Raw genomic sequence first — 72,089 nt, 5'->3', positions numbered from 1 at the left:
AAAATGTCATTTTCCTTTTCAAAGCCTTTGTCATTTTCTTTGCCAATTTCCTTAGCCATAATAACCTAAATGAATACCCACTAGGATGTTTTGCCCACCATTCATCTTGGAATAAGTGTCCCTTAATCGTGGTATTATTTTACCTTTATTAACTTTTTTGACATGAACTTTTAACCAAGACCTATTACAGATAAAGGTTCCAAGCTTATTTTGAATAGCATTCAAATACCTAGTGTCCAAAAAGGGAAAGGGTAACCCGAAGAGAATTTCCCAATATTTTAGCACCTTTGTTGGCTCCTAGGTAAGGTTAAAATAGATTGACCACCTACATAGAAAGATCTTTACATGCATAGGATGATCTTCAAAAATACCAGTGGCATGGTACAAAGGCTCAAAAATTCAAAGTGGCAAAATCTCTACAAACTTAACATCTAATTGAAGTGCTCGTCATCTTGATTCCAACAATGCGAATGACACTCAAATCTGAGTTCATATGAAGAAGTTAGAGCAAGTCAAAGATCAAATTTGACTTGGATAGGTGGCAGGAGGAAATGACGTGGCAAAAATCTCAGCGAATGGGAAAGCACCAAGTGGCAAGCCAATGGTCTCACATACCGCTGAACATAAAAGGAAGTGGTATGCAGGTTAAGGAATCGGCCCCCCGCACTAACGGGTTGTGATTACGACATCGCAAATCGGAGGAAAATCATTGGTTTTCAAATCAGCGCGAGGAAAGAAAAGTTGAGATGCGATAATCGCATATCGCAATCACATAGGGAAGATCTTTACGAATCGGCCCGACAAAGTCAAATTATGATGCAATAATCACATATCACAATCGCAAAGGGAATGGCATTACATAATCGGGCCCAGTAGGATCAGGTTTCGATTGTGATATCACATATCGCACATCACACCGCGCAATATCCCGATAACAAATACCACCCCTATTCCACAGATTGTGATTTGCGATGGGGTTTTTGGATCTGAAAAATTATGTGTTTCGATTAATAATTCTGTCGAGTCTTCCTTTATCACACATCACTCATCGCTTGTTGAAAAATCTTGGGTTTGTCCGCTAGTTTAAATCTGTTGATACGTCTGTTTCTGCGTTAAAACGGTCGTTTGAAGTGTTAAATGCATAGTTAGGGAATCAAGCGGGAAATAGACTGTGGGAATTGTTTTCAGGCGGTTATGTTTAAATAGGTTGTTACCTATGCACTATTTAGGAACTAAGGTTCTCGTTTGTTGAAACCAACGGCCTACATTTATCATTTCAGCTAAACTTGTTATTCTGTAAAACTGCAGTTGGAGGATTTCTTAGAATAACATTGCATAGAAGCAACACCTACTCCTGGAAGGTGGTCGGAACCTTGCTAAAGGTTATGAGAGGTGCACAAAGCCCTTTTATAAGAATTGGGCGTTCGGAGAGGCATTTCTGCACGATTTTTTGCCAGGATTGCAGTGATGGCGTCTATTTCTAGAGCTGGGCTCTCCATTTGTCAACTATCTTCCAAATTGGAAGTATAAGGGTGTTTATGTAAAATCTACTTGTACTTATTCTCTTTTCATGCCACTTAATAAATGAAGGCCTCCCCACTGTTGAGCCGGGCCTGGAGACATAGTCCAAATTGGATTAACTTCGTAATCAAATATTTGTGTCTTGATCTCATGCATGATTATGTCTTTACTCTTCGTTTATATGCTTATGTTTCATGGTTTTTAATAAGCTCAGTTACATGTAATTATGGTGCATCTATAAGTAAAATATCTTGGATCAAGTTTGGTATCAGAGCAGGTCTTAGTTGATGCGAGTTGCATGAGTACACTAATCAGAAGCAAGATTCAAAGGATGTGCACTACGAAGAGGGGACATGGGAGATGTTGAAGCACGTTGGGAAGAGAAGCAGTCTTTTGCTAATAGGAAATTGCGTGTGTGAATGACCAAATGTGCAGCCATGGAGCATGATAAAGAAATGCATGAAGCCTTCCTAAGGATGTCCCGAATGGTGGACATCATATATGGCGCGTATGAGAAAATAAGAGAGGAGGAGAAAGGAAGATTCGAAATCGATGTTTCATCCACATCTTCTGATGCTTATGCATCTTATTCATCGCCTTCCTCGTATTCTCATCCCTCGAATGAGGAGATTAACTAGAGCCTTCAAGAAGAGAATGCTGAATTAAATAGGCTACTACGAGAACATAAAAAGGAGAAACAAAGGTTGATACGCCAGCTGCAAGCTAAGGAAGAGGCTTTGGAAAAGCTGCAGCGTAACTCCCATGAGGTAAAGAGAAATTCTTCAACTTCATATATTTTTCTTGATAATGATTTTGCCGCTTTTGAAGAACATACCACAGGTATCGACTCCAAACTATTAAAGCGAATGGGGTATGAGGGGAAAGGCCTCGAAATGAATGGCCAGGGCATCATAAACCCCATCAAAGTAGCGGAATTAACCCGACATACAGGACTTGGGTATGTCAGGAAGGAGATTGGGGAATGTGCCAAAACAACCAGTGAACCATCAAGGACAGATGATGAGAAGCCCTCACCAATTCTTTCCAAATCGAGCGTGGAGGTAAAAGATGTTGATTTATCTTCAGTTTCATCTTCACATAATATAATTTCTATTGGAATTGTGGACAAGCATGACACTCCTTACCAAGATAAGGTAAAAAGGACAATGACTTGGTGTCAATGGCCAAGGCATAACTCAGTCATTGGAGGTTGAGCAAAAACCTTGATTTGCAAGTTTGGGGTAACTGAAGGACAGTGCTCAAAGGTGTCAGAATCTTCCATGACATTGTTGAACCCGTCGAGGAAAGAGGATGATGGGAATGCATCACCATCAACCCATGGCAGTATGCATTGCAGAAAAAGGGTTGAGGAAATCTCTTGTTCCCATGGTTGTACCAGAGACCAACAGGAAAGGTATAAAAAGTCTCGGTATTCTAATGTTCATTTCGATTACAACCATATTGTTAATAATGAACTAAAATCATGGCATAGAAAGACTTGTAGTTTTTGTGGATTGCATAACCATGTCTTTTCCGAGTGCTGGAGAAGAATATCAGCACGAAAGAGGATGAGGCGTGAAAGACCCTCTCCAAGGCAGGAAAAGAAGAAGAAGGTAAAGCAGATATGGAGGAAGAAGACTTATTGTAGTCATTGCAACAGAGGTGGTCATCAAAGATCCACGTGTCAGAGGCTCCATCCAAAGTAGCATCACAAGGACAATTCGTTCGTGCATAGACCAGGTGAAACTATTGTTCGACCAACAAATGCGCCACAGGGAGATGACCCATTCACTTTGAAATTGAAAGATGGTTTTTCTAGGTGTGGTAGAATGCCATGGTGTTGTTGTTAAATCATGTGTTGCATGTTAAACTATAAAAGTGATGATGTGTTTTGCATCACTTGTTGAAGCGACCACAATTTTTGGCCTTGTATTGATAGCTCGGGTATTGTTTCCATTTTATGTAAAATTAACCACAAAGTATGTGTTATAAACTCGTGGCAAGTATGGGATGTTTGGCTCTTTATTGGTCATAGAGTTAAGCATCTAATTTGCAAGAGTATTGTACTATAGGCTTGTAGGGGATGCAGGTGTTGGCTCATCGCTTATGGCTCCGAAGAACAAAGGTGAAGGAGAAGGAAGCATGAACCTATTAGGACACTTGTGGTGTAGACAATGTACACAACAACTACAGATTATTTTAATGCTCTTGGAGGACCAAAAGCTTATCAACGGGGAGATTTGATCCAGGAGGATCTTCAAAAATACTAGTGGCATGGTACAAAGGCTCAAAAATTCAAAGTGGTAGAATCTCTACAAACTTTACGTCAAATCGAAGTTCTCCTCATCTTGATTCCAACGGTGCCAACGACACTCAAATCTAAGTTTATATGAAGAAGTTAGAGCAAGTCAAAGATCAAGTTTGACTTGGACAGGTGGCAAGAGGAAGTGACGTGGTAAAACTCTCAGTGAATGGGGAAGTGCCAATTGGAAGGCCGTCGTTGGTCCCACATATCGTTGATCGCAAAGGCAGAGGTCTGTGGGTTAAGGAATCGCCCCCCAGCGCTATCGGGTTGCAATTTCAATATCGCAATCACATATCAGAGACAAATCAACGATTTTCAAATTAGCCCCCGGCAAGAAAAGTTGCAATGCAATAATCGCATATCGTAATCGCTGAGGGAAGAGATTTATGATAATAAGACTATTACAAGATTCAACAAAGATTTCAAAACTTCTATCTAAGTATGCCAAAGGACATTAGGCCTTCTAAATATGTTGCCTTGATATATTAGTTAGCATCTCATCATTCTCATTTGGCCTTTTATCTCAAGGAGAGGAGACATACAACCCTGGAGCAAATGTTTGTTGATGCTAAGGAGATCAAAAATAATCTCTAGGCTTGTGGGAAACTTCCAGGGCATATTTTGTAAAGGTATTTGGACACAAAGGAGCATGAATAAGGGGATAAACAATAAGGATCGTATGGTTTAAGTGTCATATTCATATTTTTCTTTTTCTCCTTAGTTTATAGTCAGTGAATCAAATTTCACTTCGAGAAAAGAGGAAGGGAAGTTTCATCAATAACATGACATTATATGTATAGTGGAAGCTTTTTCAAATTATGAGCAGGTGGATGCTTTTTCTATGAACCTTTTTTGAAAATAATTATGCGAGTAATGATTTTTTGCTGACAGTGGTTGAAATATTTTAATTTATGTTTTTTTTTTACATCAACAATTTATTGAAGGCAAGCATGTGCTAATTTATCCAATTTTTCCTTTCCAAATTAATTGCTCCTCAGAGGATGTGTGTGAAAATCTAAATAGATAATTGTGTCGATGAATATTATATGATGTAGATTTTGGCATATTACCTATTTGCAACAACAATAGATGTTAGTGGTTCATGAATTTTTCATTGCATCTATCATGTTTTATTCATGTTTTCAACTTTATGCATGAAGAAGTAGTAATTAACCAATTTATTCTTTGGTTACATTAGAAATTTGTGTATACTTGAGCAAAACAATTCATATGATTATAGTGGGGCTATTGTATGTAAATAAGCTCAACAACTGAGAACTTGCATTACAGTTTGTAGAAGTTTACATATCAGTATGTTAGTTGATGAATAAGGATAAGATGTGTAGCAAATAAAGTTCTTAAAGAGGTTTTAAATTTTAGAGCTTCAAAGTTGATTGTAAATAGTTACAAAGTTTGAATCCATAGCTCAACAAAGCACTTGTTATGTGATTCTCAATGTCTTACAAGTGAGACATTGTCCCTAATTGGAGTCAATGTAGTAGTAGAAATTTGCAAAGCTAAAATGTTGAAGAATTTCTTAAAGCAAAATCCATAATTAAAGGGTTGAAATCAAATAATGAGATCCTAATTTTCTCAAACTTTGGAAGGATTATGAGGCCTCTCTTTATTATTAAACTCAAGGGCTCTGCATGTACAATGTGTTTTGGCCAAGTTATCTTAATGAAGCATCATGATGATTATAGTGGTATTTTCTAGCATTTTCTTGTCGTAGGGTCATTACTATCCATGCAAGGGAAAAATTTGAATACACCATGACATTCAATTTGCCCCTTTCCCAGAAAAAAGAGATCATCATTACATTTATCAAAATGGGGCAAGCATTTTATATCATTCATTACATTTATTATAGTGGTATTCTCAAGCATTTTCTTGTAGTAGGGTCATTACTAGACATGCAAGTGAAAAATCTGAATACAACATGACATTCAATTTCCCCCTTTCGTGGAAAAAAGAGATCATCATTACATTTAACAAAATGTAGCCTAAGGAGCATTGATGAGCATATCCCTTTAAATAATAATAGAAAATTATCATAACCATGTCTTCATGCATAATGTTTAATTGATCAATGATACATTCAAATGCCAGCATGTGCTAGTGAGTTGTAACATTATTTTTCCCACTACATTTAGGAAGATATTTACAACATTTTGGAGGGTAATCATGAAGGATTGATGGCAACCCACACCCATTCAAAGAAGATATTAGTAGTGACCTATACTATGATATTCTTCTTGTAATATGTTAGAATTTCCATCTTAGAAAATTAATCTACAACCAAGAAGACACGGTCATTTCCGTGCTTGATTGAAGGAATTCCATACATGTAGTGATATGGCCTGCAGGAGTATGAATAGGGGTGTACAGGCCTTGCTTATTAATGGTTGGTTTGGAAATGGTGCAAGCCCTGTAGGACCTAATATATTTGTTGTCATATTATCTAAATTTCATCTAATAGAAATACTTTTGTAGCACATCCATTACCTTATCCACAACAAATTTCCCTACCATATGATTGTAGTGAGACCAAATCAGAAGTGCACACTCACTTGAAGGAACACAGAGATGGTCCATATGGCATAATAGTCCATCCCAAAGATGAAATTTAGTGAAGGTCATGCTTGTGCTCAGTCTCTGGTAGGTGGTAGCAAACTCATGATCACTTTGATAGAGTTGGGGCCACCTAGAGGCATCATATCTATAGGAGTGGAGCACCATTAGTGCTACAACTAGAGGTCGACTAAGGTATTCAATGATGTGATTTGTGTTGGACAAACACTCTAGATCCCAGTATAAGATGTGGGTTGAGTTACTAATCCTGGAAGCCTTGGTTGGAACAAACGCTCTAAAGCCCTGGAAGGCTTGGGTAGAGACCAATATCATGATGGTTTGTGATGTTTAATCGTGACGTGGAATCATTGTTTGATGGGTTGAGGTGGTTGGCCTCTAGAAATGCTGGATGGTTTTGGATTAATGTGTTTTATGAGATCCCACATTCATGCTTGGAATATGGCATAGGGGTGAATGGATGAAGAGAGAATTGGCTCAACCATTCTACAGTCAGGTGGAACATGGTAGTCCCATACCGAGTTGGCTTTCGCATCATTAATATGAGGTTTTTTCTCCTTTTCTCATAAGTATTATAATGGTTTATATGTGGAGTATATGGATGTTGTTTCCTTAGTATTTCTTTTGTTATTATGTCGTTTATGAATATGTATTATGACAATGGCTATGTATGGATCCCATCATGTTTTTACTTGTATATGAATGAACAAGATATCTATGACCTAATGGATGAAACTGCAGCTAAAGTGATAAGGAAACGATGCCTCATTGTGAATCTCAGATAAGTATAAGACCCCTATGCTTAGATATGTCATTTACACTTGCAGATTGCATTGATGCCAAGTGTTTGACAGAATGTTAGTCCATATTAGGGATGGTCAAGCCTAGCCTTGGAGTTAGTTATTGGTTTATTAGTCTTGTCGTCATGTGTTTAATGGATTTCGGAAGTTACAGCAAGTTCTGGGCAGTGGGCAGAATTTTGGGCTTGAAAATTGCCTTAAAATCCCCGGACTTTGGCATAGGTCTGCTAGAAATAGTCCCTAGACACAAGCATGCAGGCTTTATGGAGCGTCCAAAGCCCTCTGGATGCTAGCATGCCCATATCATGGGAGCGTCTAGAGGTCAAGAGGTATAAAACCTTAGTAGGACTCAGGGGCTGGTTAACAGAAAGGCTGGGATGGTTCTTAGGAGTCCTATTGCTGATGTTGAAGGTCTGTATGGTGTGTTTTTGTCAGTTCAACTTCCTTAACATGACTTAGGAGGTCGAATCATATCATAGTAGCGTCTCGTCACATGTTTGCCCCGATTGATCTGTTACTTGGGTAGATGTTGGAGGAGGGTGTTACACTTCATAACCATATGAGATAATTGGAGCGATGAGTCTCAAAGACCTATTTCTTCTTATCCCATAACTAAGGTTTTTTAATTTACCGTTGTTTTCAAGTCCATAAAAAAATTTATATCCTTCATTATCCGTTTCTCAAGGCTATAATTCTATAATATCTATTGTCGCATCCCCTGATGATGGACTCACTTGGTAGTCTGAAATGTTGGGTTCATAAAACTCTATAACAGGTCATTCCTCCCTCTATTTAAAGCTATAATTCTAGTTAAGCTTGTGAAGAAGATCAATTATTGTATGAATTCACTTCCTGTAATTTGTTTTTGTCATACACAAAATTAGTGTAAGTGATATATTTGGGTTTAATTAGTGTTAATAGTCATATCCATACTATAGTAGCAATCCTTGAGAATTTTTAGTTTCTTATCTATAACACAAATATTCCTTGTTATAGGAACTATATCATCAATGTAATGAAGAAGGTGTTGTAGCGACTACAACCACCCTCCAAAATTTTACCTATGCTTCGATTTTGGAACCTTCCTTCTTAACCACAACAAGTCATCTCACATTGATCCAAGTATTCCTGCTTCAACTGAGACTCATATTTTAATTTTGTCTTGTGTTTTCTTACTTAGTTTATTTTCTAACTCATAAGATGATCTCCTAATTTGGTCCCACAACATTTTTGGGCTTGCCCCCAGAAACTACGCAATCCTTGAGGGCAACCAACCTTGATGATGGGAATTGTGCAGTATTGACTACCAGTGAGCCTTGAGCTCACAAAATGCGTAGTCATGAGGAGGCAGCCTAGCACTGAGCCCAAAAATTACGCAGCTCTCATTGAGCTCAGAAACTGCGCAGTGCATTGAGCCAGAAAGTTTCCCAGTTCCCCAGAACTGCGAAGTCTTTCCTGATAATGTGCATGGAAAGTTTCCCGAAAAAGGAAAAAATCAGAAAAAAGAAAAAAGCATTCCTAAAAAATAGTGATCTATTTTTAGTATCCCGAAGGAGCCACTTGCACTATTTTTAGAAACTTCCGCTAAGTGTTGTTTTTTCCTTGATTTTAGGCATGCACGTCATAAAACCTAATTTGTCCAAGTCTATTTAATCGATGCTGCTAGAGATCATTTGCACACTTGATCTTGGAGCTCTAGCATTCCCGAGGAGATCAAGGAACCTTTGGTACGATCGTTGTAGCTTTTCTGGGTGATTTTTTTTTGTCGTCTTTTGCTGCTTTTTTGGTCACTTTTCATTGTTTGGCTTGTGCGGGTGTTGTTTCACTTGTTTGTCTTCATGATTGTTGGCATTTTAACTTGTATAAGTGTTGTTTCAAGTTATAGATTGCCTTTTGCAAGTGTCACATTAGTTTTCCTATTTTTGCACTAATGGTCGTTGTTGCAGGCACTCTCCTCACTTGCTTCGTTTTCCTTTTGTTTGATCAATTTTTGTACTTGATTCACATGCATTCATCTACACTTAGTCATATATGCACCCATCTTCACACTATCTCTCAAATCTGTTTGTTTTCTCAATTCCCTTGGGTAGATTTGGGTTCCCCTTGGCCGAATCTCACTTTGCACAGTTAGCATTATGCAATTTTGAGGCTTAAGCCACCGGCTTGGCCTATGGAATTGCGCGTGTGTAGTCTAAGCTAGCTCCAACTACGCACTACGTAATTCCAGGAGCCAACCTCTTAGCTTGGCCACTGAGATTGTGTAATGCACAGTCTCTCCCATGCCTCTGCCTAGGATGAATTATGCATTGCACAGTTTCAACCATCAGAATTCCACCTTAGTAGCTGGAACTGCGTAGTGCATAGTTCCCAAGGTAGCCCGTCCCCCCTATCAGAGAAAATTGCACAATCCTTACTATCTAGTGCCTGGTTTTCTACTTGAACTTGCCTTGTAATTTTTTTTGCTTTAAACTAACATTTGATTGCCATGAGTGTCCTCTCTGTCCCACAGGTACAACAGTTGTTGAGCACCTCTCCAACAACCACTGTTACCATGGCATCTAAGAGAGTTGAATCAAAGGAAACTACCGAGAGAAGTACTAGGAAGACGTTGAGCATACATCAATTGATTTACAAGTGTATGCAGATACTCAATTGTTTATAGAGAAGGGTTCAACATTGTCTTGGCAATAGATCAAAGACACTTTTGCAAAAGACTTTGAGGTAGATTTAGAGGATCAACAGGTTTATCTTAGCATCCGGAAGTCATTGTTATACAAGGTTTCATGTAGGTATCTCGCCTTCCCGTGTGCAGACATCATCAGTTGGATTGTCTCACATATGAATGAATAGACTATGACATTGAGTAGTGCCAACGGCAGAAGCTTGCCACCTTCAGGGAAAAATAATGTCAGCAGATGTATCACTTGCCCAAGCCAGTGAAGCGCATGGACTCACTCTTCTATGCCACCCATAGCTATGTGAAGGAGCCATCGAAGATTCGACAGAAACCCACCCATATGTACAAGACAAAGTCCCTCAGGAAGGCTTACCAACTCTTGATTATGTTTTCTTGCAAAATCTATGGTGAAGAGAGCACAAAAGCCTTTCCTGAAGGGTGGGCAGTCTTATTGGACCAATTGGTAAGTGATGGAAGGCCATTCAACTGGTTGGATCTATTGGCTCAATAATTGAAGGTCCATGTAGCATAGGTTCAGAATACGCCCAAGGATGAGTAAGCAAGGTTCTATATGTTTGCATACTTACTGGATGTAATTTGTGCACAACAACAATTCCCTGGCATGAACTGGACATAAACTCCATGAGAGACTTTTGTGAACATCTATTGCAAGTTGCTTTCATAATGTAGTTATCGACGAGTGATGGCATGACTAACTGACCACTTTATCATCCTACTATACAAGCTTATATTTGAACAAGATCCACCTTGCATGTCCCGAGAAGAAATGGAGGCGATAGTAGACATTGCAGATTGGTATGCCTCACCAGGTGGCACCTTCATCAGAGTGTTTGATGGAGAGAAGCCTCTGCATGTCTTACCAAGGTATGCCAGTAACAAACCGATCATGTAAGAAGTATCATACCACCTCACTATAGGGTTGTCAACAACATTGTACAGGAATAATAAAGCACCATGGCCCACTCTTCCTTTGTGGTTCGGATTATACGAGATAAAGAAATTGTAAGTCGCAGATGTCAAGGCTAAGGAGATAGTGAGATTTAAATTCAACACTAAGGATTTTAATCTGTATGATCCCCATAATATTTTTAAGGACCATTGTACGAGCGTTTACTATTTTTGGATTAGTGGGGCATTTAACTTGGCCAGAGGAGGACCCTTGGAGGTACTACTACAATGTCTCCAGACTCAATGAGCCAATCAATATAGCAAGGACTTCAAAGGTTGCTCCATAAACAAAAACTATTTCGAAACCAACATTAGTAGAAGGCAACAATCCTGTGTAGGACAAGGGAAAGAGGAAGATTACTAACACTACAAAGGGAGAGCAAAGCTGCAAAATGAAGGCAGATCCTCTTATCATGAAGGTAACTTTGGCATCAGAAGCAAAGAGGAAGCAAAGGATGCAGAGAGTAGAGCGAAGGAAAAGAGAAAACCAGAGGTTGTAGGAAGCAAAACTAAAGTTGCAGGAGACAGAGAAGAAGTTGAAGGAAGAACAGGAGTTGAGGAGGAGAGAACGAGAAGAGAAACAAAAGTAGGAAGAAGAACAAAGGCAAGGCACGATGACAGAGGAAACAACGCCAATACAAGTTGAAGAGCCAAAACAAACAACAACTAAGGAGGAAGGTGAACAGATGTAGGATCGAGAGCTTGCTCAACATATTAGAAATTGTTCGAAATGACAAACATGGAGTTGGAACATGAGCCGCAACAAGAAGATGTTGATCTAAGGTCGATAGCACCACAGGTCATCCCTTTGTCTCCACCACCTCCAGCAGCAGAGCCATCCCCGAGTGAGTAAGGAGATGTTGTTCTCCTTGATGATGATCCAGTCATGGATGTGTACAATATATCATTTGATGAGTTCCAAAAGAGGATTGTACAAGCACGAAGGAAGCACTTTCTGGATGATCATGCTTCACCTACATTCATCAAAGAAAGGGTGATAGTGTCAGATACCAGGAAGCATCCAATTGCCATTGTCGAAGCCAACTTGGCCTATGCAAGAGCAACAAGATCAAATGTTCAATATTTGACAACCGAGAATGAGCAACTGGCAAAGAACTCATAGGCTGCCAAGAAAGAGGCAGAACAACTTTGAGCAACAACACATAATGCAGTTTCCACATTGGGGGAGATGAGAGAAACGATACTTGCTGAAGTATCAACACTTGGAGAAACCATGTGAAAGATCTATGACGAATTTGTCACTGTGCATAAAACAGTTGTCTGTTTGCATGGCCTACAACAGTAGATCAAAGAGTTTGTTAAAACTCTCAAAAGAATACATGCTACCATCATCTATTGATATGAAAATGGGGCTCTTAGGCTTTTTATCTAACTTGCAAGAACCTCTCCCACTTCCAAAGCTTAAACATTCCCAAGACTTATTTATTAACCAATCGGAATTAGGAAATGCTTGAAAATATAGGTGTACATTGATATTTGTTTTTAACTGATTATATGCCTTAAATTCTGTTGTTGTGCTATAAGTTGATGTGCTCAAACTGATATATAGATGCATATAATAGTACATAAAGCAGCAGAGACAATGCATCAATAAAACACACATAGAACAACAATATTAATTAGGAGTTCACCCAAAACTCTTGGGCTACGTCTCCATGAGCTCTAGTCAACTCAACTAGGCTCTCTGGGATTATGGCCTGAGTTCTTTTTACAAGATCTTTGGCTCAACTCCACTGGTTTACACAGAATTCAGTGGGCTTAGAACACCATCTTCTCCCTGGCTCTAAAGCTCTTGGCTCTCACTCTGGCTCTTGGCTCTGGCTCCTGGCTCTGGCTCTTGGCTCTTTGTCAGTTTACAACCCTCTGTATTTCCACTTGAACTCTAAGTGACTCCCTTGGCTGCGTGTGCATTCAGCTTTTTCCCTCTCGACCTCTTTTTACTTCTGCCTTTTGCTTTCTATGTTTATGCTCTCAATTGAGCTCTTTCAGACCTCTGTGCTGCCTGCTTATGCTTGGTTTCAACAACAACTCTAGCAACCTCTCCTCTGTCTCTAACATTCATGGCTTTTAAGCCAACTGGCGTTGTCCGTTCGTTTCCTCTTCTCAGGCTCTCTAGCTTTCGGCCTTTGTCCGCTTGAATCCCCTTCTAAGCATTAACAATCATTGCATAACGTCTTCATGGAAGGTGGGCACCTGTTCTATAACGGAATGAACCATCATTGAGTTGAAAAGCCCAAAAACGGTCGTTTTCTATTTACACAGAGAAATACTGTAAAACACGGAAAAATCCGCCAAAACATTATTCATCGGATTTCAAATATTCATAAATCCACACTATATTTCCACCAGGTCCTCATTTTAAACCGCTTATCACATCTCCACTGTTGATCTGGAAGATCCAGATCCAAAGGTCGTGATTCATTTCGGGTGGCTCTTTCATACGGGGGTTAACCCCCCGATGAGGGTGGTTTTCTCTCTCCTTAGCAAGGACACATGGCAACCAATGTATGGGATCAGGCGGAGCCCAGTCCAAACCACTTATCGCCTTTGGCCCACCCGAAATCACGCTTATATCGTGTTTTCCCTTTATATTTAAAATACCTTAAAACACTGAAAATCTCGCAAAAATGGCCTTATGGCGGATTTGAAATAATATACATTTGTATTTAGAAAACCCTTTCGGGTCCGGATTTCATCGCATCGGTGCTTCCATTCATATTTCGTTTATCAAACGAAATACGCGAAATACATAGCAAAATGTCGTTGGGTGGATTTCAAAATATATCAACTGTCGCCTATAGCCTCATCGGGTCCGGCCATTGCATCACACACACACACACACACACATATATATATATATAACAATCTCGTTCCTTTGCAATGTTCCGACACAATGTCGTGATGCGACTTGTCGCAATCGCATATCGCATAAGTCTCGAGGTCTTTACATAGGGCATGGCCTATGCCAATGCTGATTGCGATCCGCTGATCTGATCATCGGTGATTGGCGATCGGCAGATCCAGGGCCCGATATAGGAAGAAGAACAAAGGCAAGGTACGATGACAGAGGAAACAACGCCAATACAAGTTGAAGAGCCAAAACAACCAACAACTAAGGAGGAAGGTGAACAGATGTAGGATCGAGAGCTTGCTCAACATATTAGCAATTGTTCGAAATGACAAACATGGAGTTGGAACATGAGCCGCAACAAGAAGATGTTGATCTAAGGTCGATAGCACCACAGGTCATCCCTTTGTCTCCACCACCTCCAGCAACAGAGCCATCCCCGAGTGAGTAAGGAGATGTTGTTCTCCTTGATGATGATCCAGTCATGTATGTGTACAATATATCATTTGATGAGTTCCAAAAGAGGATTGTACAAGCACGAAGGAAGCACTTTCTGGATTATCATGCTTCACCTACATTCATCAAAGAAAGGGTGATAGTGTCAGATACCAGGAAGCACCCAATTGCCATTGTCGAAGCCAACTTGGCCTATGCAAGAGCAACAAGATCAAATGTGAAATATTTGACAACCGAGAATGAGCAGCTGGCAAAGAACTCATAGGCTGCCAAGAAAGAGGCAGAACAACTTCGAGCAACAACACATAATGCAGTTTCCACATTGGGGGAGATGAGAGAAACGATACTTGCGAAAGTATCAACACTTGGAGAAACCATGTGAAAGATCTATGACGAATTTTTCACTGTGCATAAAACAGTTGTCTGTTTGCATGGCCTACAACAGTAGAGCAAAGAGTTTGTTAAAACTCTCAAAAGAATACATGCTACCATCATCTATTGATATGAAAATGGGGCTCTTAGGCTTTTTATCTAACTTGCAAGAACCTCTCCCACTTCCAAAGCTTAAACATTCCCAAGACTTATTTATTAACCAATCGGAATTAGGAAATGCTTGAAAATATAGGTGTATGTTGATATTTGTTTTTAACTTATTATATGCCTTAAATTCTGTTGTTGTGCTATAAGTTGATGTGCTCAAACTGATATATAGATGCATATAATAGTACATAAAGCAGCAGAGACAATGCATCAATAAAACACACATAGAACAACAATATTAATTAGGAGTTCACCCAAAACTCTTGGGCTACGTCTCCATGAGCTCTAGTCAACTCAACTAGGCTCTCTGGGATTATGGTCTGAGTTCTTTTTACAAGATCTTTGGCTCAACTCCACTGGTTTACACAGAATTCAGTGGGCTTAGAACACCATCTTCTCCCTGGCTCTAAAGCTCTTGGCTCTCACTCTGGCTCTTGGCTCTGGCTCCTGGCTCTCACTCTTGGCTCTTTGTCAGTTTACAACCCTCTGTATTTCCACTTGAACTCTAAGTGACTCCCTTGGCTGCGTGTGCATTCAGATTTTTCCCTCTCGACCTCTTTTTACTTCTGCCTTTTGCTTTCTATGTTTATGCTCTCAATTGAGCTCTTTCAGACCTCTGTGTTGCCTGCTTATGCTTGGTTTCAACAACAACTCTAGCAACCTCTCCTTTGTCTCTAACATTCATGGCTTTTAAGCCAACTGGCGTTGTCCGTTCGTTTCCTCTTCTCAGGCTCTCTAGCTTTCGGCCTTTGTCCGCTTGAATCCCCTTCTGAGCATTAACAATCATTGCATAACGTCTTCATGGAAGGTGGCCACCTGTTCTATAACGGAATGAACCATCATTGAGTTGAAAAGCCCAAAAACGGTCGTTTTCTATTTACACAGAGAAATACTGTAAAACACGGAAAAATCCGCCAAAACATTGTTCATCGGATTTCAAATATTCATAAATCCACACTATATTTCCACCAGGTCCTCAATTTAAACCGCTTATCGCATCTCCACTGTTGATCTGGAAGATCCAGATCCAAAGGTCGTGATTCATTTCGGGTGGCTCTTTCGTACGGGGGTTAACCCCCCGATGAGGGTGGTTTTCTCTCTCCTTAGCAAGGACACGTGGCAACCAATGTATGGGATCAGGCGGAGCCCAGTCCAAACCACTTATCGCCTTTGGCCCGCCCGAAATCACGCTTATATCGTGTTTTCCCTTTATATTTAAAATACCTTAAAACACTGAAAATCCTGCAAAAATGGCCTTATGGCGGATTTGAAATAATATACATTTGTATTTAGAAAACCCTTTCGGGTCCGGATTTCATCGCATCGGCGCTTCCATTCATATTTCGTTTATCAAACGAAATACGCGAAATACATAGCAAAATGTCGTTGGGTGGATTTCAAAATATATCAACTGTCGCCTATAGCCTCGTCGGGTCTGGCCATTGCATCACATATATATATATATATATATATATATATATATATATATATATATATATAATAATCTCGTTCCTTTGCAATGTTCCGACACGATATCGTGATGCGACTTGTCGCAATCGCATATCGCATAAGTCTCGAGGTCTTTCCATAGGGCATGGCCTATGCCAATGCTGATTGCGATCCGCCGATCTAATCATCGGTGATTGGCGGTCGGCAGATCCAGGGCCCGATATCGCATCTCTATCTGCCTCTGATCCGATCGATCGGATCGGCAGATCAGACTTTCCTCTGCCTTCGCATAAAATTCAGCCTTTGCCTTTTTCCAATGTGATTTCCCTTTTTAAGGGTTTTTTTGCCATTTTTAGGGGTTTTTACCTCTCTTTTCAAAGATACTGAGCATCTTCTGCATTCGATAACTTCTGCATCCAATGTCCATTTTAGCCCATTCAACTTGCAGTAGATTTAGAATGAAAATATCTCTGCCATGGGGCTATTTCCAGGAACTTCCTTGGGCTTTCATTTTTCCTCTAAGAGGACCACTTAGACTTAGGAGTCTATCCAAAATCCATTTTGGATCACACCTTCCCACTAAAAGAACTTTTGGTCTCCAAAAGACTAATATACTGATCTAAATAGTAAACGAGAGTGACTCACCCTCTTCTTTTAGCCTCCCCCTACACTTACCTTGCATAGTGCCTCTGAACCAAAGTTTCCGACCACTTCCCTTCTGGATGTGCTGGTCTTGCTGGGAAGAACTGTCTTCCTCCTTGCTTTCCTGCAAAACTTCTGCTGAAATGGTCATAGAAGGTGGTTTGAACTTCTTTGCCTTGATCATTGATCCAAGGTGTCTCAAACAAAATGTGAAGTACACTTTCTCCACAAAACTTTCACTTGTACCTGTTTGAAAAGCTGTCAACAACAACTGTTAACAACAATAAAAATACAGACAACAACTGGATGGTCTAACTCCTGTTTCAAGAAAAGAAACAAATTTCACATCTTGTGAACACCTCCATGTCTTACATCTGCATACAATGGTAGACTAGATAATAAGCCCACAAAACATGCTTTTGAAGAAATGACTCTTCAAGTCAAGCATGTAGAAAATACCATTAGGACTCTTTTCAAAAGATGATATACTTCATTATTATCTCCACCTTGGAAACAAAGTTAACTTCTCCCAAGTCAACGTTGCATCACATGCATGTCAAAGCAATCAACCCTACAAGTTAATTACACATACATGTTCAAAACAAGGAAAACATCAACATCCCTGTGTCCATGCACATCATGCACATGCATGCATTTCATCCTTCAACTTTCACTTAAGTACATTGTACTTTCGATGCTGAAATGAAATATAATGTTGCACCAATAAAGTGAGTCTCCTACTCAACTTTTTCCATTCACCTTCTTGATAAGAACCTGCAACTTGCATCTCATTAACAAAGAAATTCAAATAGATGCATCAATAGACATGTAACCTTAATTGGATAAGAACTCTAGCTATTTCTCACCAATCCCTTTCAAAGGTACTACCTTTGTCTGCACATCAGCATCAACATGTGAATCATCCTGAGACACGTTAGCCATGGAATCTTCCTTTCCATTTTTGCCATCTTCTCTTTCCACTTTCTTCAGCTTTTGTGGAAGCATTGTTGGATTCAGAGTCCAACATTTTGCAGCAAGATGTCCTTGCTTATGGCAGTAAGTGCACTGCATGTGCATCCTCTTGACAACCTGATTTGCCTTGTCCAATGGACCTTTGGCTTCTTGCTTCTTTTCCTTCAAAATTTTCCTGTATGTGGCCATTCTCTTCCAACATCTAGAAACATTATTGTTATCCAACCCACAAAAGGAACATGCAATTCTTTTCCCATACATATGTCGAAATTTATCATGCATTGCACATTCAAAAGGAAAATGTTTAGAACCAGATTTATACCTTTCTCTTTCACCTTTATTGCCTTCATGAGGAGGTGAATCAAATGAAGAAGTGGCTCCCTTTGGTACACCATCAATCTCTTCCAGGCTATTAGAGTCTCCCCAACTCTCTGGTTCAAGTGTGTGCTTCTGAACATTTGCATCCTACAAATGATGTGTCAAGCTATTGCATTCCTCCTGAATACAACCTTCACAATCTTGAAGACCTGCAATGCAACTCCTTCTTGGAGCTATTTTAATGGTCTTTATGGTAGCTTTGGAACTTTCTCCATGAGCTTGTCCATAGCCAAGACCCAAATACTTAGGCCTTTCCTCAGTCATTATTGGCTCAACAATACCTTGTGCATGTCTAACTAAGCCTTTTCCTTCATAGCCCATCTTGGACATTAGCTTGGAACCTATGCCTTTAGTATGTTTTTCAAAAGAACCAATATATGCATTCTTAGAAGAATTTGAAGACAAACTGGAATGGTTTACCTCTTCTTCAAGTTGATACTTGACTAAGGCTTCTTGGGGAACAAAGAGTTGTGTCTCCAACTCATACATCCTTTTTAGGTTCATATTTGCAATATGAAGTTGCCTCTCCATTTCCTGCAATTTTTCAGAAAGCAACTGCTTCTCTTCCTTCATGGAATTCAACTGCTCCCTAAGTCTGCTACTCTTCCTTCCATCCTCATACATTTCTCTCACCATATCCATCATAGTGGACAATTCTTGCTTCATGTCTTCATCAAAGAATCTTGTGAAGAAAGCAGAATTTGAGGACCCACTTGTAGAAGTTGTCATAATGCCAATGAACAAAAAACTTCAAACAAGATTAATAAAGAGCTTATTTCAACAACCTTTTGCAACAAACCTCTTGTGCTTTAAGGACTGCCTTGAAGTCCCTTGGGGTAGAAGAATGCCTTCAACCCTTCTTCCTATTTGTCCTTCTTGGACTGAGCTATCAGTAGCTCTCCCTTTACCTTTGCAAACTCAGAAAATATTCAGTCTGTAAAACAAACATACAATCAACCTCTTACTGTTCAAACACCTTTCAGACAAGCAGTCTTTGCTTTGTCAATCAAGCATTCTGATAATACCTTCTTTGAAGGTGGGGTTAACCAACTTAAACTCTGATACCACATAATCTGAAAATGGGGATCTTAAGCTTCTTGTCTAACTTGCAAGAACCTCTCCCACTTCCAAAGCTTAAACATTCCCAAGTCTTATTGATTAACCAATGAAGAATTAGGAAATGCTTGAAAATATAGGTGTATGCTGATATTTGTTTTTAACTGATTATATGCCTTAAATTCTGTTGTTGTGTTGTAAGTTGATGTGTTCAAAATGATATATAGATACTTATAACAATAAATAAAGCAACAGAGGCAATGCAACAATAAAACACACACAAAACAAAAATATTAATTAGGAGTTCACCCAAAACTCTTGGGCTACATCTCCGTGAGCTCTAGTCAACTCACTAGGCTCTCTGGGATTATCGTCTGAGTTCTTTTTACAAGCTCTTTGGCCCAACTCCACTGGTTTACACAGAATTCAGTGGGCTTAGAACACCATCTTCTCCCTGGCTCTAAGGCTCTCAGCTTTCTAGCTTTCGGCTCTCGCTCTTGCTCTTGGCTCTAGCTTTGGCTCTTGGCTCTTTGTCAGTTTACAACCCTCTGGCTTTCCACTTGAATTCCAAGTGACTCCCTTGGCTGCGTGCGCATTCAACTTTTGCCCTCTTGGCCTCTTTTTGCTTCTGCCCTTTGCTTTCCGTGTTCCTGCTCTCAATTGAGCTCTTTCAGATCTCTGCACTGCCTGCTTATGCTTGGTTTTAGCAACAACTCCAACAACCTCTCCTCTGTCTCTGACATTCATGGCTTTTAAGCCAACTGGCGTTGTTAGTTCGCTTCCTCTTCTCGGGCTCTGTGGTTTCCGACCTCTGTCCGCTCGAATCCCCTTCTGAGCGTTAGCAATCATTGCATAACGTCTTTAGGGAAGGTGGCCACCTATTCCATAATAGAATGAACCATCGTTGTGTTGAAAAGCCCAAAAACGGTTGTTTTCTGTTTACACAGAGAAACACTGCAAAACACGGAAAAATCCGCCAAAACATTGTTCATCGAATTTCAAATATTCATAAATCCGCACTATATTTCCATCGGGTTCGCCTTTTAAATTTCTTATCGCATCTCCACCGTTGATCTGGAAGATACAGATCCAACGACTGTGATTCATTTCGGGCAGCTCTTCCGTACAGGGGTTAACCGCCTAATGAGGGTGGTTTTCTCTCTCCTTATCCAGGACACGTGGCAGCCAATGTATGGGATCGGGCAGAGCCCGGCTCAAACCACTTATCGCCTTTGGCCCGCTCGAAATCCCGCTTATATCATGTTTTCGCTTTATATTTAAAATACATTAAAACACCGAAAATCCCGCAAAAATGGCCTTATGGCGGATTTGAAATAATATACATTTGTATTTAGAAACCCCTTTAAGGTCCGAATTTCATTGCATTGGCGCTTCTCTTTGTATTTCGTTTATCAAACAAAATACGTGAAATACATACCAAAATGTCATTGGGCGGATTTCAAAATATACCAACTATCGCCTATAGCCCCGTCGGGTCCGGCCATCGCATCGCATATATATATATATATATATATATATATATATAATGGTCTCGTTCCTTTGCAATGTTTCGACGCGATATCGCGATGCGACTTGTCACAATCGCATATCGCATAAGTCCCGAGGTCTTCCCATAGTGCATGGCCTATGCCAATGCCGATTGCGATCCGCCGATCCGATCATTTATGATTGGCGATCACGTGTTCGGCAATCGGCAGATCCAAGTCCCAATATCGCATCTCTGTCTGCCTCCGATCCGATGGATCGGATCAGCGGATCGAAGTTTCCTTCGCCTTCGCATAAAATCCGACCTTTGCCTTTTTCCGATGCGATTTTTTTTTTCCATTTTTAGGGGGTTTTGCTTCTTTTTTCAAAGAAACTGGGCATCTTTTGCATGCGATAACTTCTGCATCCTAAGTCCATTTTAGCCCATTCAACTTGCAGTAGATTTATAATGAAAAGATCTCTGCCATGGGGCTATTTCTAGGAACTTCCTTGGACTTTCATTTTTCCTCTGTGAGGACCACTTAGAGTTAGAAGTCTATCCAAAATCCATTTTGGATCACCTATGTACAAGAGTGGACAATGTAGTTCAAAGGGGCCCCACTTGACTTAGTGAAGAAAATGAAGCCACAAGCAGAGCTAGAGAAAGCGAAGGTTCGAATGTTGATTAAGAACAATAAGCATCTCACCTTATTTATTGGCAGCACATATGCCTCATATGTAATGTTGTACATAGTTTGGATATCTTGGTGAGAACACACTAGATCCCATCAATCGGGTCCCTCACCAAAGCTAAACCCAAGAACCAAGTTCGGCAGGAGGTTGAAGAGTACTTGGAGCAGTTAAGACAGGAGGCCACAATGGAAGACTTGGAGCTAGGCGCACACAACATGAAAAAGTTCATCGATGGTCCTGCCAAAGTCAAAACAATGTTGCTCATGCTTCAGAATGAGGTGGACACGGGTTCCAAGACAATGTACCTAGATGCCATGGAGGCTAGAGTCGGCTTCTAGCAAGACACCGTTAATAAATTTGGGGACACCATCACATAATACCAAGCTTGGCACTAATATGTGACCGAGAAGCAACAAGTGGAAGTTGCTGAGCTGGACTTCCCCCAAACTCTAGAATCATAGTGTTGTGTCTTGTTAGGTTGTCCCTACCCTATTTTGTCTTATATGGGTACAAGTGGAAAATGTAATATTATTTGTAATTATGTTATAAGTGAAATCCCAAGAGTTAATATTGGAATATGAAGAGTCATAATGTAATGCAATGTGTCATTTTGTAAATAAGTTTAAGAGTCATCAAGGTAGTCCAAAGGTCACAAAGGGGAGTTGAAGGGTCACCCCCTCTGGTTATTTATAATACCTCATAACTTATGTAACAAGCTTTAGAAAGAGCTTGGGAGTGTTGTGAAGAGCCTTGGCTTCTCCATAACGTAGAGCGAGTATACTTCTTTGGAGGAGTAGGTGTTCTTGACTGTAATGTTCCACTATTGGGGTTAATGGTCGTCAATGGTGTATGTATGGATGGAACTTTCACTTATAATAATAAAATCCGAGCCAGCACACTGTTATGCATATGTTGTTAATATAGTAGGACTATCCTTATTGTATTGGCAATGTATGTTTTTTAACTTATGCATATGCTAATGAACTATTTTGTTTGCATTTGTATGAATCTTGTTGAATGCGTGTTGTTGAATTAGCCCATCACTTTAACTTGTGGACTATTTCGCATCTTAGCCTGTGATGTCGTTTCGCTCATGTGTTCCTTTCAAGCTGCATACTATTACATGCTTCCAAGGGGCACACTTTCTTTTCTCTTTGTGTGTTGGAACCTTCATGCATCATAGTGGACTCTTCATAGGGTCACACACTTGCTTTTACCCAAAGTTATCATACTTTCCTCTGCGCGTTTCCTCGGTCAAGGCATAACATTACCACCCACTACTGGGACTCATACTCCAAACGGTGTGAGGTCTAATTGAGACTTCATATCGGGGAGATCCCCTGAATGTTGGTGGGTCCAGTACCGTCAACAGAAGGATAATGGCTATACTAGCAAGAATCATGCTAAGAATACCAACTTCTTCCATACAATTCTCTAACTTGTCAATGCATATGACAAAAAGGTTAGGGCATAGGGGACGACTTAACTTCTTCATTACAATTATTTTCTTCCTATTAATGCTTAGTGTTCCTAAACTTGACAATAACCTTCTTGTACAAATTTATTGGAAGGACTCTCAACTTGAAAGGATCTTTCAACCTTTTTAATATATCCCAAAGTTAATCTTAAATAGTGTGTTGAAAGTTTTTTTTGAAGTCAATGAAACAACACATAAAACTAGTTTTATTGTTGCAACACTCTTTCACAATGATCCTAAATGTAACAAGGTGGTTCATAGTGAAATAATAACTCCTAAATCCGGTTTGGTGTTTACTTCCTTTTTTCATAATCATTCAATTATACATTGGTCAACATAAAATTCCCATCTAACTTTTTTTACAAAAAATACCAACCACTATTATATTCATAAACTAAAACTAAAAGTGAATTCATTAAAATATAATTAAAAAATATTTAAATAATTAAAATTGATTTTTATATTTACTTTATCTCTTATTTTCAGGCCATCGTATTGACCAATACCAAATTTCACTAGGAAGTTCATGAGAATTAGTTTTAATCTTCACATTTTTTTTCTTTTCCCATGAAGACTATAAAAACAAATAATTTTAATTTTCTAAATTAGAGTTAATTATCTCATTAATAAAAATTGTATAACAAGTTATATTTGTCTCCTAAATAATATTTTTAATATAAATTTATAGATATTAAAGGGAAAGAATAATAATCATATCCCCTTACACATTATAAATAAATTTATTTTACTATTTTAAATAATAATAATAATATATATATATATATATATATATATATTTTTTTTTTTTTTAAATAGTGGGAAAACCTATCATATCTCAGTTGTCAAACCAAGAGTGGGGATAACCGTCACTAGTGGTTATCAACGAATTCAGGCTTGACTAATCACTGCTATTCAAGAAAAGCCATGTCACCTTGAATTAACCCCTAATGGTTTGTAAGAGAAAGACAAGCTCTTAGCCAATCAATAATAGTTTTAGATCATACTCCAAGCTTAATAATAACAAATCTTATTAATTACAACAATAAATTTAACTTATAACTATTTTTTTTTGTCAAGTGGGTTGAGTTTATCAGAGATTACATTAAGCTTGACCTGTGGCTTGAGAAACCCCAAAAATTACATCCGGCTTGACCTGTGGTTTGAGGAACCATAACCCAAAAACATTTAAGTCATTCAAATTACCTAAAAATTACACCCGCTTAAATCACACCAGAAATTAACAACATCATCATCTTTTCTATACCCAATAAACTATATTAAAAATCAAAGCAACTAGTGTATAGTGATCGGTTATGAAACCTTACACTCGCGCACACAAACAGACACTTAAAAACCCAATAAAATTATCTGTGAATTTTATCGCCAGGACCACGGATCTTATCCACTCGGGGGACTAATTTTGCAAGTTTTAAATGATAACTTCATGAGATGATTAGCCAACCTCTCTCTGTTAATATATAGAGGCAACACAAAAATTGCACTATTTTTATCTTCTTTGGAGTCATGGCAGCTTCAATGGCAGTGCACTCGGCGTCAGCGATTTCTTCACTTGCCATCACAAAAGTCTACATGGGCACCTCATCCCCATCTCAGATAGCCATTCCTTCATTTCAACGAGGTCTCAAGGCTGGATTGCCCTTAGGAAGTCACCGAATTTCAGACTTTTGGTCTGCAGTTATCCTTCCAATAAGAGATTGCAGGGTACCATCTTCATCAACAGGCCGCAGAGGAGTCATTTCAATGGTCTCATATGATGCAGGGGTTGGAGTAATGGGCACCAAGTTGGGGATGATGTCATATTTCGAGCCTGGTGGTAAGTATGTCCCTGTGACTGTGGTGGGTTTTCATGAGGGAAATATTGTTACACAGATTAAGACAGAAGCAACAGATGGGTACGAAGCTGTTCAAGTAGGTTACAGGAGAGTTAGGGATAAGAAGCTCACTAAGCCTGAGATGGGTCATCTCAATAAGGTGGGGACCATTCCTATGAGGCATTTACAGGAATTCAGGTTAACTTCTGTGGATGGATTTGAACTCAACCAAAGTTTGAAGTTCGACGAGCTGTTCAAGGAGGGAGATCTGGTGGATGTGTCTGGAAACTCTATTGGAAAAGGATTTCAGGGTACTCTCTAACTAAAGCCCCCTTTTTTTGTTTCTTTCCTCTTTGAAAATTTGTAGGAAAGTTTCCAAACCCTGTGCTAATATCGTAACTTTTGACTACATAGTTATATGTCAACTCCAAAACAAAATGGGAGTCCTCCAATCCATATCTACATATCTAAGGAAAGCATTTGAGAGAAATTTGAGTATTTCTGTGTGTTGCACGAGTTAGTTTTATGTATGCGGGTACGGGAACAAGTATCCGGCTCAAGTTGGGAGTGATAATAGTATAATATATTAAATTTAATATATATAAAAAATAAAAATAAAATAATTAATTTATTTCCATTCTTAAATTTTATTTTGCAATGAAATATGTAAAAGATTGAACTTTGAAACACTACCTGTCAGAAAAAAAGTTAAAATACAATTTGCCAATGAAATTTCTTGCCAGCAAAGAAACATGCGGAACTCCTAAACCTAAAAAAGGCTATTATTACTTGATTATTATGTGATTTCATGCAACACTATATTATATTTGACTTCGAAATTCAAGTTTGGAAATTTATAAAATGAAACTGACTAACATGCTACTCTTTCTATTTTTGACCATCACTGTAATTTGTTGAATCTTATCATTAAAGCTTCAAGATAGACTTCAAGAAAGTAGACTTATTTGCAATTGTTGAACTTCATGATTTGCAACAGACGCTGCCATGGAATGACTGGCAACTGTCTATATTTTGTTGAAACATTTTCTACATCTCTACTTCTCTGTCGCTTTACAAAGCCCATGCAGTCCAGCCCTAGACCTGTCATGTATCACTTAGAAAATAAACAAATGATACCTTCTCTGCTCAAAATAGGTACTCGAAAGGTGAAAACATGCTTAAAATAGGTACCCGAAATGCCAAAATCTATTGTAGTGAAGCTCCCGAAAAGCTCCAAAGTACCCTTTGATGCCGCTATCGATTTTTAAAGTTTCCTACCAACTCTGAGGAACGCGGGAGCGTGGGGTACGTGCTCTCCAATCCCTGGGAACTGTACCCGTGTTACTATGGTATTTCTCCTAGGGAATGTCTCTTTGTCTTAACAACTTCATTCCATAGCATTCGGTGTAGAATTTGATGGTTCTCCCTAGGATGCTGACTCGATAAACATCAAGAAGAAACCTGTGTCTTTGATGCAAGAATTGGCCCCTGAAAATACATTACATATAATACCAATTCCCCTTTCACTGGTGCTCGATCCACTCGAGTTTAGCAATTGCAAATTGTTAAAGCTAGTGCAAATACCACAAAGTGTTTTAAATGGGAAGAAGCAACATGTAACTTGGTCAAATTTGGGCATTCTTGACCCAACTTCCCTGTCAAATTACAGAGGTCAGTTGAATCATCTTCTTGAGGCACGGTGATGTTTCCTTCGAGTCTCCAATTTCGCTGTTGGTTGCAAGATAGTGATCTGAATTATTTTCTTCCTTATCATAGTCGAGAGGATCAGAGGGATGATTGATCCTTTGTGCTGATTGGAAGCAACATATTTTCATCATTTTGGTTGTTCTCATCGACAATTTGCTCAACTGAACTAGATGAAACCCTAGTGCTCCATTTCATTTCTGCACCATCCCCATCATAACGTGCAGGTCGCACTAATAAAACTTTCTGTCAGACCAGGAGGTAACTCCTCAAATGTAATTGTATTATTCATTCAGGTTGTTCGTTATTATATACAAGAGGGAGTGACTGTTCAATTCATCTCCCGATGCCTCTCCATTTTCTCTATTATTTATTTACACTAATTACAGTTGTTCACCCAATCCCTATGATTAGGTGTCAACATTGCCCCCCTTAATTTGAAGGGATGTTGGTGAGTCCAAGCATCGTTCTAAATCTTTCAAGCTTTTCTCTTCCAAGCGCTTTGGTGAAGATGTCTGCAATCTGCTCATTAGTGGAACAATGGCGAAGATGGATTGTTTTGGCCTCAACATGATGTCGAATGAGATGATATTTTGTATTGATGTGTTTCATTCAATCATGGAACTTTGGGTTCTTGGCCAACTTTATTGCCGAGGTATTGTCAATCATGAGTGGAGTCGATTGTACTTGTTTTACCTGCAAATCTTCCAGAATTTTCCTGAGCCACACAATTTCTTTTGTTGCCTCAGTTGTTGCCACATATTCTGCCTCTGTTGTGGAATCTGCTGGAACTGATTGTTTGCGTGATCTCCAAGAGACAACTCCTGATCCAAGACTCATAGCATAACCCAAAGTAGATACCCTAGTTTCTTTGTCTCCATCGAAGTCTGAATCAGAGTATCCAATCAAGTTGAAGTTGCCCACTTGTGTATAAGTCTTCCAAAGTCTTGAGCAGACCGATGTCCCTCACAAGGCTTTTGCATAAACCTGGAGAGGATTCCAACAACAAACGAAATGTCTAGTCTGGTAGTAGTTAGGTAGTTGAGACTTCCTACACGCTGTCTATACTTTGTTGCATCCTCAAATTTTTTTCCTTCAATGGATGTGAGCTTTAAGTTTTGTTCCATTGGAGTAGTCAAAGGATTGCATTTAGTCATGCCAAACCTATTCAACAGATCTCCAATGTACTTCTTTTGAGAAAGGAATATGGACTTCAGATGTTGAGTTACTTCAATACTAAGATAGTAATGAACATAGCCCAAATCAGTCATTTCAAAACCTTTCCTCAATTCCTTCTTTATGGATGCAATGTAGCTCTCATTGTTCCTTGTCATCAAAAGATCATCTACATATACCACAAGATATACAACTGTTCTACCAACCTTCTTGACAAACAAAGTTGCATCATTAAGATCATAATGTTTGAAATTGAGTTTCAGAAGATGCTCGGTTAGCTTTTCATACTAGGCTCGCGGTGCTTGTTTGAGGCCATACAAGGATTTCACAAGTTTGCATACTTTATGTTCATGTCCTTTTACATCAAATCTTTCAGTTTGGGACATAAAAAAATTCTCTTTTAGATCTCCATTCAAGAAAGTAGTTTTTACATCCATTTGATGGACTTTCCAACCGTTCTGATCTGCTAGGGCAAAGGCTGTCCGGATGGTAGCCCATTTTGTTGTGGAGGAAAAAGTGTCCTCATAATCGACCCCTTCCTTCTGTGCCAAACCTTTTGCCACAAGCCTGGCTTTGTGCTTGTCAAGTGAGCCATCAACTTTATACTTGTTCTTGTAGACCTACTTGCAGCCAATTGGTTTGGTTCCCAATGGAGGATCAACCAGCGTCCAAGTGCCATTCTTTATCAGGGCATCATACTCCTTTTGCATTGTTTCTTTCCATTCATCATGAGAAGCAACTTCTTTGAAGGAAGTTGGTTCAAAATCTGTAGACAAATTCAATTCACAATCATAAGAAACATCCATATCAACAGGTGAATTAGAGTCATCTACATCACCTCCATTTTGCCGGGTTGAATTTCTAGTTCCTATCTTTCCAACCTCATCAAGATGAACACTTTCAAGTGTCTTTGTCAACCACTTTGGGGAACCTTTCTGAGATGATCCAGGCTGCTCCGTTGATTGAGTTGGGACTGAATCAAGATTGAGTCTCCCAATTCTGTCAATCACATCACTCAAAGTATCATCCATTGTTGGAGTTTCATGCGGGGGAGAGAGTGCTTCAGAAGAAGATTCCACAGGTTGATCTAGTATAGGAATCCCCCTTTCAAGATATGGAATCTGATTGTCAAATTCTTGAAATGATTTTGCATTTGCGAATCTATCTAAGCGATCAAGTTGCCGCTCAACAACATTGTCAGTTTTGGATGATTCAAGAAAGATTACATCTCTAGATACAACAAACTTTTTATTGACTTCATCATAAAGACGATATGCTTTGGAGGTGTTTGAGTACCCCAGGAAAATACACTTACGACTTCTTGCACCAAGTTTGTTTCTATGTACCTTTGGTATCAAGGCATAACATGTGGAACCAAAGACCCTAAGATGCTTTACCGAAGGATCGTGCCCATACCACATTTCATAAGGAGTCTTGTTTCTAATAGCATTAGATGGGCATCTATTCTTTACATATACAACACATAGAACTGCATCAACCCAAAACATAATTTTTACATTTTTGAAAAACATCATGGAGCGCACCATATTTAAGATTGTCCTATTCATTCTTTCAGCTACTCCGTTCTGTTGGGGATTATAAGGCATAGTTGTTGGATGTTTGATCCCATGTTGGCGAAGATAGTTTTCAAATTCATTTGAAGTGTATTTTTTTCCATTATCAGAGCGAATAGAGCCAATATGAGATTGTGCATCATTTTCAATCCATGTATGAAAGTTCTTGAATGTTTGAAAAGCATCAGATTTGTTCTTCAATAAATAAACCCAATACATTCTGGTGTAGTCATCAATAAATGTCATCATATATTTATTTCCATTTGCAGAAGGAACAGGAATTGGACCACATAATCTGAATGAATGAGTTCAAGTTTTCTATGTGCTCTGGAATGTGAATCATGAAAACACTGTTTGCTATGCTTTCCTAGAATGCAAGCATCACATTACTTAAGTTTCCTAGGAATTGTAGGCAAACTAGTAACACCATTTTTCTGGAGGCTGTCATAGTTCAAGTGTCCAAATCTAGCATGCCATAATAAACTTGATGGAAATGTACCTTCTTCATAATGAGAATTGTATGAGAAATTTTGTGTACAAGCAGAGGTACCCTGCAGCTTGAGAAGCCTTTCTTCTTCTATCCCCGTCATGACAAGTGAGTGGTTTGATGCTTTTCTCACCTCAAGCTTGCCATCAAACATATGAATGGAGTGTCCTTGTTGGCGGATCTAGACCAAGGATGCAGAAGAAAGTCTGAAAGACCAAGCAATTTAACCCTGATTGTACCAAGCCCTGATGGCTTGAGTTTTGATTTGTCTGCAAAGTATACATCTCCATCAACATTGTCAGTAAATTCTTCAAAAAAATCTCTTCTAAAAGTCATATGACAAGTTGCTCCTGAATCAAACAACCAATCATTTTTCCAAGAAGCAAGTGAAGCATTAAATAAGTCTTCATTTACTCCAATATTACATTGTGCCACAACATAGTGAGCGGATTCAGGTGCTATACCTTTCTCTTTGTCATTAGTTTTACCTTTGGGTTGGTTTCTTTCATGCCCAATTCTGTCCCCAGGCAACTTGCATGTGAATGCATCATGTGATCCATCTCTTTTGCAGTGTATGCAGTGCAAATCTGACTTTTCTCCTTGAGAGTGTCTGCCCCCCTTGCCTCTGAAATTTCTTCCTCTTCCTCTTCGACCACCTCTTCCTCTCGAAGAATTTTGAGCAAGATTCTTCTCTCTATGTGCAAGGCACACAGCCTCTTCAGAAGACTGAGGAGCTGTCTTCTTCCCAAAAGCTTTCTCTCTTTCAACATATTTTTTCACAAGGGAGTCAAAGGTAATATCTTTGAGGTTTCCATTTGTTTGCAATGACTCAAGATAATTTGAGTAAGTGGGATAAAGTGCCTTGAGAAAAGCTATCATAGGAATGTCTAGTTTAACATTAGTGACTTTGATATCATGCATAATAGATTTTACTTCTGATGCAAGAGCAAGATGATCATTATTTTGTAATTCAAGGGTGAACAATTTAATCATGAGTTGAACAACTTCAAGTGTAGAGTGTGAGTCATAGAGTTCCTTCAGTTTTTGTAAGGCTTCGAAAACATTTGAAAATGGCGAAATATGGCGACTTACCTCTTCATTTACTGATGCTGCAATCAATGCATAAGCCTTGCTGTTCTTATTTTCCCAAATGGCGAATTCCTTGTCTGAGGTAGGCTGTTCTGGCTCTGTCTCTGTTTCCAACACACACTACTTTCCACAATTCATTAAAAATGAGTGTGTTGGATTTTCCGAGACCACTCAGGATAGTTCTCCTTCCCATTGAGAACCATTCCAACAACAGATATCAATGAGTGCATTTTAAAAATATGTACTGTGTAAAAAAATCGCTCTTCTGTTAGTAAAAAAATGACGCAGGAGGTTGACGAAAATGAGGTGGTAGTCTGTAATTCGACTACTGGTTAACTTTGTAACCTCATCAACAAAGTTGCATCTTTACACAATTCGCGGACCTGTGGGTTATGGGCCCACAACATTTTATTAATTTATTTATCACAGCCGGAATGAACACGATTTCTTTAATGTTTATGACCGGAACCCAAATAAATTTAATCTCCTTTATGATCATTTCGCATCCGCCAGAAATGTTAACCTATATGCATGTTGTGATGCGATTATCGTCCGATCAATCAACCAACGAACCGTTGTGATGGCTGGAACTCAACGAGGTTTTAATCCTGTTGTATAAAACCTTAGTGTGTCTGAAATTTAAATTAACTCACATGCATCTTTCGATGCGATATGCGTCCGATTACCCATTAAATGGACGGTCCGATCACTCTGAACCAATGTTTTAAAATTCAGCCGATTTGAAACGGAAACGGCCGAGTTGATCCGTTTCATTGCCTAGATTTGTGACTCAGTGGAGGAAACGGTTCAGTTGGCCGAGTCACGGCTGACTCGGCCAACTCGGCCGTTTTCGTATTGACTCGGCTGAGTCATAAATAGTGGCCCGTAACCCCATCAAAACAACAATTTATTATTTTTTTAATGAAATTTTGAAGTGTTTGCTGATTGGTTTGGATTCCAATGTGTTTTATGAATTAGTTAAATGTTATTTGGGGTCCATTTCCCCCTCCCAAACCCTATTTAACACATTCAAATGCTCTCATTCTCTCACAACTATCTCATGCATTTGAGTGAGAACTTCTTTGAGAGTTAGTGAGCAGTTCTTGAGCTTGTTTTTGGAGCAACAGTGAGGAGTCTTGGGCAAGCATTGTTGCTGGAGTGAGGAGCTTCTTGGGCAGCCATTTGGAGCAGCATTGAGGCGCTGATTCTTGGAGCAAGCTTGAGGAGGCAGTTTGTGCCTGGAGGTATTTTTTTTCACCTCTACAAATTTGTTGTTGCTTATTAAATTTTAGGTGCATATCTAGAAAGACTAGAGAGTGTTTTTTGTCAAAGAAATGAACATTGAATCAATGTTTTTTTTTTTCATTTTCAGATTGTTTGCTTTCATTTCCTAGTAAAAAAATGGCACCTAGAGCAAGAGATCCTGCTTGGGCATATGCTGAAATGGTTGATAGTGAAATGCATTGCAAATTTTGCCATAGGAAAATTAAGGAAGGTCCTGGGGGCATTAATAGACTGAAACAACACTTGGCGGGGATTAGAGGCCAAATTACTCCATGTGCCTCACTAGAGATTGGGGAGATTAGGAAGCAATTGTTAGCCAGCTTTGAGAAGTTTAAAGAAGATAAGACTAGGCAAAGAGAGTTAGAGGCTGAAATTGGGAGGGAGAGGGAGATACAAAAAATGATGGCTACCAACCCCCATTATGATTTTGAGGGTTCTTCCTCTATCCCTCATACTGATGCATCCAACCCTTTTCGATATGTTCCTCCATCTTTTGGTTCTGTTCAAGATAAGGGAAAGGGTAGAATGAAAAAATGTGATATGACTATCAAAAGTTATTTCACTCCCTCCTCTCCATCAGATGCACATGGTCCTCAAGCTAGTAAAATTCAAATGCAGCCCACTTTAGATGACCATTGGAAGAAAGAATTGAGAGAGACTGCTTGTGAGTACATAGCTAGATGGTGGTATGATGCTGATATCCCCTTCAATGCTTCCCGTTCACTATATTATGAGCCTATTTTTGATGCCATACATGTTGCTGGAAAAGGCTTCAAAGGCCCTACTATGCATGAGCTAAGGGGGTATCATTTGCAGAAAGAAATTCAATGCATTAATGAGTATTTGAAAGAGTTCAAGGACTCAAGGGCAAGAACAGGATGTACCATCATGTCAGATGGATGAACTGATTAAAGAAACCGTACCTTCATAAACTTTCTTGTCTTCTGCCCATGGGGAACCATGTTTTTAAAATCAATTGATGCATCTGATAAGGTAAAAGACGACCACTTGTTTCAACTATTGGATCAGGGTGTTGAGGAGGTGGGGGTGGCTAATGTTGTTCAAGTCATCACAGATAATGCCTCTAACTATGTTCTTGCTGGTAAATTGTTAGAGGAAAAACACAAGACCATCTTTTGGACCCCATGTGCTGCACATTGCATAGACCTCATGCTTGAGGACATTGGAAAAATAGATTGGGTCAAAAACACTGTAGATCATGCCAAAAGCATAACAAAATTTATCTACAATCATTCATTGATTTTGAGTCTCATGAGGAAACATAGTGGGGGCAAGGGTATTATTAGGCCTGCCATCACTAGATTTGCTACTCATTTTTTGACATTGCAATCTATGCTTTCCCAACATAGAAACTTGCAAAAGATGTTTTCCAGTGATGAATGGAATCAAAGCAATTGGTCTAACAAACCGGAAGGAAAAGAATTGAAAAAGGAAGTCTATGAAGAAACTTTTTGGAGAAAGGCAACAGAGATTGTGAAGCTTGCTGAGCCACTAGTTAAGGTGTTGCGGTTGGTGGATGGGGAAAGGTTGGCTATGGGCTTCATTTATGAGGCTATGGATCAAGCAAAGGAGCAAATAAAGACGGTATACAAGGATAGAGTGGCAAAGTGTGGGCCCATTTGGGCAATCATTGATGAAAGATGGAACAATCAACTCCATTGCCCTATACATGCACCTGGGTATTTATTGAACCCACGGTATCATTATAAAGCTAAGGATTCAGGAGCTTTGAGGGGGGAGGTCAGAGATGGATTGATTGATTGCATTGATCGCATGATCCCATTGGAGTTTGATCAGCTGGAGATACACCGACAGGTCACAACCTTCAGCAATGCCTCGGGTACCTTTGGGAAGAACCTAGCAAAGATTGCAAGAGAAGCAGATGAGCCAGGTAAACAAAAATTTCAATTTTCAAATTCTTAATAGTTTTATTTATTTTTTTAAAGTTTGTTAAATCGTTTATAATTTGAAAGTTAGATATAATTTGTAATTTTGTTGAGCTAACTCATTACACTCCTATGTTTTTTGCAGCACAATGGTGGGAGGCCTTTGGTGGCCATTGTCCTGAATTGCAAAGGTTTGCAATTCGTATTTTGAGTCAAACTTGCAGTGCAACTGGGTGTGAGCGCAATTGGTCTGTCTTTGAGAGGATTCACACAAAGAGGAGAAACCGTTTGGATCAAAAACGGTTAAATGATCTAGTTTATGTCCAATACAACCTCCGGCTCAGAGGAAACCAATTGCTGAACAAAAGACCTGATTCAGATCCCATTGTGTTGGAAGACATTGATCCAACATCAGATTGAGTAGTGGAGAGTCGTCCAGTAGAGTTTGATCCTGATGAGGATCTTGATTTAGATTTAGATATCGAGGCATCAGTTGAACTTGAACATGCTGTTCAGTTGAATGCAGACCCTGATCCACCAGCCTCAATCTCACAGTCAGCAAGGACTCCAGTTGCAGGTGCTTCCTCTGCTCAGCCACGACAGAAGCGCAGCCGCATATCTACTCTATCTCAGCTTGCATCTGCTGCAGTTGCACAGCCTGCTAGTGGTATGCTACCACTTCTACAGTTGCAGTTGGAGATGATGATGATGAGGAGGAGCCATGGGGCCCCCTGTCTGACTCTGATGATGATCCAAAGATTGATCGACATGATCTTGGCTCCTCTGGTAGTAGCTACTAGCCAGTAGTACTAGTACTGGAGTCCGGTCACAGTGTACTTTTGTTATAGAGGCCATTTCTAGCCTCCTTGTTTATGTGTTTTTTGTTTTGAGTCTTTGATCATGTATGACAATTGACTATGTATTGCCATTGGATAGTGCACTGGGTGCCATTTTGATATAATGGATTGGTTCATGAGCCTACTTTGATCATATGTTGTCTTCCATCTATATTATAATGCTGTGTGTTTGGAAACATGAATGAAAATCTTTAAAATTATGTTTAAAATCTTTAAAATTATTTTTTTTTGTTAAAAAAATAAATATTTAATGTATTTTTTACAACGACCGAGTCATTGAAATCGAGTCGGCCGAGTCGGAGTTGGAGTCGGAGTCGATCCTCGGCCGAGTCGGAGTCGGAGTCGGAGTTTTAAAACATTGCTCTGAACCTTAAACTCTTTTTAATGATTTTATCGGGTCCGCTAGCCGAGGTAACTTGCTTGCAAGTTCCCGCATGATCACTGTGGATCTTCTTAAATCCGGTTCTATACGTGGATTTTCCCCCTTAGGGTCTCGCTTATCTGACCAATCACTGTCCGTCCTTCGTTGACTTCTCCTTTTATCAAGTGCTTCAATTCGCACCATTGATCTCACTTCTCCAGATCCAACGGATATTGTGTCGTCCGCTCACCAACTAACCTGGACGATCTCCACCGTCGCTGTGACTCGTGCAATCGAATGATTGTTGCGCAATCTCGTGTGAAATCTTGCACAATCGATATCAGGTCGAGAACGCGTGAGAAAAGTGGTTTTCCCGTGCTATGTGTCGCCCGCTAAGGTTAATCGCGTGAATTTTAGGAATACCGTTTACAGCCTTTAAGGCGTGCGAGATACTGCTTCCCACTTATCAATACCATCCACGTGCTTAATTCATACTTTTAATAAAGGTGCTTAAGGAAAGGTTTTAAATTTAGTATTAACGCTCAACACTAATTGACTGTGATTTATAAATAAAATATATGAACAGAGAAAAATACCTCGCATTACCAGCCGAACGTTTGCAGCAGTTGCCAGAGAGGGGCAGCAGTTGCGAGAGAGGGGAAAACTTGCAGAACGGTTATCGAATTCTTGAGAGAGGCACACCTGTGGAGTGGTTGCAAGAGGTCAGTTCTGCAAAATGGGCAGAACATAGGCAGAAGGGAGTTACAGAGCAGAGAGAGAAGCCAAAAATGGTGGTGGCTCTGATATCATGTCAGACCAGGAGGTAACTCCTCAAATGTAATCGTATTATTCATTCTGGTTGTTCATTATTATATACAAGAGGGAGTGACTGTTCAGTTCATCTCCTGATGACTCTCCATTTTCTCTATTATTTATTTACACTAATTATAGTTGTTCACCGAATCCCTATGATTAGGTGTCAACACTTTCTCTACAAGTTTGTCAGCTATTCCATTACGATTATATTTCAAAAAGGATGTAAAATTTTCCTTGAGCATCCCCTGCGCACTCGAGAAACAAATGGAACATGAATCTTAGACCTTCCAAGAGAGTCATGCAGAGTTACCAATGCCATTCCTGATACATCAAGAAAACATACATTTTAAGACCCTAGGAAGGAACGGTCCACTGTAGGAATGATCCATTGTAACATTATCTCTTCGTGACCTTTAAAATGGACGAGAACACACCCAAAATGCAATCTAATGAAACAGATAACAGAGGCCATAACTGAAATTAGAATCCCTCCAGAGTCAAAAGTAGCATGGCACTACGAAGGAGCACTTGATGGAGCTGGACCATAATCTGGAGAATTGGCACTACATTCTTTTGTCCACACATATACATTGGTCGCCTAGGATATAATGATTTGGTCCAACATCTTCCATTCAACAAACAATGGTCGGAGGAAGAGGTTGTTGAGACTTCTCTGCGTGGGATGATTCCACCAACAACACTAGCAGTCCTGAAATGACTCTAACAATTCGCTTCAAGCATTAAGCTTGTAGAATCTTATTTTCATCTCTAAGCCTCTGCTTTTCTTGTTCATAAAGGCATTGACATAGCTGTTTTAGGGAGGAGGCTCTAGCTGTTTTGAAAACCATCAAGGTGTTGTGCTCAAAATGTTCTTTGTAAGCCAATAGAGACGTAGCTGAATGGAGAATATTAACATCGCTGCACTTGTAAAACATGTGGCTAAGAGTTTTGAGAAGCTTCCATGCCATAGCATGGTATTGTAGAAACCATAAGGGTAACCGGAGGGGAAGGAGGAGGGGGGCTGGTGGTTTTGCAAACTTCACCTGTGTCTGCCATGTCATGAAAGGTTAAACTTCGGATGAGCACAGGGTGGGTCCAAGTTTGAATATGAACTGTCAATTTGATGCTTTGCTCATTTTCTGTCACGTTCCAAACAACTTTACCTCTTGAAATTGTAACTTCAATTTTACCCTTTCCTTCCCAACCTTCTTAGACGTTTGTGTCTATCTTTGAGTGGCGAGATTTGGCAGATACTTGAAATGTTGCATTTGGATTTAGTATGATTATCTCTCATCTGAGTTGTTGAAGAATGTGTAACCAGGTTCGGTCTTCATAAGTATGAAATGTATTTTTGTAAATAATAAAATGAAAAGAAATTATTATTGGAGCATGGGTTTCATGCTCAAGTTCTTTTATCTTATAGGTCAAGAACCCATTGAGTGCTTCTAGGGTTGTCCTAGGTTAAAGAGTCATTGTCATATATTGAAGACCCGATGGGCACATTGTATCTTGTAAAGAAAAAATTATTTTGCCTTTAAAGTGTCGAAATAACTCCAATATCAAGTTGGCCTAATGAGCTGTCAAGTCAGCCTACAGGAAGAGCCACGTCTACCCCTTGGAAGAGCCTATATATAGAGAGGAACTCGTCTTCCATTAGACACATTCACTCATCTCATTCTATGCAAAGAAGAGGAAGAGAAGAAGTTGAAGAAGAGGGTATGAAGAAGAGGAAGTCGAAGAACTTGTAGTGCTTGGGCTAGATCTCTCTCTCTTGAGAAGGTCGAAGTTAGGGTTTTTGCGCTGGGACTATCTTTGGTTCGATCTTGGAAGAAGAAGAGAAGGAAAGGCAAGCGAAGGTCTCTTAGGGTGTCTCATTAGCCCTAAGGCTCAAGGAAGGGCAAGTGAAGGGAGGAAAAGGCTATTCGAGGGAGATCAAAGTCTCCAAGAGAAACAACAACAATTACAACAATTGCCGTGAGCTAGAATTTTGGATCTACAGTGGGAGGTCGAAGTCACTACATCATAAGGCCAAGTTGATCTTGATCTTGGAGGGTATTTGTCTGAGTCTCTAGGTCATGGTATTCGTCAATTGAAGAATCTATAAGAAGAGAAGAGATTTACATGTTTTCTCCTCAAGAGGAGGGGTTTTGGCCCTGGGTTGCAGCCTATATACTGTGTCATTGTTCTTATTGTTTTGGTAGCTGTTTGATGTATCGCACACTATAATAATAAGGAATAAAGCTAATAAGTAAAAAGGTAACACAAACAATTATCAAGTTAAGAGAATTAACCTACTTACTGCCCTATTAAATTCTCAACATGGTATCAGAGCTAAGGTCATTTAAGGGCATCATGAAGATCTAAAGTGAAGAAGTTCATCAAGAAGATTTCAAGTCATCTCAAGAAAGGCATTAAGGTAGCATGGAATTTCTTATTCTCTACAAAGAAGGTATCAATCAAAGAAAGGGATGAAGGTCTCTTCTCGGCTCTCTCTGGTACATTTCAAGATGAAGACGTTTGGGTAATTGATAGTGGTGCATCAAGGCACATGATTGGCCACTCCAACCGATTGAAGACCTTATCAAAAGGAAAATCCGCTTATTCAGTGGAACTTGGAGATAACAAGAGCTATCCCATGAAAGGCATTGGATCAACCTCCATAAAGCTAGAAGATGGAAGCAACATTCACCTCAACAAGATTCTATTTGTTCCAGGTTTGCATAAGAATTTACTTTCTATTTCAAGTCTAGAAGATAAGGGTGATAGAATAGCCTTCATTGATGGAAAGGCTATTGTCTGGGGAAAAGACTCAAATATAAATAAAGCCAAGGTCATTGGCATCCGAGAAGGAAGACTCTACATATTAGTATCTCTGGTGGCCCAAGCCCTAGTTCACATTGAAATCAGCCTATGTGAACTTTGGCATCGAAGATTTGGTCATCTACATTTCAAAATCCTTCCAATCCTAAGTTCTATAGGAGATGGAATTCCTAAGGAAGATCATGAAGGTGTTTGCAAGGGATGTGCATTGGGTAAGAATATCAAGAGACCTTTTGGAAGCAGTGCTTCACGGTCAAAAGAAATCTTGGATCTCATTCATTTCAATGTATGTGGTCCTATGACTCCTAAATCTCTTGGAGGACATCTATATTATGTCACATATATAGATGACCATTCAAGAAAGACCTGGGTTTACTTAATGGAAACCAAGGATGAAATATTTACAAAATTTCAAGAATTCAAAGTTGAAGTGGAGAACCTTACAAAAAGGGGAATCATGATACTAAGATATGATAATGGAGGAGAATATACATCCAAAGAGATTATAACATTTTGTAAGGAATCTGGGATTAAGAGGGAGTTGATAGTCCCATATAATCTCGAACAAAATGGAGTTTTAGAAAGAAAGAATAGGTCCATTGAAGAAAGTGTAAAGGCAATGTTACACGATCAAGATCTACGTAAGTTTCTATGGGGAGAAGCCATGAAGACAACTGTCTACATTCAAAATCGAAGTCCCCACAGATCTCTAGACAACAAAACTCCGGAAGAAGTGTTCACTGGAAAGAAGCCATTTATAGACCATCTCTGGATATTCAGGTGTCCTGTATATAGCCATATTCCAAAGGACAAATGAAAGAAGCTAGACCCTTCTGGTATGAAGGGTATATTTGTGGGGTATAGCAACTCATCAAAAGCTTGTAGGATCTACATGAAAGATGGACATCACATTGAAGTCAACCGTGATGTCATATTTGATGAGAGCATAACATTCAAGAAATCAAAGACTTTGGTGATGAAGAACTTCTGATATTTAAGGAAGAAGTTGACCAAGGGAAAGAAGAACCACACCATGAAGAAGAAGGTCCCAGTGAACCTGTTCAACCTGTGGTCATTCTTGAAACAAGGAAAAGACCTAATTGGTTGAGATCTACACTACTTGATGCAGAATGTCATGGAGCAATGATAGGCTCATTCAGAGAAAGCAAGAAACCAAAGAGATATTTTATGTATGCTGCATACATGACAAAGCTAATAAAAGCAGAACCATCCTCCTTTGAAGAGGCTATAAGTCATCGAGAACAGAAGGATGCCATGAATGAAGAATATCAATCCATAATGAAGAATGGAGTCTGGGAGATTGTACCTAGGCCCGAAGACAAATCTGTGGTTACTTCCAAATGGATCTATAAGATCAAACACGCAACTGATGGAAGTATAGATAAAGTATCAAGCAAGATTTGTGGCTAGAGGCTTCTGTCAACTTGAAGGCATCAACTATGGAGAGACATTTGCTCCAACATTAAGATATACAACAATTCAATGATTAGTCTCTCTGGCAACATCGATGGGATGGAACATCCACCAAATTGTTGAAGAATCTAGGGCATTTCGAATTAAGGTGATTCTTCTTAGCATGATAACAAATTTGTGAAGTTCTTTTTCAATTCTTCTTATCTTGATCTTCTTATTATTATTAGTGTGTGTAATTACTTCATCAAACTGCTATCAAAACAAAAAGACTAAAACCTCTCCCTCTTGGAGAGGAAAACCCATGCAAAATTCTTCTTATAGAGATTCCAACAGACGAATACCAAGACCATGACCCTTGACACATTTTGCCTCTCCAAGACCAAGACATTAATCCTCTTCCTCGTACACCGCTGAGATCATCATGATTGCTACACCATTGAAGCCACCACTGAGATCTTCATTACTGCTTCTAACATCTGCTCCATGACAGTTCCTTGATATTTCCACCGAGGTGATCTTCGCACCTTTCATCGAGATTATGATCTTCAATAACAAGATCATGACTTGTGACAACACCTTACTGTAGCTTGAGATAATGTGTAACATTATGAGATCATGATCCTTGTCGAGACTGTTCACCCTTGTCATCATTGTCACAACTTCTTTCACTATGTCAAGATTGTAACTATCATGGTTTCTTACTGCTCCCTTTTAGCATACCGAGACTGCAACTCTTGATTTGTTTGTCACTGCTCTTTATTATGCTTAGACTGCAATAGACACAGTCATCACCAAAATTCTCTTCAACGTGATTATACCAAGAATGTATGCCGAAACAATAATACATATATATGCCGAGACTGAGATACCACCTTCAGGATCAACATGATCTTTATTAAGTCGAGACAGTAAGTATAGTAAGGATTTTGAAGTTCCTTTTATCACATTGACTGCTTATGACGTAGATCCATCGAGATCTACTTTCCATCTAGGCCGAGAATACATGTATGTTTGAGACAACTGAGATAGCATGTATATATGTCGAGGCAGATTTATTCACAGGAATGTTGAGATTGTCATTACAAGAATTATGTTTATGCCGAGAATGTATCTGGCCCAGAACTCATACCAATACGAAGTCTTTTCTGCTCCATGCATCTGAAGACTAGCTTGACTACTCCTAATACCAAACTGAGGTGCAGTCAAGCCCTAAGACAAATGCCCTAATGCAATGCGGACCTGCTCCTTGTATATGCGAAATTTCAGAGAGAATTTTCGAGTTCTGTTCCTATCATTTGCGGATACCCTAGACGGGTATTTATAGTAGTGTGTGCTCCTATTTTGAGCCGACTTATACTTGTGAACCGATATGTCTATTTCCTTGAGCCGACTTGACTTCCATTTATCCAATTAATTCTATTTTGTGTTGACATAAAGAATTCCTTCTTGTTTTTGCTTGCAGACTTCTTGGAGGATTATGCTTGGTCTTTGGAGGGCTTCTACACATTTTGTAGACTAGAGTACATTACACATAGGCTCATAAAGAGCTTCTCAATACATGACATGACTCTTTGACATATAAATAAAATCCTAAAGACATGAAGAAGAAGTATTTTGACCTATGACACTTCTTGCTCATGAAACCCATGTAGCAAGATATACAAAAATAATTTATTATCTTTATTACATCATTTACAAAGATCATGTCATTATGAAGACTGAACCTAGTTACACTTTCTTCAATAGATTTCAAGACTGCGTTTTTGAATGGCACAATAGATGAAGAAGTCTACATAGAGCAACCCTTGGGATTCGAAGTTAAAGACAGAAAAGGCATATGTTTGTAGATTGAAGAAAGCATTATATGGCCTCAAGCAAGCACCAAGGGCATGGTATGCTAGAATGGATGCATACCTACAAGGAATGGGCTTCACGAAAAGTTCTACTAATTCAAACCGTTATATCAAGGTTGTAGATGGAGAACCTGTAATTATTCTTCTATATGTCGATGATCTTCTCTTGACCGGTGTAGAAGGACGAATTGAAGAATGTAAGAAGCTATTGGTAGCAGAATTTGACATGAAAGATCTCGGGTTGATGCATTATTACTTGGGACTAGAAGTCTGGCAAGGACCTAATGAAGTTTTCTTGGGTCAAGGAAAGTACGTGATCGAGATACTGAAAAGATTTGACATGATGGACTGCAAACCTATGACTACTTCGATGATCACTAACTTGAAGAGACTAAGAAGTTCTGAATCTAGCCCTGTGGATCCTTCCAAGTATAGGCAATTCATTGGCTCATTGATGTACTTGGTGAACACTCGACCAAACATATGCTTTGCAGTAAATGTTCTTAGTCAATTCCAAGTGGAGCCGAAGCATGATCATTGGGTGGCAGCAAAACATATTCTGAGATATCTGCAAGGAACCATCCACTATTGTCTGAAGTATGACTGAAGAAATGATGTCCAACTGATTGGATATACAGATTCCGACTGGGGAGGTAGTGAGCAAGATGGAAGGAGCACTACAGGAGGATGTTTCAGTTTGGGATCCTCCATGGTCTCATGGATGAGTAGAAAGAAAGACACAATTGCTTTGAGTAGTGCTGAAGCTGAATACCTTGCAGCCTATGAATTAAGCAGAGAAGCAATATGGTTGAGGAAGCTGTTATCTGACTTGTTTGAAGGACCAGTGAACCCTACAGTGATACTTTGTGATAACACCAATTGTATACGTTTGTTTGAAGATCCGGTGTTTCATGGAAAGACAAAGCATATAAACAACAAGTATTACTATATTCGAGAGCTAGTACGAAATGGTTTGTTGCAACTATAATATATCTCCACTGATGAGCAGGTAGCTGACATATTAACGAAATCACTTCCAAACAAGAAGCTTGTATACTTAAGAGACAAGCTTGGTTTGGTTGATATATCCTCCCTAATTGAGAGGGAGAGATAGACACTACATTCTTGTCTTCGCTTGCGAAGAAATAATGGAGGATTGGGTAACCATCTGGCATTCGATACTCTTTGAGAATGTGGTAGGGCATTCAAGACAAGAGTAGTCATGGACCGATGTTCTTGGAGGATTAGCTACCCAATAGAAGAATAGTCCAATGGAAGGTCATACTTTGTGAACACTCGAGTGGAGTATATGCTTTGAGAGACAATGATTTTGGTGTATATGGATCATTGATCTCGCTAGCATTGTGCTCTGATCATGTGGATAGAGCTATTAGTCAAGGCCTTGCTATGTAACAATGCTGATGAATATGATGCTAAACAAATGGGTTACCAATCTGACTCTTTTTATGAGATCTCTTCAGTTTGAGAATGACCATGTACCTCTTATGAATACCTCCCTACTTAAGAGGGAGTGTTGAAGAATGTGTAACTAGGTTCGACCTTCATAAGTATGAAATGTATTTTTGTAAATAATAAAATGAAAAGAAATTATTATTAGTGCATGGGTTTCATGCTCAAGTTCTTTTATTTTATAGGTCAAGCACCCATTGACGGCTTCTAGGGTTGTCCTAGGTTAGAGCCATTGTCATATATTGAAGACCCTATGGGCACTTTGTATCTTGTAAAGAAAAAATTATTTTGTCTTTAAAGTGTCGAAATACCTCCAAGATCAAGTCGGCTTAAGGAGCTGTCAAGTCGGCCCACATGAAGAGCCACGTCTACCCCTTGGAAGAGCCTATATATAGAGAGAAGCTCGGCCTCCATTAGACACATTCACTCATCTCATTCTATACGAAGAAGAGGAAGAGAAGAAGTGGAAGAAGAGTGTACGAAGAAGAGGAAGTCGAAGTGCTTGGGCTAGATCTCTCTCTCTCTTGAGAAGGTTGAAGTTAGGGTTTCTGCGTTGGGACTATCTTTTGGTTCGATCTTGGAAGAAGAAGAGAAGGAAAGGCAAGCAAAGGTCTCTTAGGGTGTCCCATTAGCCCTAAGACTCAAGGAAGGGCAAGCGAAGGGAGGAAAAGGCTATTCGAGGGAGATCAAAGTCTCCAAGAGAAGTAGCAACAGTTGCAGTAGTTGCTGTGAGCCAAAATTTCGGATCTATAGTGGGAGGTCGAAGTCACTACAACAAAGGTCCAAGTTGATCTTGATCTTGGAGGGTATTTGTCGGAGTCACTAGGTCATGGTATTCATTAATTGAAGAATCTATAAGAAGAGAAGAGATTTACGGGTTTTCCCCTCAAGAGGAGGGGTTTTGGCCCTAACTTGCAACCTATATACTGTGTCACTGTTCTTATTGTTTTGGTAGCTGTTTGATGTATCACACATTGTAATAATAAGGAACACAACTAATAAGTAGAAAGGTAACACAAACAATTATCAAGTTAAGAGAACTAACCTACTTATTGCCTTATTGAATTCTCAACATAAATTTTGCATTTGGATTCATTATGATTATGTCTGCATCTGAGTTGGGGAGAATTGCCTCTTTCCTTGGATATATATTGAATATCTATGTTGCTGTACTAGTTATACGCACATAATCCATGATTGATATTTGACAAGAGTTCACCATTATTTCCCAAATTAAGTGCATCCTTCCATTTAGACTATTAGCACCACGTTTGCACCTTTCCCTAAAGGTCCAAAGGATATGCTTATCAACTCATATTGCAAAGTCACGGTTATGTAAAGGGCCTATTAATTTTTTTGTGTAAATTGCTATAGAAGCCTAGGGACATGTCTAATCAAGTCTTTTCACCTATAAGTTTATCCTAAGTTTTTCGCAGCAAAATTAGTCTATCGCAAACCTACAACTGGCGCTACGAAATATTTTCGTAGCGCTCACCGAAAAAATTTAAAGTTAGGTTTTTGAGCTGCCAAACCTATCATTTCAACTCCCTAAGTGGTTTTTCACAAAGCCCTATCCCTTTTCATCCTTGATGTGACAACTAGCTACATTTTAAAGCCCAAAAAAGAAGTTTAAAATCAAACCCTAAAATGCCCAGTTTACCCTAAAATGGTAATTTCCAGCAAACCCAAAAATTTTGTTTACAGTGCGCAGGAAGGCTCTAGAACGGTTTGCAGCGTCTGACTAGGGGATTTCAAGGTTGAGGAAATATTTGCAGCGTCTGACTAGGGGATTTCAAGGTTGAGGAAATATTTGCAGCGTCAGAAACATCTGCAAGATGGGAAGATCGGGTCATGTGAAGCATTTTGAGCCTGATGGAATGTACTTTGAAGTTTATCTACAAATGCTGGCTCTGTTCCAAACTGCAGGCTGGGAATCAATATTCTAGCGCTTCAATGGACACAACCTAAGTTGGTGTCGCGACTTCATATACTCTTTTGATGGCAGTACAACCCGAATTAGAACCCTACAGTTTCTAGTCACCGAGGAATCCATTGCGGAGGCCACATGTTCGCCTTCTAAGGGTGAATGATGGTTTAAAAAACAAAGGGGACAAAATGTGGACTTGAACTTTTTCTTGAAGGAAGACTGTCATAACCAAGACTGGAACGTAGGAGTCCCCCAAAACATGCTGAAGCCTGAATGGTCTAACGCTCTCAGGACTGTGCAACTCTTTTTCACTTGTGAAGGCAGGCGCTTTAAATGCTAGAAGAAGAGGAGGCAAAGCATACAACAACAAAAAGTGAAAAAGGCAAACAAAAAATGGAAACAGGTGATGAAGAAATAGAAACATAGCCTAGGGTTTACTGCAGAAAACCACATGCTCGTCCCACAAACAAACTAAGACTGGGTTTAAAGGCAAAAATCAACTCTAAGCTAAAGGAGAAAGTAATAATTAATGAAAAGGAAGATACAAAATCTTCCAAAGGTAAGAAGAGAGCCACAAAAAAGAGGAAAACATAAGAGGAAAACATAATCTGCATAAGCAAAGGAACAGGAAATAATAACAGTCAGCAAAGACATGCAGTAAAGAGGTAAAAGGGTTACAAGATCAAGAGCAAACCAAGACAAATTGAGCATGCTTTCTCAATTTGCTAAAGCCATGGAAGAATAAACAATTCTGCTTTTTTGGTGAAGTAGTATCTTGAGCCAAGAACAGGGGAATTTAATTTTGCAGTAAAACCCTAATTTTGACTAAGTTACTACATCAGGCTTCGCTGGATCCTTTTGACAGTCGAGTTAGTATACTCCAGGGCCAAATACATATATCATCAAGGTTTTATGCAGATTTAGGGCATGCACATCAGGTTCCTATGGTTTTGGTCAAATAGTCAACAAGAAGGAGAAATGACAGCACTTTGTCTTTCCCTGTTTTAGTCACCGTCTTCAAGCACAATTTCGGAACAGTTGAAAAGGAATTTAAAAAACCAAAAAAGGTTTTTGTTGGGAACGAGCTGATTTCAGAAAACCTCTTTTAGATTTTACCCATACATCATGGTTTGGAAACTACAGAGGAATGTTTGAGGCCTATTTTTCCAGATATTGTTATTTTGTTTTTTCCTGTTTTAGTCATTGTTTTCAAACACAGTTTTTATACAGGTGGTGATGAATTTAAAAAAACCAAAAGAGGTTTTTGTTGTGAACGCGATGCTTTACAAAAAGCTCTTTCAGTTTTACAACAAACATCATGGTTTGGAAGATCCGAATTTATCTTTGGACCCCATTTTTCAAGAATTCGCCATTTTTTTTAAATAAACTCACAGATAGCTATTGATGAGCCACCTCATCAATTCGACTTGGGGATCAGATCTAATCATCTCCTTGATTATTTCAAACAGTTTACTAAAGCTCTGTCAAGAGGTTTCAAATCCATTTCTTTTGGATCTTGAGGATTATTGTAATTAATACTTTCCACAAACTGTTGATTTGAAACCTATGTAGTATTTCAATAAATTAAATGTAAAAGGAGGAACAAGGGTTGGTTTTTGATGAAAAGATAACTATTGTCTGTGTGTTGAAGGCTTTATTAATCTATAGTTTGCCAAGATCAGTAGATTTTGATCAGTGAAACAAAGGTTCATGTGAAGGTATCTCTTACTGTGTATTTTCTACATGTTTCATTGTTTCCTTCTTTGTAATATCATTTGAATGTAATGTATTCTAATATTTGAACGAGAATAAATGTTACAAAATTCATCCTTGTTTTTGATGCTCAGTCTCATAGATTCAAATATTTGCACTCCTATCTTTTAAAGCTATTGTTAGAATTCATTTCATATGTCCTACTGTAGTGGACTGTTTTCCTATTTTTCTCTTTTAGCTACACCGACGATTTGAAATGTCCTGGATGTGGCATCTACCTTGCCTTTGTGAATCCTGATCAGACAACCAGTATCTTGGTAAGTTGCCATAAACCCTAGCTTGTTGACTCCATTGCCCAATGAACTATCTCCCTAATGCCCAACTAAACCCTATCTCAACACAACTCAACTGAAGATCTAGCCACTGTGTGAATGTACAGTCAATTGCTAAGTTTAGTGATTAGGCTATCAAAGAGAGCCCTCTTTGGATTGAAGGGGCTAGCCTTCAATGTGTAAGTTGGTTTGTAAAGGTTACTTTAGGAATTTCTCTCCCACAGCAAAGAGGACATTTTTGAGTGATAACATACACCGTTCCGAATTTTTCGAAAATCTTTGTCCTTGCTGATTTTTGCGTTAAGTTGAATGGACAGTGATCTGTTCCCACCACCTCTAGAAGTCCTGTTGAAAGAGCAACCTTAAGGGCTTTATTGTGTCCAGATTCCCTTACTGGTGGACTCGTTACATATTTGCAAGGAATCCTGAAGTCGAGATCCCAAAGCTTGAAACCATCAAGGACTAACCTGGCAACTATTGGCTCTCCTATTACCCTTTGACCAGATCAACGAGCCCTAACAATTTTATCAAGTGCATCGATGCTCTTCAAATGGACAACATAGAGGGGTGTGTTGACAAACTGTGCTAACCGGATGGCTCTAGCAGTTGCCTCACCTTCCAGCACTGAAGGCCTCACTTCTATGAGATGTCATACCTTGCAGTTTGCATCCTTTTCAATTTTAATTGTTTCAATGGCCTCTGTCACTGTCCCAATTTGGTTAACCTTGAGAAGTAGCGGATTGCATATGCATTCCTTAATAGCCCCTTTGAAACTCTCTTCAGATTTGTCACCAGTGGATCATCTTCAACAACCTGACGAATTGCAACACCAGTGAGAGTCTTTGTGTTTTCCCTTTCATCCTGATCAAAGGTATATTCAATAGAAACAACTGGGTATTCAGAGCAAAGCTCTTTATACATCACAATCCTCTCCTCTCCAAAACTGCTTGCTCCAATAGGTAGAATCATGAACTGCTGAAAAGCCAATTTATTTCCAACATTTTTTCCTATTATGTTGAAGGCTGGGACAGGAAAAACAAAATTTGAATTTCCTGAAAGATCAGCAATATGCCGGTACAGTGGAATATCTTTCGCTGCAGCTTCAGCTTTACAAACTGTTATGGATACAGCTAACGTTGCATTTGCTCCAAGCTCGCCCAACCTTCAACCAGCTCGATCCTCCGCTACAAACCTCAACTTGTGGTGGAACTTTGAGCTGGGTAATACCCTGATTATAATGTATTTTACCCTGATTGGGTAATACATTATAATATGCTCATATTCACATAATTCATGGTCTTGGCTCATATCAAAAGGAGATTTTTAAAGCAAAACTACACCAAGGAGATGAGAACACAAAATTAAAATTCGAGAGAGAAGAAACTGGCAGACTTTTGAGCAAATATGAAGCAGTGAAAAATAAATAAATTATAGGGTCATTTTGAGCTACAGCAATGCCCATGAGCATGGGCACTCATTACTTGATAGTTTGCATTAAAATAACATAGCTTCAGTCATTGATGTTAAGTTGTTTCATTGCAGGGGGAATCAAGAGATACAACTTTAGAAGAGGACCAATGAGTCATGGTTCCAAAAGTCATAGACAGTTAGGTTCAATTGGTGCTGGTACAACTCCAGGGCGTGTTTACCCAGGTAAAAAGATGCCTGGCAGAATGGGTGGCACAAAGGCTAAGATTCGTAAGCTACAAGTTGTCAAGATAGACAGCGAACTTCGGACAGTACTGATAAAGGGGGCACTCCCTGGAAAGCCAGGAAATCTTTTACGAATTACACCAGCAAAGATTGTGGGCAAGAATATACCAAAAAACTAATTGGTTTAGCTAACTGTTTCCTGAATGATGTGAAATAAGTGGAATGTTTTGTCAAGATATCGAGTCCTTCACTGTCTCCTTTTGCATGAAAGCGTGCCCATAAAGTTGCTACGTAATATTTTCTTCAATGTATTTTTGTACATCTCAGTTCTCTTTACTTCCCAAGCCTTTTCTTGGTTACAGATTAATGCAATCCCATCAAGGCACCAAACATTGGGCTTGCCGCTTAAGAATTCATTTCAAACATATTTCTTAAAAACCTCTATTAGAAATGCATGAGCAAGCTCGTATTGTGGGACTCCACTTCACTACTTTTTGCATATTCCTTTGTAATGTTAAAGATGAGCAGTTGTTTTTGCAAGTTCCTTTGTAATGTTAAAGATGAGCAGTTGTTTAAGATATCCGAAGGGATTTTTTTTTAAGCTATCGTTGACAAGATGATTATGTTACAGGGCCCAAAATAAAGGTATATATATTGGTGGTTTCCTAGGATGGAATGTGACATACATGAATGGTTTCCTAGGATAAATGTAACAAAGTAGCATGGATTATCCATCGACATGCTATCCCAGGAAACAACTATTTGATCATTCGTGTAATAGAATTTTTGTTCTTGATGTTGTACATTAATTAGTTAATTAATTTTATCATTTATGACAATTTAATGTCAATGGAGATTGCTTGTTCTCAACAAACTCTTGTAAGGACTGTGTTACCCCTAAGTTTTGTTGAGAAAAATAGCTTGGACTTCTGCATAAGTTCAGTGTGAACATGGGAGAAGTAGTTTGAGATATCTCTATTTTCAAAATTTAATTTTATTTTAAAAAACTCATTCTATTTTGTGATCCACTTCAGTAAAAGTCTGGAAGTCTTATATTTTCACTGCTAACTCCAAAAAGAAGTATTTCATGCATGCGTAACTTAGACTAAAGATTAAACTGAAAAATAGGTTAGGGTTTGGTCTTGGCCAAAAGTATAAGACATGTCATAATACAGGTTTTCATACACAGTTGAGTAGTTGAGTGATTTAGAGAGAGAGCATTCAACTGGGAAATAGGTGTTTCCAGATTGTACACAGTTCCATATAGAGTCTCATACAGTCGCACAGATATGAATGTAAAGATCTGTACAGTCAATGGTCATATGAGAAAACTGTACAGGTGCTTGTATATAATGTACGGATAATTCATACAACATGCTGTACTCTTCAAGAAGATCATTTTGCTAAGTTCAAGGTGATTTCCGTGACCATACAATGTTGTTTTTAGTGTATATTGTGGAGGTTTGCCTGTTAGTGTTTTGAAAGAATAAAAAGTTGATTTTGAAGGAGTAATTACTTGTGTATGTGTGAAATTATTTTATGTTTACACTATTTAATTTCCACTATTGTGTGATTGATGCAATGGGTTGAACTTTGTTTCAGCGTTAATAAAATTCAACAATTACTTATTTAATTGAGATCATAAGGACTTTAGTCATATAGGGCTTGGAATTTTCATATGGTATCAGATTTATTTCTCTGATTGTGATTATCAGGGTTTTGTTGTAGTAAATCAATTGCAAGGAAGAAGGACGATCAATTAGTGGATTTCAAATTAATTTTTAGATTCGGAAGTTTGTGTCGTAGATCTGAAAGATGACATCTGTTTTTGTTTTTGGGTGACTAGTGGAATCAACAACTGGGATGGTCTCATACTTCTGTGACACGGAATCGATTCCGTTAGCTACCACTATAACCACTAGGTGCATTGCACCTGCCCTCAATGTGGACACAGGTTAATCGGGGGATTGAACCAAGGACCTCATAATATTTTATATAGCATGTTTATAAGCTTTGCTGATTGGACTACCCTCAGGGGCTTCAAAGATGGCATCTGGTAACCTTAGGTTGATGACATATAAGATGGTGCCTTGAATTTTTTTTATCATGGAAAGTGAGGGTAACACTCTTACTAGATGAAATGATCTCGGGGATATCATCAAAAACATTGTGACTCTGTTTATAGATCTTTAGTGGTTGGAAGTGCACAACAAGAGGGAAGTGAAGGCTACGTAGATGATCTTGGATGTTATAAAAGATCGTTTAATTCCTCTATTTCTAAGAGGAAGATGATGAAGGAGATGTTTGGTGCCTTGGTTACTCTCTCCTAGAGTGAGAATACAAATAGGAAGAAGATATTGTAGAACAAACTCAAATCCATAGAGATGACCAAATAAGGCATAGTCACTAGTTACTTTATGTAGGTCACACAAATTTGTGATTAGGCTATAGTAGTTGGGTAGAAGGTTGCAGATGCAAAGCTAGTGAGCATGACATCGAATGGATTTCCAACTTAGTGGGAACCATTTATTAAAGCTAGTGAGCATGACATCGAATGGATTTCCAACTTAGTGGGAACCATTTATTAAAGGTATTTGTGCTTGGGAGAACCATTCTAACTTTGAGAGTCTTTGGGATCACTATATTTAGGAGACATGAATGGATTCAAAGGCCAACAAGAAGGGTGGTGATGAGAACCTAGCTTTATTTGGACAATCAAATAAGGACATAGGTAAAAGACCCAAAAGAGAAAGGGGAAGAGTGAGCAATCAACATTACAACAAAGAAAGGACTTGATTAAAATCAAGTGCTTCGTTTGTCATAAGCCTGGACATTATGCATTAGTTTGTCGAGAATAAGAACAATAAAGGGAAGCAATGATAGAGGCATAGAGTAGTGTTTGTAGAAGCTCAAATGTATAAGTTTGTTGTCAAGGTCAAGGAGGATTTTTCGATGGTATCTTGCCTTTCTACTAGCATGATTTTGAGGGTATGGTATGTGAAAATTCCCAAACCCGGAATCCCTACTATAGTAATTGATATTACTTCTCCTACTTGTTAAACCATACAAGTTATTCATTGGTTTCTATGGTAAATATCAAAGTAAATACAAATGAAACATTCACTATTTAAAATTAATATGCCGAAACAAGAAACTGAACTAGAAAAGATACAACACAATGACAATTATTTTTGGATAAATGTTCCCGGAAAAACCCAAAGTGGGAAAACCGGTGCAGCAGATGAGGGTTTTATTATTCTTTAGCACAAATCTCATGTACAATATACAACTGGCAAAATAGAATGAGTTTCTGATCTAAGAGGGGACTTGCCATCCCCTCTACGTCTCACTGCGTCAGCCCCTGCATGAGAACTACATTATCCCAACGTCATACTGCCACTACGCTGTCCTCTGCGTCACAGCCTCTGCACTGTCCTCCTTCTGCTCTGCGTCTTCTGCTCCTAACCTTCAGACTGATGCTGATACCCTCTCTCTTCTCACTTGCAAAACCATCCCTCTGATTTGATTCTCTTGCCGAACTTCGGCCAGTGAGAAAATCGAACTTACTCGGCTAACTGAGTATCTGCCTCTGGTGTGTTTCCAAATGCCTCTCGATGTCCTCCTTATAATCTTCCAGTTGATAACCAACGACCCATATTAGATTCTAATCAATGGCTTAGATAATTTGGACTCGATCTTCGTCTTCTTCTAGAAGTTACATCCATAGTTTAGATTAATACCCATTAATTATTTTAATTTTCTAACTTTAGATTTAGGGCCCCATTAAAAATAATTAATTATTTTAATAAAATTGTTTCGGGTGGAATTTCCCAAAGTGATTTCTGGGTATTGCGGAATACATATGTCTAAGCCTCCTTGCAAAATTTGAGACTTAGAGCACATCTGATGTTACCAGAAATCCACACTCCCTCTTAGCGAGGAATGTGCTCTAGCAATGCAACCTGCCGAAGCATCACCCTGTTCGGTAACATCTCCCTCTGCGCTGTTGATGTCTGACATCATTGCCCATCAACTATTGCGCAAACGTTACATCTATATTGCTGCTGACCTTGTCACTACCAACACTGCATCTGTATTGCAACTCTCTCTCATTCCTGCCACTATAACTGAAAAATTACGTATTTATTGAAACAAATTCTCTACCATACCCAACTGCTCTCTGAACTGAAAGAACCTAGCTCTTCCTAGAGCCTTCGTGAGTATGTTTTCTACCTGATCTCTTGTGGGAACATATTGCAGTTGTACTGCCCCACGCTGAACACAGTCTCTGATGAAGTGACATCCGATATCAATGTGTTTCGACTGGTCATGAAATACTGGATTCTCATAGAGTTTGATACAACTTTGATTATCATAGTAAATCCTAGCTGCTTCCATCCTTTTTTTGAATAAACTCACACGCAGTTTTCTAAGCCATATAGCTTTGCACGTAGCTGTGTTGGCTACCATATATTCAACTTTTGCTGAGCTCAGAGCTACCGACTTCTGCTTCCTGCTACACCAAGAGATCATTCTGATCCAACACTGAAGCGGTACCTAGAGGTACTCTTCCAGTCTACTGAACTACCTGCCCAATCTGCATCTGTGAATCCATTTAATCTGATGTCATCCCCTCAAGAGTATTTCAACAACTATCCTACTATTCCATGCACATACCTCAGAATGTGCCTAGCTACTGCCCAATGCACCCTTTTCGTTTCCACCATGAACTGACTAAGGGTGTTGACAACGTAACAAATGTCTGGCCTAATGTTGACCAGATACACGAGTGACCTAATGAACTGTCTGTACAAGGTGGGGTCCACCTCCTTGTTTCCTGATGCATCTATTTTCTTCCAGTTGGTGATCATGGGAGTAGCTATGGGCTGACAATCTTGCATTCTGAATCTCTTCATAATTTTTGTAGCATATCTTCCTTGCCCAAGGAAGATCTCCCTATTCTTCTGCCAAACTTCCAACCCTAGAAAATAATGCATCAACCCCATATCCTTCATGTTGAAGTCTGCTTCAAGATTCTTCTTATAGTTCTGTATGAGCCTAGATGACCTTGTTAAATACAAATCATCCACATATAATACTAGAATAAGTGGCTCATTCTCTACCATTAGATAGGGATCAACATCACTCTTGACGAATCCCAACTGCTGCAAGTAACTATCAATCTGACCATACCATGCTCCAGGTGCCTGCTTGAGCCCATACAGGGCTTTCTTTAATTTGCACACAAGTTCTCTTTTCGTGTGTTTCGAAGCCTTCACGCTATTCTATATACACATCTTCTTCTATCACCTCGTTTAGAAATGTTGTCGTGACATCCATATGGTGAATCTCCCATCCCATTTGAGTTGCTAGGGATATAACGAATCTGATAGAGGTATATCAGGCTAGTGGGGCAAAGGTCTCTTCCTAGTCTATTCCTTCTTTCTGTGCATACCCTTTTTCCATGAACCTAGCCTTGTACTTCTCTATACTGCCATCTGTAACATACTTGATTTTGTAGATCCACCTTGATCCTACAACTGATCTATCCTCTAGTCTAGCTACTACTTCCTAGACATCATTCGTCATGATAGAACTATACTCTTCTACCATGGTATCCACCTATACTTGGTGTTGAACGACTTCTTGAAATCTAGAGGGTTCGTTAACCTGTGCTACCAAGGCCTGATATCTGTCAGGCTATCTACGCTGCCTCTTTTAAGTTCTAGGAGCTTAAACAAACTCCTTTGCGTCGCTCAGCATCTACTGTACTTCCTTGCTGGTTCTACCACTGGTTGTGGGAGGCTCAATCAACTCCTCCCCCTGGTCCTGTCATTCCATCTGCTGAGAACTATCTGGATTTCCTTCTTCTGAGGAAAAGATGGCACTGGTCATTATACTTGATCCAGGTGTTTGTCCCCTTGCCTGTCCTCCTTGCTGCCCTTGCTGCTACTGGACTAATGGAACATTTACTGACTGACCTTCTGCTGGCATCTCTCGAGATTTCCTGAAAGCTCTATCCTCCATGAACTTCGCATCTTGTCTCACTATAATTTCCTGCTGCTAAGAATGTAGATTTTGTATGCTTTTGATGTCTTGCTATATCCTACGAGGTACCCCTTTTCTGCAGTCTGATACAATTTACTGCGCTTTTCGTCTGGAATGTGACAATATGCCATGCTTCCAAATATCCTGAGAAGAATTACTACCAACTTCTTCCCAGTGAAGACACTTTCGGGTGTTTTCTTCCCCAACGCTCTGTGAGGAGTTCAATTCTGGATATATACTGCTTTGCTGCAAGCCTCTGCCCATAAGAATCTAGGCAAGTCCTGATCATACAACATAGCTTGTGCTGCCCCAACAATAGCTCTATTTTTTTTCTCTGCTACTGCATTTTGCTCCGGATTATATGGAGTTTTCCATTCTCTTTTGATGTCCTCCTTTGCGCAGAAATCTATGAAGTCTTTGTCCGTATATTCTCCACCATTATCTAAACGCAATACCTTTATCATTTTCCCTATCATGTTTTCAATGAGAGCCTTAAACTCTATGAATCGATCAAAGACCTCATCCTTGGTATTTAAGAAATAGATCCAGGTTTTTCTAGAGTGATCATCAATAAAGGTGACGAAGTATTTGCCACAACTAAGAGCTCTTGTGGACATTGGACCACAGATATCTAAGTGTGTCTATCCCAATACACATTCTGCTCTATTGTTGCTTCTAGAAAAAGTTGCTTTAGTGTACTTCCCTAGTACGCATCCTCTGCATAAATCGTTATGCTCAATACTGAGGACTAGAACTCCTGTAACAGTCTCTCTGAGCATCCTCAGTGCTGCATGGTGTAAGTGTCCCAATCGCTTGTACCGTAATTCATTCAGTTCCTTTTCACCATTATGACTGCTGCCTATTAGTGCCATTGAAGACTCAAGCTGCAACCTATACAGTTTGTTGCTTCGAGCTCCAATTTGTATCTTCTTCTTCCATCTTGGATGTTTGACATATATTTTCTTTCCAATGAAGTATACATCGTATCCCTTGTCCTATAACTAGGACACTGAAATCAGATTCATTCCTAACTCGGGCACATGCAGAACATTGGTGGCTCAGATGGTTCTTGCTTCCGTCTAAAATGCTATGGTGCCTCTCCCTACTGGAGTACACTTTGCTTTGTTTCTCATAGTAATCTGGAAGTCCATTGTTCTTCTTGATAGCTCGAGAAACGTTCTCGCACCCAAGACGTATGCGCTGAAGCCCCGCTATCAATATACCATACATCTGCTGACGTTGAACTTGCTAAGCATGTGAATTATTCTTCTAATCTAGAAGATAATTTAGAGACATCTTGAGTTTCTATCTTTGTGCTATTTTTCTAATGATCTCTATCGCTATCCTGCCCTAGCAACTGCTTGCAGAAAACTACGTCACACCAAAAAAACCTCTTCATTGAAGCTTCTGCTGCGTTGCTCCCTCTGTAACTGAAAAATCTTGATTTGGCAATCTTACATCTTCGTCGTCTTACTCAGAGAGAAATTTCCCTTGAAAATCTAGCCCTCCTGCCTGAACTGCACAAACCCTCTGGGGATTCGAATTGCTGCCTCTGCAAGAATTTCGAATTCCTTTCTTCCTTCAGTGCTGGGTCTTCCAACTTTGTTCTTCTTGCTTCATTTGTTGCTCTGATACCATGTGAAAATTCCTAAACCCATAATCCCTACTGCAATAACTGATATTACTTCTCCTACTTGTTAAACCATACAGGTTATTTATTGGTTTCTACGGTAAATATTAAAGTAAATACAACTGCAACATTCACTATTTAAAATTAATATGTCGAAACAAGAAACTGAACAAGAAAAGATACAACACAATGACACAATTATTTTTGGACAAATATCCCTGGAAAAATTCAATGCCGGAAAACCGGTGCAATAGATGAGGGTTTTATTATTCTTCAGCAAAAATCTCATGTACAATATACAACCAACAGAATAGAAGAGGATTATCTGTGAGAATTTTCACAGATACTTCTTGAAGAGTTTCTGATCTAGGAGAGGACTCGCTGCCCCCTTTGCGTCTCACTGCGTCAGCACCTGCATGAGAACTACACTATCCCAGCGCCACATTACCACTGCGCTGTCATTTGCGTCACAACCTCTGCGCTATCCTCATGCTCTGCGTCTTCTGCTCCTAACCTTCATACTGATGCTGATACTCTTTCTCTGTCCTTCTCACCTTCAACTCTCCCTCTAATTCAATTTTCTCTTGCAGAACTTCGACCAGTGAAAAATAGAACTTACTCAGGTAACTGAGTATCTGTCTCTAGTGTGTTTCCAAATGCCACTCGATGTCCTTCATATAATCTTCCCTTTGAGAACTAACGACCCATATTAGATTCTGATCAATGGCTCAGATCATTTGGACTCGATCTTCGTCTTCTTCTAAAAGTTACACCCACAATTTAGATTAATACCCATTAATTATTTTAATTTCTTAAGTTTAGACTTAGGGTCTTGTTGACCACTACGTGTCAACGACCCATAGCAGTACACCCTATTTTTTTGCAAAAGGGATAGCATCTGATCGATGTGTCTGCGTCGTCCACCTATCATCATCACCCTGATTGTCATGTTATAATGTAAACCCATTCTGCATGTATATGATGTAAATAATCTCAGTAGATTTGTGTCATGTATGTAATTGCGTAGGTAAACCTATTTTTTTGGTAACATCTACATTCCGGGTGGTTTTGTGTCTCATCGATCCATTCTCGGATGGTCAGCAGAGTTTTCCTTCAGCCTTATCCCAAAGCCGGAATGAATTTTGTCACTAGGATCTTAGGCGAGTCTTAGTGTTATAGATTGAGTTTGTGTAAAGGTGATTTGGGAATAATCTTAACTATTTGGTTATGCTATTTTATTACAAATTGCTTGATCTGCTAGATTATATTTTGGCGTCACAGAACTGAGTAGTCTGTGAGGGTCTTTTGCAAATGGGTTTTCCCCCTTGAGATGTAAAAAATGTAAAAATGATGGTGTAAAATATCTTGAGGGTTAGAGAAATAATTTATTCCCTTATAGGTTAATTAATTAAATTTTCTGGCCAAAATTAATTAAAGTCCTAAGCCAGAAATTTAATTAATTATAGATTCTAGGTAAATTTAATTTTTCCAAAGGCTAAATTCGTGGGTTCTTTAAAAATTAAATTTTAAGAGGTCTAGGGACTAAGGTTAATTGATTATTTTGTTAAATTTTAAGCCTTTGGTCCCTGGGGTCAAGTCAAAGTCAAAATTTTGAGGAAATTAATTTAAAATTTTAATTTTTGAATTAATTAAAATGCATTTAATCGAAAAATTCGAATTTTCTCAATAATTTAAAATTTCGGCGGATGAGATTAAAAGAATTTTTGATCTTCATCAACGGTCGAGATTGCTTTGACGAGGATCACTCGAATTAGCCGTTGGAGGATTTCGCTTTAAATAAGAGGTCATTCGTCAGTTAAGATCATCCAATCTTTGAATCGTGTGCTAAGTGAAAGCTCTCTTGTAATCCTTTTTATGAGCAATAAAGAAAGACTTTGGGGTTAATTTCTGCTGGTGTTACTCTTCGTGAAAATGCTGTAAGCTGTGTTATTTTCATGCATAGATTTCCTTTTAGCCATTGATGATAGCTTTCTGAAGAGTGATTTGAGTACAGATATCTTGCTCAATCAATGGGGTTTGAATGGTTATTTAAGTTTTGAATATAATAGCAAGTATCTCTATTAAATTTGAATTTTATTACCATTTTCTCACCCTATGTTGATGGTTGAATTGAGTTGTGTAGGAAATTCTTGATTTTTTAGATCATCGGGTGTTCAAGGAAGTTTTTAGTTGGACCAACCAATTTTCGATTAGTATTTTCTGAAGAGCCCAGCTTGATTTGATCCCGGGCTTATCATAAGAAATTTTATTGGTGATGCATGAAGGGTTTTGGGCGAAGCACCTCTGTTTAAATTTAAAATTTCAAAATTTTTATGTGCTAAATTGATAAATCTGGCTTTTAAGAGCCTTAGATTATCAGATCTGGGAGTGGAATTGGACTCACACTCGCTAGATCTGGTAGATCCGTTATTCCTGTGCATAGCTCTGTAATATAATTTTAACTTTTTTGATTAGGGTTTCTGGGGTTTCATTTATTTTTGTATATCCGGATTCTGGGTGTTTTTGTTTTCAGGGACAGGTTACAGATTTGAGGGTGAAGTTTGTTTTGAAGCCAGATCTAGGCCCTGGAGGGTAAGATCTGGCCTCAAAATTATTTTTGCAGGTAGACTATCCAGATATTTTTTGCAGTCCAGGGATTTTTTATTTTTTATTTTTAAATCTAGAGACAATTTTACAGGGTTTCGATTATAAATCTGAATTAAAACATCTTAATTTGGAAATTTATCTTGAGTTTGGGCTGTCTTCTTGAGGTTTTTTTTTGAAATCGTTTTCGCTGCTCGGGGTTTTCAGAAGAAAAATTTCGGATTTGTTTTGTTGTCTTGGTGCTGCGTATCTCTAGTCTCTGGGAAATTTCGATTTTTTCTGTCATTCTCCTTTGCCTTCCTATGAAAACCTCTCTCTGCTGCCATCACATTCATCAATCTTCATCACCTGCAGAAAGAAAAACGCGTCCAACTTCTTCCCTGCACCCTTGTTTGCTCTCTGCTCTCATTCCCACCGCTTATATAGCCTACACAACAAGCGAACAATTTCCAGATCCGCTGAATGTTGCCATCCTCTGCTCCTTGCGTCTTCATTCCTCTATGCTGCTATCACTGCCCCATCCTCATTGCTCATCTCCATTCCGCCGCAGCTCATCATCGTTGTTCCTCCAACCCTCTTCTTCTCCGTGCCATCCCTTCTTTGACTTCTGCGTGCTGCCTTCAAAACCCCTCAGATCCCTTTCACGTTGTTTGTTGGCATCCTTGTCCGAAGCCTCCATTTCCCTTCTGTCCTCTCCCTCATTGTTGCCTCACATTGCCATACTGTGTCCTCACTGCAACTCCTGCGTTCTCTTTCTCATACCTTCATTCTCGCCGTCAAAGCTCTCCCACGCTTTTTCCATCACCCGCACACACCGTAAAACAATAAAAATTCGATTTCTTTTGCTATTATGTATGGTGAAGTCTAGGTTTAGTTTCATTCCACGTTTTTGTGTTACGTATAGTTGAGGATAGGGTTTGTATAATTTTTTATTTTTATTTTTATTTTTGATCTTTGGTTTTGATTTTATCATTTTCATTTTTGATTTAAAAAGAAATCTGAAAAACATAAAAAATTTCAAAGTTCCTATATTTTTATTTTATTTATTTATTTATTTTTTTAACTTTGATTTTTTATTTTATTTTTATCTAAATTCAGAAAATCATAAAAAAATTAAAATCCTAAAAGTTAAAAATCTAAAAAACATTAAAAAATTTCTAAACATTAAAAAAATCTAAAAACAAAAAATTATAAAAATTAAAATCTTAAATCCTTAAAAAAAACATAAATATCTAAAAACCCTAAAAAGTTCATTTTATGTGACTAAAATTTGTTTTAAATCAAATTAATTTTTTCACATCTAAAGGTTTTAAATTTTTATGTGGCCTCGGGCCCATAAAAAATTTAAAAAATTATCAAATCCTTTTTTTATTATTTATTTTGGTCACTTTTTGTCTTGCTTAGCATATCGAGAAATTCACCTAAGGAATAATTAAGTTGTCAATTTAAAATTTCTTCTTTGCATCTTTCTATGCTGAGGCTAAGATCCAAAAGAAAAACTTGCGTGGTATCAAAATTTTTCCTTAGTTAGATGTGCTTAAATTTTTTACATCCTAAGTTTAACTATAGGAAAGTGGTAAATTTCCTAGATTTGGGTCACTAAGCATAAATCTTTCAATTCTAGGATCTAAATTGGTTAGCATTTAAATTTCGTGGTTGTTTAAAGTATTTGTATCTCTTGAAATTTAATTGCTAGAACATTGTACATTTGTTGAATATCTTGCATCATTGCTTGAATTATTTAATGCTCGTTACATGTTAGACATTTTGCAAATATCAAGCGATTGTTAAAGAGCTCTGTCGTGGAACTATAATAGATCACATACCTATGTTTCCTAAGCTGAATATTTGTGAAAATCTGTTGACATTGATATCGACTTGCAAAGTTGTTTTTTTTTTCTTTTAGCTAAATTGTATCAAAAAGATTTAAAATAAGCTGGTGTTTTAATTGTGATATCTTTAAGAGTTTATCTTTTAAGTCTTCATCTAACAAAGCGAACATCTCATTTGGGTAATTGAGGGCTTTAGCAATGCAAGTGTTGCTCCATCATCGAGTCTAGCTTTATCTCATTTTCCGGTGCATTTGCATATAAGTTAACTTTGCATGAATCAAATTTACTTCCAAGCATAAGCTTGATTGATACATAGATAGATCTCCATCCGTCTTTTCTTGAGAAGTCTGTTTTAATAGTACTTAAAACGGTGACCTTGGAGTCGTCAGAGCCACAACTCTCTATAGCGTTGGAGGCACCGGGTATGTTAGAAGTTTAGGAGAAGTATCATTAATCACACCTTAGTGTGCTTCTCTTGACCTTCTCTCTACCAATTACTACGAAATCAGGCTCAACACAAAAAGGATTGAAGGATTCACAATCTAAGTAAGCATTTAACTAAAATCAACCAAGATTCCTGCATCTCACATTAAGTTTTAGGATCTGCATTTCATAGTCATTCACCTAAGCAACAATTGGTAATCGATTACTTGGTTTTCATTTCCCTAGAAAGATCATTGACTCCATAAGGCAATGGTATTAATCGTTTAAACTCTAATTTAATCGTAAGTCTTGCTGAATCTTAATCAAGTACTTGATCGCCTCGCTGTGTCTCCCAAACTGTTTGGTTCCCAATTAGTTCTTCTACATTCCATTTTTCCATTGGGTCTACCCCGCTTAGCCTGCTGTAGGGAGACAACTTAAACGGAGAGATTGGGGATCAGGGTGACAGCGCCCGATTTGAGTGTTGTCGCGGTGCCTAGACATTCTATGTGACAACATTTTTTGGCGCCGTTGCTGGGGATAACGTTTTTTCTTTCCTTGGTTTCTTCGACATTCATCTCATTTATTTCTTTTCATCCTTTTGTCTCTTGCCAGGATAAGTTCCTTGTCCTTGGTTCCTTTCTTTCGGGTTATTCCAAGTTAGACTTTTTGTCCAGGTGGCAACTCCACTTCCTCTATCTTTTACAAGAGTGTATATTAGAAGACATCCAAGCAGTTTGGTTAATCCTGCTCTTAATCCTGAAAGGGCTCTCAGAGTATGATTACACAAACTCTCTTCTCGTACCCTTCTTGTTAATCTCGGACAAGAAACCCTCTCTGATATCCATTTGCTTTTTACTAACCAAGTCGAGCACGACATCGTGGACATATTCACCCCTTGTAACTTTGCTAACATTAAAGGTTATCCCAACGATATTCCAAAGCATGGGACGGATAAATTGCCTCTCTTTCAGGGCAATAATGTAGTTAGTGCTAACTCTCATCTAAAATCTTTTAGTTCATGGCTGGGTAAGTATGCAAGGGCTACTGATTTTAATCATGAAGATGTAAAAATGACCTTTTTTGTTCTTACCTTGGAGGGGGATGTTTTAGATTGGTTTATAGAAAAACCTCATAATTCATTTAAATCTTTGAAATCGATTGTTAATGCCTTTGAGGAAAAATATGGAGATAAGAGAGAAGGGAGGCATCTCGTAAAAGCTACCAGTATCATTGAAAAGAGAGAAAATGAGATCGCAGAAGAGTTTAACAAGAGGTTCAATGATATTATTAAGGAATTACCTCAAGATTATATTGATGCCTTTAGCCTTGAGCCCTCTTATGAGTTAAAACATGCTAAGCTTCTTGATTATAGAGATTGTCAAGCTTTAGCGGTAGAGCTTGAAAATGATAAGGCAACATCTCGGAAGTCTGAAATCCTAGGTTTTGATAGGGCTTCAACGAAATTGAAAAAACCTAAAGGAAAAGAGGTTCAAGAATCTGATAATGACCTTATTCAGAAATTACTGTGAAAGTATGGAGCTTAACCAAGCAAAATTAACCTCTAACCATGCTAAGAAGATAACTACTTTGCAAAATAGGTTGGTCCAAATGGAAATAGCTCAAATGCAAAATTTCCATCCTAGAAATAATAATAATAATCGAAATAATAATTGGCAGAATAAAGGTCAATCTAGCGAGCAGAGACCACCTAATCTACTTGAACATACTAATTTGGTTGATGATGCTCCGCTTTACTGTCGATCTTATGATGCTCTTCATGAGGAGGCTACTTGCCCCATAGTTAGAAGGATTTTGGATAATGGAATGTTTGGGGCAGGTAATCAAATAAATGTAGTGGGTAAAAAGTTTTCTTTGTCTATGAAACACTGGATGGAAGTTAAGGAAAACAGTCGAGGTGTTATGCCTCCCACATCAGCTTTTAGTATAAATAATTTTGAGAATGAAGATGATATGATGGTTAAATTATATGGTGAAAAGCCTTCTCGAGAGAGAATCATGGAAATTGCTAAAGATAAGGGTTTAACTTATCAAAGAAGGGATAAAGATCAAAGCAGGAATCAAATTCCCCCTCGAATTTTTAACCCGGGTTCAAACTATGGATTAGATGTCGATTTGGGAAGTTGGTTTAATAATGCAAAAAAATCTGTGTTCCTGTCGCGGAGATTGCGAAGATTCCTTCCTAAAGGGCTAAGTTACTAAAAGCTATTGAAGCTCCTCAAGTGAATGTTTCTCAACAAAAGGCACAAGAGGTTGATTATCGAGATGCTCCTATATATTTTTAAAGTTTAGATTCAGATAACAAGGATCATCAACCATTCTTTATTACTTTGATGGTTAATGGATATAAATTGAATAATTGCATGCCAGATTCTAGTGCGTTAGCTTGTGTCATGACCAAGAGGGTCATGGAACAACTTAACTTAAGAGTTTCTAGGCCTTACTACAATATATGTGCCATGGATTCTAAGAAGATTGAAGTTCATGGTCTGATCAAGGATTTACAAGTTCATTTATCAGTTTACCTTGACATTATGATTGTTATGGACATTGTTGCTGTTGATGTGCTTGATGCCTGGGGTATGCTTTTATCTAGAAAATGGGCCTCTGATTTAGGAGGGAGTATTCAAATGAATTGGTCATATGCTATGATTCCTTCTCCTAGAGGTGATAGTTTTCTGAGACTTAATAGAGAGCCTGAGAGAAGATTCCATGTTGAAGATCCTAAGAGACCTCATAATGAGATAATTAAAGAAAAATCTGACATTGGGAATTATGCTATCATGTCTAATTCCATAGTTCTTCCCGATGATAAGGTTGATAAAAAAGATTGGGGATCTCAAGGATAAAGTTTGGTACATGTATTTTGATGGTGCATCGTCTAGGCATGGTAAGGTGCAGGAATAGTATTAAAATCTCCCCTTGGTCATATTTTCAAGTTTTCCTATCGGCTGGAATTTGAAGCAACCAACAACGTTGCTGAATATGAAGCTTTGTTGTTGGGTATTGAGTTGGAAAAGGCTTTAAGGGTTAAGTTGCTTCGCATCAAGGGGGATTCTGACTTAATTATCATGCAAATTAAAAATAAATTTACATGTAAAAATCAAAGGTCAAAGAATTATCGAAATGCTGTATGGGATACTATGGAATACTTTGATGCCCTTGACCTTGAGGCTATCCCAAGAGAGCAAAATAGTTCGACAGATGAGCTTGTCGTAGCTGCATCTACTTTGCAGTTATCTAATGGGTTGATTAAGGATAAGATAAAAATGGAAGTTATATTTAGGCCTGTTCCAGATAACTCAGGGCATTGGCAAGTTTTTGATGACGAGAAACAAGTGATTCGCTTTCTTGATAATTTGGTTGAGTTTGAAAATTTTCAGATAAATTCTAAGGAGGATGGATCTGATGATCATGAAGATATCATAAATCCTACTCCTAGGAATGTGGTTTCTTTAGAACAACACTTTGATCGGCATGAAGCCACAAAGATGAAAGAGGAAAATAAAATGGATCCGGGTGAATACATCGAGGTAAACATTGGTACTTCTAGGGATCCAAAGATCATCAAAATTGGTAAGGGTACTAATGTTGAAGAAAGGAAAAAGTTAACCAATTTACTTCGCGAATATCAGGATGTTTTAGAATTTTCTTATGATGAATTAAAATGTTATAGGGAAGATGTCATGGAGCACACTATCCCTTTGAAAGATGAAAATGCTAAACCTTTTCATCAAAAGCTTAGGCAGATAAATCCTAAGTTAGCCCCTTTGGTTGAAAAGAAGCTTTCAAAGATGCTTGCAGCAGGAATTATTGCTCAAACGAGGCATTCAACATGTTGTTCCAACTTGATGATTGTCAGGAAAAAGAACAGTACAATAAGACTTTGTGTCGATTTTCGAAACCTTAATCTAGCATGTAAGAAAGATAATTACCCTTTGCCAAATATGGAGACTATGTTGCAAAGAGTAACTAGTTCTGGAATGATGTCATTGCTAGATGCTTTTTTTGGATATAATCAAGTGTGGATTAAGAAGGAGGATCGTCACAAAACTACATTCACTACCCCACGGGGTACTTTCAAATATATTAGAATGCCGTTTGGATTAACCAATGCTGGGGCTACGTTTCAAATGGCTATGGATTATGCCTTCAAAGGTTTAATTAGGAAGTTTATCGAAATTTATCAGGATAATCTTACTCTTTTTTCTAAAGATGATATTAGTTGTATAAGTCATCTTAGGCAAGTTTTTGATAAATGTAGAGAGTACGAGATTTCTTTAAATCCGGTTAAGTTTGCTTTTGGAGTAACTAAAGGAAAATTACTTGGTCACATCATTTCTAAAGATGGAATCAAGATTGATCCCGAGAGAGTTGAGGCAATCCAAAAGATTCCTCTTCCCCATAATTTTAAATCCCTTCAGTCTTTTCTTGGAAAAATAAATTTTCTCAGAAGATTTATTCCAAATTACACGGAAGTAGCTAAGCCTATTCAAGGTCTTCTGAAAAAAGATGTAAAATTTGTTTGGAAAGAAGATGACAAAAAGTATTTTCAGGAAATCAAAGGTGCTATTGCAAAAGCCCATGTTTTAGTTAGTCCTGATTACTCTAAGGATTTCATGATTTTCTCTTTCACTTCTGAAGATACCATTGCTGGTGCTTTATTACAGAAAAATAAGCATGGTCACGAGCGAGTGCTTCAAAATTCTAAATTAAAATAGAATACCATGGAAAAGCAAGTCTATGCCTCAGTCAAATCTCTTAAGCATTTCAAGACTTATGTGGGTTATTCCAAAATCATTGCTTTTATCCCACATTCTGTAGTTAAAAATATATTAACTCAAAATGATTGCTTAGGGACTCGTGCTAGGTGGGTTACTAAAATACAAGAATATGATTTAGAGATTAGACCCACCAAGTTAGTCAAAGGCCAAGGCTTGGCTCAAATAATGATCGAAAGTAATGAAAAAGCTCTTGGTTTGATTTGTCTTAACGATTCATCTTCACCTGAGCTGCAAAGATTAGAAGAGAATGAGTGGTACAAGGACATTATTTATTGCTTGTTAAATCTTACATGTCCTAACCATTTAGTCGCTCATAAGAGAAGGGCTCTTAGATTAAAAGCCACTAAGTATTGCCTCATGAAATATGGCCTTGGATGGAGAAATCCTGAGGGCATAATACTTAGGTGCGTTGATGAAATTGAGTCAAAGAAGTTAGTTTATGAGTTTCATTCAGGGTTTTGTGGTGGTCATTATGCTGCTAGAACAATTGCCCACAAAATTCTGAGAGCTGGTTATTATTGACCTTTGATTTTTTCTGATGTGCATAAGTTTGTTAGAAGTTGTCAAGCCTACCAACTGTTCACTGGGAAACAAAAGCTTGTTGCCCTACCCTTACAACCTGTGGTTGTGGAGGTACCTTTTTAGCATTGGGGTCTGGACTTCATTGGGAAGCTTCATGAAAATTCTAGCAATGGCTACTCATGGATTTTGACTGCTACCGATTATTTCACTAAATGGGTTGAAGGCATCCCTGCTAAGAATACCACTGAAAAGGTCATTATGGATTTTATTGAAAATAATATCATTACTAGATTTGGTGTCCCTGCTAAGATCACTACTGATAATGCCAAGGCTTTTAGTTCTTCAAAATTTTCATCTTTTTGTTTCAAGTATGGCATTGTTTTATCTCATTCATCAAATTACTATTCTTAGGGTAATGGACTTGCTGAATCAAGTATAAAAATCTCATAACTATTATCAAGAAGATAGTAGGAGATAATAAGCGATTTTGGGATAGCAAAATCAAGTATGCTTTATGGGTAGATAGGATTACTAAAAAGAAAGCTACTGCTAAAATTCCCTTTGAATTAGTTTATGGCTTGGAAGTAACTTTACCTATGCACCTGAAATTGTCAGCTTATAAACTCCTTCAACATTTTTCTACTAATAAAGATGTTGTTCAAAATAGAATTGATCAGATTGTGTAGTTGGATGAAACTCGTAGAATATCTTTTGATAATATATGTAAAAGTCAATCTAACATTAAGAAAAGCTTTAATAAATCTGCTCGATCTAGATCTTTGCAGGTTGGAGATATGGTACTCCTTTGGAATTGCAAGAATGAGAAATCGGGAAACATAAGAAATTTAAGAGTTTGTGGCTGGGACCATATATTATCCGAGACATTGTTGGGCCAAATTCATTCTACTTGAGCAGATTGAATGGCAAACCACTTGACTTACCTGCGAATGGCCAAATGCTCAAGCTATTCTTCAAAGATGACATTTGATGCCATGGGGCATCCTCTGTATTGTATTTCTAACCCTACACCTTGCCATTTCAGCATTTCATTTCTGTTTTAGGATTAGATTTACTTTTCATGTTACTAGATAGTTAATAAATGAAGAGCTTATATCTTTCCTGTGCTTAATGTTATATGATGATTTTGAATGGACGCTACTTATGTTATATTGTGTGTTGCGTGGATGCAGATTCTAGTTTCTCAGATTCCTATAGTGCAACAACATGTCCCCAAGTAGAGCTAGATGTTGACCACTACGTGCCAATGACCCATAACAGTACACCCCATTTTTTCGCAAAAGGAATAGCACTTGATCGATGTGTCCGCGTCGTCCACCTATCATCATCAGCCTGAATGTCATGTTATAATGTAAACCACATGTATATGATGTAAATAATCTCAACAGATCTGTGTCATGTATGTAATTGCCTAGGTAAACGTATTTTTTGGTAACGATCTACATTCCGGGAGGTTTTTTGTCTCACCGATCCATTCTCAGATAGTCGGCAGAGTTTTCCTTCAGCCTTATCCCAAAGCTGGAATGAATTTTGTCACCGTGATCTTAGGCGATTCCTATTGTTATAGATCGAGTTTGTGTAAAAGTGATTTGAGAATATTCCTAACTATTTGGTTAGGTTATTTTATTACAAATTGCTTGATATGCTAGATTATATTTTGGTGTAACAGAAGTGGGTAGTCTATGAGGGTCTTTTTCCAAATGGATTTTCCCCCTTGAGATGCAAAAAATGTAAAAATTATGGTGTAGAGTGTCTTGAGGGTTAGAAAAATAATTTATCCTCTCATAGGTTAATTAATTAAATTTTCTGGCCAAAATTAATTAAAATCCTAAGCCAAAAATTTAATTAATTATAGGTCCTAGGTAAATTTAAATTTTCTAGAGGCAAAATTCGTGGGTTTTTTAAAAATTAAATTTTAAGAGATCCAGGGACTAAGGTTAATCGATTATTTTGCTAAATTTTAAGCCTTTGGTCCCTGGGGTCAAGTCAAAGTCAAAATTTTGAGGAAATTAATTCAAAAATTTAATTTTTGAATTAATTAAAATGCATTTAATTGAAAAATTCGAATTTTCTCAATAATTTGAAATTTCGATGGATGAGATTAAAAGAAATTTTGATCCTCATCAACGGTTGAGATTGATTTGACGATGAACACTCAACTAGCCGTTGAAGGATTTATCTTTAAATAGGAGGTCATTTGTCAGTTAAGATCATCCGATCTTTGAGCCATGTGTTAAGTGAAAGCTCTCTTGTAATATTTTTTTATGAGCAATAACGAAAGACTTTGGGGTTAATTTTTGTTGGTGTTACTCTTCATGGAAATGCTGTAAGATATGTTATTTTCATGCATAGATTTTCTTTTAGCCATTGATGATAGCTTTTTGAAGAGCGATCTGAGCACATGTATCTTGCTCAATCACTGGAGTTAGAATGATAATTTAAGTTTTGAATATAATAGCAGGTATCTCTATTAAATCTAAATTTTATTATCATTTTCTCGCCCTATGTTGATAGTTGAATTGAATTGTGTAGGAAATTCTTGATTTTTTAGATCATCGGGCATTCAGGGAAGTTTTTAGTTGGACCAGCCAACTCCAATTAGTATTTTCTGAAGAGGCTGGCTTGATTTAATCCCGGGCTTATCATAAGAAATTTTATTGGTGATGCATGAAGGGTTTTGGGCGAAGCACCTCTGTTTAAATTTAAAATTCCAAAACTTTTCTGTGCTAAATTGATAAATCTGGCTTTAAAGAGCCTTAGATTATCAGATCTGGGAGCGGAGTTGGACTCACACTCACCAGACCTAGTAGATCCGCTGTTTTTGTGCATAGATCTGTAATTTTTGTTTAACTTTTTTGACTAGGGTTTTTGGGGTTTCATTTATTTTTGTATATCCGGGTTCTGGGTGTTTTTGTTTTCAGGTACAGGTTACAGATCTGAGGGTGAAGTTTGATTTGAAGCCAGATCTAGGCCCTGGAGGGTAAGATCTAGCCTCACAATTATTTTTGCAGGTAGACTATCTAGATATTTTTTGCAGTCCAAGGGTTTCTTAATTTTTTTTTAAAATCTGGAGACAATTTTACAGGGGTTTCGATTATAAATCTGAATTAAAACATCTTAATCTAGAAATTTATATTGAGTTTGGGCTGTCTTCCTAAGGGTTTTTTTTGAAATTGTTTTCACTGCCCGAGGTTTTCAGGAGAAAAATTTCAGATTTGTTTTGTTGTCTTGATGCTGCGTATCTCTAGTCTCTGGGAAATTTCGATTTTTTCTGTTTCATTCTTCCTTCCCTTCTTACGAAAATCTCACTCTACTGCCATCGCATTCATCAATCCTCATCACCTGCAGAAAGAAAAACTCATCCAGCTTCTTTCTCGCACCCTTGTCTACTCTCTGCTCTCATTCCCACCACCTATATAACATGCACAACAAGAAAAAAATTTCCAGATCCGCTGAACGCTGCCATCCTCTGCTCCCTGCGTTTTCATTCCTATACACTGCTATCACTGCCCCATCCCTGCTGCTAATATCCATTCCGCTGCAGATCATCATCGTTGTTCCTGTAGCCCTCTCCTTCTCCGTGCCATCCCTTCTTCGAGTTCTGCGTGCTGCCTTCAAAACCCCTCGGATCCCTTTCACACTGTTTGTTGGCATCCCTATCTGCAGCCTCCATTTCCCTTCCGTCCTCTCCCTCATCGCTGCCTCACACTGCCATACTGTGTCTTCACTACAACTCCCGCGTTCCCTTTCTCATACCTTCAGTGCCACCGCCGAAGCTCTCCCACGCTTTTGCCATCACCTGCACACACCGTAAAACAATAAAAATTCGATTTCTTTTGCTATTATGTATGGTGAAGTCTAGGTTTAGTTTCATTCCACGTTTTGTGTTATGTATAGTTTGGGATAGGGTTTGTATATATATATATATATATATATATATATATATATATATAATTTTTATTTTTTATCTTTGGTTTCGATTTTATCATTTTCATTTTTTATTTAAAAAAGAAATCTGAAAAACATAAAAAATTTCAAAGTTCCAATTTTTTTCTGTCTAATTTTGTTTGACTTTGAATTTTTATTTTTTTTAATCTAAATTCAAAAAATCATAAAAAAATTAAAATCCTAAAAGTTAAAAATCTAAAAAACATTAAAAAATTTGTAAAAATTTAAAAAATCTAAATTTTTTTTATAAAAATTAAAATCGTAAAAACAAAAAACATAAATATGTAAAACCCTAAAATCCTAAAAAGTTCATTTTACGTAACTAAAATTTGCTTTACATCTAATTAAATTTTCACATCTAAAGGTTTTAAATTTTTATATGGCCTCTGGCCCATAAAAAATTTAAAAATTTATCAAATCCTTTATTTATTTAGTTATTTTGGTCTCTTTGAGTTATGCTTAGCATATCGAGAAATTCACTTAAGGAATAATTAAGTTGTCAATTTAAAATTTATTCTTGGTGTTTTTTTGTGCTAAGGTTAAGATCTAAAATAAAAACTTGTGTGGCATCAAAATTTTTCCTTAGTTAAATGTGCTTAAATTTTTGATATTCTAAGTTTAACAATAGGAAGGTGGTAAATTTCCTAGATTTGGGTCACTAAGCATAAATCTTTCAATTCTAGGATCTAAATTGGTTAGCATTTAAATTTCATGGTTGTTTAAAGTATTTGTATCTCTTGAAATTTAATTGCTAGAACATTGTGCATCTGTTGAATATCTTGCATCATTGCTTGAATTATTTAATGCTCGTTACATGTTAGACATTTTGCAAATATCAAGCGATTGTTAAAGAGCTCTGTCATGAAACTATAATAGATCGCATTCCTCTGCGTCCTAAGCTGAATATTTGTGAAAATTTGTTGACATTGAAATCAAATTGCAAAGTTGTTTTTGTTCTCTTTGAGCTAAATTGTATCAAGAAGATTTAAGATAAGCCAATGTTTTACTTTTAATATCTTCAAGAGTTTATCTTTTAAGTCTTCATCTAATAAAGCGAACATTTCATTTGGGTAATTGAGGGCTTTAGCAACA

General features: G+C 38.3%; 1 protein-coding gene across 1 annotated transcript; it reads left to right on the top strand.

Annotated features, from left to right (window-relative positions):
* Positions 1-24,233: 24,233 nt before the first annotated feature.
* On the top strand, positions 24,234-49,707 carry LOC149146872 (Ribosomal protein L3 family protein). Its single transcript, XM_089445684.1, has 2 exons — positions 24,234-25,021; positions 49,057-49,707. Exons 1-2 carry the CDS (start codon positions 24,403-24,405, stop codon positions 49,344-49,346), a joined length of 909 nt encoding a protein of 302 aa, XP_089301810.1. The 5' UTR covers positions 24,234-24,402; the 3' UTR covers positions 49,347-49,707.
* Positions 49,708-72,089: the final 22,382 nt, after the last annotated feature.

The sequence above is a fragment of the Pinus tabuliformis genome, chromosome 9, assembly GCF_031772625.1.
Source record: "Pinus tabuliformis cultivar Carrire ecotype Pingquan chromosome 9, CPIR1, whole genome shotgun sequence".
In the NCBI taxonomy this organism is placed as follows: Eukaryota; Viridiplantae; Streptophyta; class Pinopsida; order Pinales; family Pinaceae; genus Pinus; species Pinus tabuliformis.
The sequence above is the reverse complement of the archived record's forward strand: the minus strand, read 5'-3'. Positions and strand labels throughout refer to the sequence as shown.

What these genes read in the sequence shown, in the direction of transcription:
- LOC149146872 (XM_089445684.1), top strand. Translation starts at nt 24,403, where the DNA reads ATGGCAGCTTCAATGGCAGTGCACTCGGCGTCAGCGATTTCTTCACTT. An exon ending in TATTGGAAAAGGATTTCAGG is followed by an intron (nt 25,022 to 49,056) that starts GTACTCTCTAAC and finishes GTTTCATTGCAG; the next exon opens with GGGGAATCAAGAGATACAAC.